At 33.8% G+C, this 72,089-nt stretch overlaps 2 protein-coding genes across 2 annotated transcripts; one reads left to right on the plus strand and one right to left on the minus strand.

Moving 5' to 3' along the window:
* The first annotated feature begins 35,534 nt into the window (after positions 1 to 35,534).
* On the plus strand, positions 35,535 to 41,687 carry LOC139866324 (uncharacterized). Its single transcript, XM_071854528.1, has 14 exons — positions 35,535 to 35,929; positions 36,039 to 36,264; positions 36,383 to 36,625; positions 36,703 to 36,815; positions 36,902 to 37,000; positions 37,082 to 37,169; positions 37,254 to 37,483; positions 38,264 to 38,448; positions 38,795 to 39,327; positions 39,824 to 39,925; positions 40,015 to 40,312; positions 40,392 to 40,540; positions 40,867 to 41,151; positions 41,229 to 41,687. Exons 1-14 carry the CDS (start codon positions 35,631 to 35,633, stop codon positions 41,430 to 41,432), a joined length of 3,054 nt encoding a protein of 1,017 aa, XP_071710629.1. The 5' UTR covers positions 35,535 to 35,630; the 3' UTR covers positions 41,433 to 41,687.
* Positions 41,688 to 46,844: 5,157 nt separating this feature from the next.
* LOC139868221 (uncharacterized) lies at positions 46,845 to 56,647 on the minus strand. Its single transcript, XM_071856552.1, has 9 exons — positions 56,314 to 56,647; positions 55,157 to 56,221; positions 53,691 to 54,662; positions 53,550 to 53,591; positions 53,384 to 53,460; positions 53,131 to 53,299; positions 52,924 to 53,025; positions 52,743 to 52,841; positions 46,845 to 46,958 (listed from the first exon to the last, which is right to left on the minus strand). Exons 2-9 carry the CDS (start codon positions 56,177 to 56,179, stop codon positions 46,845 to 46,847), a joined length of 2,598 nt encoding a protein of 865 aa, XP_071712653.1. The 5' UTR covers positions 56,180 to 56,221; positions 56,314 to 56,647.
* Positions 56,648 to 72,089: the final 15,442 nt, after the last annotated feature.

Below are 72,089 nucleotides of genomic sequence, written 5' to 3' on the forward strand. Positions count from 1 at the left end.
TGAAATATGTTTCATATAGACAATTGACCACCCAAGTTGACCGGTGATTCACGAACGTTAAAACTTGTAAAAACTATACGATGACATATATATGGTTATATATATAGTTAACATGTTTTTATTATAAGTATGTATCTCATTAGGTATTTTAACAATGAGTTATATACATAAAAATGAGACTATTAATTTAAGAAACTCGAAAACGATATATATAACGATTATCGTTATAACAACGTCTTACTAGGTACATATGAATCATATTAAGATATTGATACACTTGGTTAATTATGTTAAATGATAAGTAAATATATTATTAAGTGTATTAACAATGAAATACATATGTAAAAATAAGACTACTAACTTAATGATTTCGAAACGAGACATATATGTAACGATTATCGTTGTAACGACATTTAACTGTATATACATCATACTGAGATATATTATATATCATAATATCATGATAATATAACAATTTAACATCTCATTTGTTATAATAAACAATGGGTTAACAACATTCAACAAGATCGTTAACCTAAAGGTTTCAAAACAACATTTACATGTAACGACTAACGATGACTTAACGACTCAGTTAAAATGTATATACATGTAGTGTTTTAATATGTATTCATACACTTTTGAAAGACTTCAATACACTTATCAAAATACTTCTACTTAACAAAAATGCTTACAATTACATCCTCGTTCAGTTTCATCAACAATTCTACTCGTATGCACCCGTATTCGTACTCGTACAATACACAGCTTTTAGATGTATGTACTATTGGTATATACACTCCAATGATCAGCTCTTAGCAGCCCATGTGAGTCACCTAACACATGTGGGAACCATCATTTGGCAACTAGCATGAAATATCTCATAAAATTACAAAAATATGATTAATCATTCATGACTTATTTACATGAAAACAAAATTACATATCCTTTATATCTAATCCATACACCAACGACCAAAAACACCTACAAACACTTTCATTCTTCAATTTTATTCATCTAATTGATCTCTCTCAAGTTCTATCTGCAAGTTCTAAGTGTTCTTCATATATTTTACAAGTTCTAGTTACATAAAATCAAGAATACTTTCAAGTTTGCTAGCTCACTTCCAATCTTGTAAGGTGATCATACAACCTCAAGAAATCTTTGTTTCTTACAGTAGGTTATCATTCTAATACAAGGTAATAATCATATTCAAACTTTGGTTCAATTTCTATAACTATAACAATCTTATTTCAAGTGATGATCTTACTTGAACTTGTTTTCGTGTCATGATTCTGCTTCAAGAACTTCGAGCCATCCAAGGATCCGTTGAAGCTAGATCCATTTTTCTCTTTTCCAGTAGGTTTATCCAAGGAACTTAAGGTAGTAATAATGTTCATAACATCATTCGATTCATACATATAAAGCTATCTTATTCGAAGGTTTAAACTTGTAATCACTAGAACATAGTTTAGTTAATTCTAAACTTGTTCGCAAACAAAAGTTAATCCTTCTAACTTGAATTTTAAAATCAACTAAACACATGTTCTATATCTATATGATATGCTAACTTAATGATTTAAAACCTGGAAATACGAAAAACACCGTAAAACCGGATTTACGCCGTCGTAGTAACACCGCGGGCTGTTTTGGGTTAGTTAATTAAAAACTATGATAAACTTTGATTTAAAAGTTGTTATTCTGAGAAAATGATTTTTATTATGAACATGAAACTATATCCAAAAATTATGGTTAAACTCAAAGTGGAAGTATGTTTTCTAAAATGGTCATCTAGACGTCGTTCTTTCGACTGAAATGACTACCTTTACAAAAACGACTTGTAACTTATTTTTCCGACTATAAACCTATACATTTTCTGTTTAGATTCATAAAATAGAGTTCAATATGAAACCATAGCAATTTGATTCACTCAAAACGGATTTAAAATGAAGAAGTTATGGGTAAAACAAGATTGGATAATTTTTCTCATTTTAGCTACGTGAAAATTGGTAACAAATCTATTCCAACCATAACTTAATCAACTTGTATTGTATATTATGTAATCTTGAGATACCATAGACACGTATACAATGTTTCGACCTATCATGTCGACACATCTATATATATTTCGGAACAACCATAGACACTCTATATGTGAATGTTGGAGTTAGCTATACAGGGTTGAGGTTGATTCCAAAATATGTATAGTTTGAGTTGTGATCAATACTGAGATACGTATACACTGGGTCGTGGATTGATTCAAGATAATATTTATAGATTTATTTCTGTATATCTAACTGTGGACAACTAGTTGTAGGTTACTAACGAGGACAGCTGACTTAATAAACTTAAAACATCAAAATATATTAAAAGTGTTGTAAATATATTTTGAACATACTTTGATATATATGTATATATTGTTATAGGTTCGTGAATCAACCAGTGGCCAAGTCTTACTTCCCGACGAAGTAAAAATCTGTGAAAGTGATTTATAGTCCCACTTTTAAAATCTAATATTTTTGGGATGAGAATACATGCAGGTTTTATAAATGATTTACAAAATAGACACAAGTACGTGAAACTACATTCTATGGTTGAATTATCGAAATCGAATATGCCCCTTTTTATTAAGTCTGGTAATCTAAGAATTAGGGAACAGACACTCTAATTGACGCGAATCCTAAAGATAGATCTATTGGGCCTAACAAACCCCATCCAAAGTACCGGATGCTTTAGTACTTCGAAATTTATATCATATCCGAAGGGTGTCCCGGAATGATGGGGATATTCTTATATATGCATCTTGTTAATGTCGGTTACCAGGTGTTCACCATATGAATGATTTTTATCTCTATGTATGGGATGTGTATTGAAATATGAAATCTTGTGGTCTATTGTTACGATTTGATATATATAGGTTAAACCTATAACTCACCAACATTTTTGTTGACGTTTTAAGCATGTTTATTCTCAGGTGATTATTAAGAGCTTCCGCTGTCGCATCCTTAAATAAGGACGAGATTTGGAGTCCATGCTTGTATGATATTGTGTAAAAACTGCATTCAAGAAACTTATTTTGTTGTAACATATTTGTATTGTAAACCATTATGTAATGGTCGTGTGTAAACAGGATATTTTAGATTATCATTATTTGATAATCTACGTAAAGCTTTTTAAACCTTTATTGATGAAATAAAGGTTATGGTTTGTTTTAAAATGAATGCAGTCTTTGAAAAACGTCTCATATAGAGGTCAAAACCTCGCAACGAAATCAATTAATATGGAACGTTTTTAATCAATAAGAACGGGACATTTCAAAGAAGAACATGAACAACATCTTCGTCTAGTGTTGGAACTCTTGAGATAAGAGCAATTTTATGCAAAATTCTCCAAGTGTGAGTTTTGGTTGAAGAAAGTCCAATTTCTGGGTCACGTTGTGAGCGATCAAGGTATCAAAGTTGATCCCACAAAGATCGAAGCTATCAGCAAGTGGAAAACCCCCACTACTCCGACTCATATCCGCCAATTTTTAGGTCTCATCGGTTACTACCGAAGATTTATTGAAGGTTTTTCTTTGATTGCGCATCCTTTGACCGCGCTGACTCATAAAGGGAAGAAGTTCATTTGGGAACCCGAACAGGAATCAGCATTTCAAACCTTGAAGAAGAAGTTAACCACCGCACCTATTTTATCACTTCCTGAAGGCAGTGACGATTTCGTCGTTTATTGCAATGCTTCAAAAAATGGTTTTGGTTGCGTATTGATGCAAAGAATGAAGGTCATTGCTTATGCTTCTCGTCAACTGAAGATTCACGAGCGAAATTACACAACGCACGACCTCGAGCTTAGAGCCGTTGTCTTTGCATTAAAGCTGTGGAGACACTATCTTTATGGAACTAAGAGCACCATTTTCACCGATAATAAAACGGTTAAGTAAAAGAAAATCCTCAACCAACCGACCAAGGTTAATTATGGTCAATGGTGTTTCCGCCAAGGAAGCAAAATATTGGGAGGATTACCAATTCTCCGATGAATCGGATTCCGACGAGAATTCCGATGATGTTATAGAAATTACCCCAACTGAATTTAAAAAGGCAAAAGAAAACAATAAGGGAAAGGGCATAAAAATAGAGAAATCTAATTCCAACCCCGATGAACTTTATATGTATCGTCAACCCCCGAAGTCCTTAAGTTGTAACAATGACCCGGGAACCTCTAAACCACCAGGTTTTTCTAAACCAATGTGGATAAAGATGGCTCGTATTAGGGGAACATCATATATCCCTAGAAACTTGGCAAAATGAACCAAAACCGAAGAAGAAGAAGAAACAAGCGAGTCAGAATAAGATAGTTGTATTCGTGTGGTATAATATAAGTAATATAGTGTGCTTATGCTTTATGATATATGTAAAAATTGCTTGTATTAATAAGTATTTTTTTTTATGAATCAAACTCTTGTCTATTTTACAGTATAAAAACACAAAATGGATAGACAACCCAATATTTTAAGAGACCTACCCGGAGACATGATTGATGTAATCTTGTCTAGAGTCGGTCAGAATTCTTCGGCATAACTATTTAAGGCGAGATTAGTTTGTAAGACATTCGAAGAACGTTCCAAGAATGCCTTGGTTTATAAAAGGCTTTCGTTCGAAAGATGGGGGATATCACATTGGGAAATCCATAAGTTACGATGTGTTTACTTTGACGCATATATTGCGGGGAACCCAAATGCTATTTTACGCAATGGGTTAAGAAATTATTTTGACTCAATATATCCGAATATTGGACTTCGTGATTTAGAAAAAGCGGCTAACATGCAACATAAAGAAGCATGTTATGCTTACGGATTAGTAATGTTCGCTTCTCACCAAAGTGAGAACAAGAACATCGGGCTACAACTATTAAACAAAACGTTCCCACAAGTGACGGAGTCGGTAATTGGGGGTAAGAAATGAGGTTTTTAGATTGTTACGGGACTGTTGGACATTACGTAACCCTCGTCCCTTTGACGACGTTACAACACGCTGTCTTATCAACGGCCATAACGGTTATGTTCCACAAGACCAAGGATGGAAAGTAATCCTAGTAAAACCAGAATGCATGACTTGTTTCTGGACGTATGAATTACGTGTCTTTATTGCCTTTGCTGAACGACTTGTGTACTAGCTAGAATTATCTTCACAACCATCTTGTATCAAATTTATTGTGTGCTATATTTCATGCTATATGTAAAATAAGCGGTATTGTAAGTTTGTAAAATATTGTGTAAAAGTTTGAACTCGAAATATTATTATAATCAGTTTTTCATATAGAATTGTAGTAGTTGAATTGTATATTAGCTACTAAGTATGAACTTAACGGGTAGGTACTACCCGAATTTAAACTTATAAAACGCTAATATGAAGAAAAAGCTTTTATAAATGAGTTCATATTATGCTACGAAATACTATTAACTACTCTTAATATTCTGTATGATTAACTTGTTCCATTTGATTATTTTGAAGGAAATGGCACCGACTACTCGACACACCGTGAATATGAATGAAGAGGAATTCCGTACTTTTCTAGCTTCAAACATAGCCGCAGTACAGGCTGCGCTACATACCAACAATAACCTTAGATCTAGCAGTACAGGAAATCGTGTAGGATGCACCTACAAAGAATTCACTGCCTGCAAACCTTTGGAATTTGATGGAACCGAAGGACCGATCGGATTGAAACGGTGGACCGAGAAGGTCGAATCGGTGTTTGCCATAAGTAAGTGTACTGAAGAGGACAAAGTGAAGTACGCTACGCATACCTTCACAGGTTCTGCGTTAACATGGTGGAATACCTATCTAGAGCAAGTGGGACAAGACGATGCGTACGCACTACCGTGGTCAGCATTCAAGCACTTGATGAACGAGAAGTACCGTCCCAGAACCGAGGTCAATAAGCTCAAGACAGAACTTAGAGGGTTACGAACCCAAGGATTTGATATTACCACGTACGAAAGACGATTCACAGAATTGTGCCTATTGTGTCCAGGAGCATTCGAAGATGAGGAAGAGAAGATCGACGCGTTTGTGAAAGGATTACCGGAAAGAATCCAAGAAGATATAAGTTCACACGAGCCCGCCTCCATACAACAGGCATGTAGAATGGCTTACAAACTAGTGAACCAGATTGAAGAAAGAATTAAAGAACATACTGCTGAAGAGGCCAATGAGAAGCAAGTCAAAAGAAAGTGGGAGGAAAATGGTGATAAGAATCACCAATACAACAACAACAGCAATTACAACAATAATCGCAACAATTATCCCAACAATCGCAACATCAATCGCAACTACAACAAACGGCCCAACAACAACAACAACAACAACAACAACAGCAGCAGCAGCAGCAACTACAACAATCATCCCAACAACAATAATAACCGCAACAACAACAACAATCAGAAGCAGCTATGCCAAAGGTGTGAAAAGTATCACTCGGGGTTCTGCACCAAATTTTGCAACAAGTGTAAAAGAAATGGTCATAGCGCGGCGAAGTGTGAGGTTTACGGACCAGGGGTTAATAGAACGAAAGGAACAAATGGTGTCGGAACGAGTAATGGCGGAGCAAGTAGTGTCGGAGCAAGTTATGCCAATGTAGTTTGTTATAAATGTGGAAAACTGGGCCACATTATTAGAAATTGCCCGAACCAGGAGAACACGAATGGACAAGGCCGCGGAAGAGTTTTCAATATTAATGCGGCAGAGGCACAGGAAGACCCGGAGCTTGTTACGGGTACGTTTCTTATTGACAATAAATCTGCTTACGTTTTATTTGATTCGGGTGCGGATAGAAGCTACATGAGTAGAGATTTTTGTGCTAAATTAAGTTGTCCATTGACGCCTTTGGATAGTAAATTTTTACTTGAATTAGCAAATGGTAAATTAATTTCAGCAGATAATATATGTCGGAATCGAGAAATTAAACTGGTTAGCGAAACATTTAAGATTGATTTGATACCAGTAGAGTTAGGGAGTTTTGATGTGATAATCGGTATGGACTGGTTGAAAGAAGTGAAAGCAGAGATCGTTTGTTACAAAACTGCAATTCGCATTATACGAGAAAAAGGAAAACCCTTAATGGTGTACGGAGAAAAGGGCAACACGAAGCTACATCTTATTAGTAATTTGAAGGCACAAAACTAATAAGAAAAGGTTGCTATGCTGTTCTAGCACACGTCGAGAAAGTACAAACTGAAGAAAAGAGCATCAATGATGTTCCCATTGTAAAAGAATTTCCCGATGTATTTTCGAAAGAATTACCGGGATTACCCCCACATCGATCCGTTGAATTTCAAATAGATCTTGTACCAGGAGCTGCACCAATAGCTCGTGCTCCTTACAGACTCGCACCCAGCGAGATGAAAGAACTGCAAAGCCAATTACAAGAACTTTTAGAGCGTGGTTTCATTCGACCAAGCACATCACCGTGGGGAGCTCCTGTTTTGTTTGTCAAGAAGAAATATGGTACATTCAGGTTGTGTATCGACTACCGAGAGTTGAACAAACTTACCATCAAGAACCGCTACCCACTACCGAGAATCGGCGACTTATTTGATTAACTACAAGGCTCGTCTGTTTATTCAAAGATTGACTTACGTTCCGGGTATCATCAAATGCGGGTGAAATAAGATGATATTCCAAAGACTGCTTTCAGAACACGTTACGGTCATTACGAGTTTATGGTCATGCCGTTTGGTTTAACTAATGCACCAGCTGTGTTCATGGACCTTATGAACCGAGTGTGTGGACCATACCTTGACAAGTTTGTCATTGTTTTCATAGATGACATACTTATTTACTCAAAGAATGACCAAGAACACGGTGAACATTTGAGAAAGGTGTTAGAAGTATTGAGGAAGGAAGAATTGTACGCTAAGTTTTCAAAGTGTGCATTTTGGTTGGAAGAAGTTCAATTCCTCGGCCACATAGTGAACAAAGAAGGTATTAAGGTGGATCCGGCAAAGATAGAAACTGTTGAAAAGTGGGAAACCCCGAAAACTCCGAAACACATACGCCAGTTTTTAGGACTAGCCGGTTACTACAGAAGGTTCATCCAAGACTTTTCCAGAATAGCAAAACCCTTGACTGCATTAACGCATAAAGGGAAGAAATTTGAATGGAATGATGAACAAGAGAAAGCGTTTCAGTTATTGAAGAAAAAGCTAACTACGGCACCTATATTGTCATTGCCTGAAGGGAATGATGATTTTGTGATTTATTGTGACGCATCAAAGCAAGGTCTCGGTTGTGTATTAATGCAACGAACGAAGGTGATTGCTTATGCGTCTAGACAATTGAAGATTCACGAACAAAATTATACGACGCATGATTTGGAATTAGGCGCGGTTGTTTTTGCATTAAAGACTTGGAGGCACTACTTATATGTGGTCAAAAGTATTATATATACCGACCACAAAAGTCTTCAACACATATTTAATCAGAAACAACTGAATATGAGGCAGCGTAGGTGGATTGAATTATTGAATGATTACGACTTTGAGATTCGTTACCACCCGGGGAAGGCAAATGTGGTAGCCGATGCCTTGAGCAGGAAGGACAGAGAACCCATTCGAGTAAAATCTATGAATATAATGATTCATAATAACCTTACTACTCAAATAAAGGAGGCGCAACAAGGAGTTTTAAAAGAGGGAAATTTAAAGGATGAAATACCCAAAGGATCAGAGAAGCATCTTAATATTCGGGAAGACGGAACCCGGTATAGGGCTGAAAGGATTTGGGTACCAAAATTTGGAGATATGAGAGAAATGGTACTTAGAGAAGCTCATAAAACCAGATACTCAATACATCCTGGAACGGGAAAGATGAACAAGGATCTCAAGAAACATTTTTGGTGGCCGGGTATGAAAGCCGATGTTGCTAAATACGTAGGAGAATGTTTGACGTGTTCTAAGGTCAAAGCTGAGCATCAGAAACCATCAGGTCTACTTCAACAACCCGAAATCCCGGAGTGGAAATGGGAAAACATTACCATGGATTTCATCACTAAATTGCCAAGGACTGCAAGTGGTTTTGATACTATTTGGGTAATAGTTGATCGTCTCACCAAATCAGCACACTTCCTGCCAATAAGAGAAGATGACAAGATGGAGAAGTTAGCACGACTGTATTTGAAGGAAGTCGTCTCCAGACATGGAATACCAATCTCTATTATCTCTGATAGGGATGGCAGATTTATTTCAAGATTCTGGCAGACATTACAGCAAGCATTAGGAACTCGTCTAGACATGAGTACTGCCTATCATCCACAAACTGATGGGCAGAGCGAAAGGACGATACAAACGCTTGAAGACATGCTACGAGCATGTGTTATTGATTTCGGAAACAGTTGGGATCGACATCTACCGTTAGCAGAATTTTCCTACAACAACAGCTACCATTCAAGCATTGAGATGGCGCCATTTGAAGCACTTTATGGTAGAAAGTGGAAGTCTCCGATTTGTTGGAGTGAAGTGGGGGATAGACAGATTACGGGTCCGGAGATTATACAAGAAACTACCGAGAAGATCATCCAAATTCAACAACGGTTGAAAACCGCCCAAAGTCGACAAAAGAGCTACGCTGACATTAAAAGAAAAGATATAGAATTTGAAATTGGAGAGATGGTCATGCTTAAAGTTGCACCTTGGAAAGGCGTTGATCGATTTGGTAAACGAGGGAAATTAAATCCAAGGTATATTGGACCATTCAAGATTATTGATCGTGTCGGACCAGTAGCTTACCGACTTGAGTTACCTCAACAACTCGCGGCTGTACATAACACTTTCCACGTCTCGAATTTGAAGAAATGTTTTGCTAAAGAAGATCTCACTATTCCGTTAGATGAAATCCAAATCAACGAAAAACTTCAATTCATCGAAGAACCCGTCGAAATAATGGATCGTGAGGTTAAAAGACTTAAGTAAAACAAGATACCAATTGTTAAGGTTCGATGGAATGCTCGTAGAGGACCCGAGTTCACCTGGGAGCGTGAAGATCAGATGAAGAAGAAATACCCGCATCTATTTCCAGAAGATTCGTCAACACCTTCAACAGCTTAAAATTTCGGGACGAAATTTATTTAACGGGTAGGTACTGTAGTGACCCGAACTTTTCCATGTTTATATATATTAATTGAGATTAATATTTACATGATTAAATGTTTCCAACATGTTAAGCAATCAAACTTGTTAAGACTTGATTAATTGAAATATGTTTCATATAGACAATTGACCACCCAAGTTGACCGGTGATTCACGAACGTTAAAACTTGTAAAAACTATACGATGACATATATATGGTTATATATATAGTTAACATGTTTTTATTATAAGTATGTATCTCATTAGGTATTTTAACAATGAGTTATATACATAAAAATGAGACTATTAATTTAAGAAACTCGAAAACGATATATATAACGATTATCGTTATAACAACGTCTTACTAGGTACATATGAATCATATTAAGATATTGATACACTTAGTTAATTATGTTAAATGATAAGTAAATATATTATTAAGTGTATTAACAATGAAATACATATGTAAAAATAAGACTACTAACTTAATGATTTCGAAACGAGACATATATGTAACGATTATCGTTGTAACGACATTTAACTGTATATACATCATACTGAGATATATTATATATCATAATATCATGATAATATAACAATTTAACATCTCATTTGTTATAATAAACAATGGGTTAACAACATTCAACAAGATCGTTAACCTAAAGGTTTCAAAACAACATTTACATGTAACGACTAACGATGACTTAACGACTCAGTTAAAATGTATATACATGTAGTGTTTTAATATGTATTCATACACTTTTGAAAGACTTCAAGACACTTATCAAAATACTTCTACTTAACAAAAATGCTTACAATTACATCCTCGTTCAGTTTCATCAACAATTCTACTCGTATGCACCCGTATTCGTACTCGTACAATACACAACTTTTAGATGTATGTACTATTGGTATATAAACTCCAATGATCAGCTCTTAGCAGACCATGTGAGTCACCTAACACATGTGGGAACCATCATTTGGCAACTAGCATGAAATATCTCATAAAATTACAAAAATATGAGTAATCATTCATGACTTATTTACATGAAAACAAAATTACATATCCTTTATATCTAATCCATACACCAACGACCAAAAACACCTACAAACACTTTCATTCTTCAATTTTATTCATCTAATTGATCTCTCTCAAGTTCTATCTTCAAGTTCTAAGTGTTCTTCATATATTTTACAAGTTCTAGTTACATAAAATCAAGAATACTTTCAAGTTTGCTAGCTCACTTCCAATCTTGTAAGGTGATCATCCAACCTCAAGAAATCTTTGTTTCTTATAGTAGGTTATCATTCTAATACAAGGTAATAATCATATTCAAACTTTGGTTCAATTTCTATAACTATAACAATCTTATTTCAAGTGATGATCTTACTTGAACTTGTTTTCGTGTCATGATTCTGCTTCAAGAACTTCGAGCCATCCAAGGATCCGTTGAAGCTAGATCCATTTTTCTCTTTTCCAGTAGGTTTATCCAAGGAACTTAAGGTAGTAATGATGTTCATAACATCATTCGATTCATACATATAAAGCTATCTTATTCGAAGGTTTAAACTTGTAAACACTAGAACATAGTTTAGTTAATTCTAAACTTGTTCGCAAACAAAAGTTAATCCTTCTAACTTGAATTTTAAAATCAACTAAACACATGTTCTATATCTATATGATATGCTAACTTAATGATTTAAAACCTGGAAACACGAAAAACACCGTAAAACCAGATTTACGCCGTCGTAGTAACACCGCGGGCTGTTTTGGGTTAGTTAATTAAAAACTATGATAAACTTTGATTTAAAAGTTGTTATTCTGAGAAAATTATTTTTATTATGAACATGAAACTATATCCAAAAATTATGGTTAAACTCAAAGTGGAAGTATGTTTTCTAAAATGGTCATCTAGACGTCGTTCTTTCGACTGAAATGACTACCTTTACAAAAACGACTTGTAACTTATTTTTCCGACTATAAACCTATACTTTTTCTGTTTAGATTCATAAAATAGAGTTCAATATGAAACCATAGCAATTTGATTAACTCAAAACGGATTTAAAATGAAGAAGTTATGGGTAAAACAAGATTGGATAATTTTTCTCATTTTAGCTACGTGAAAATTGGTAACAAATCTATTCCAACCATAACTTAATCAACTTGTATTGTATATTATGTAATCTTGAGATACCATAGACACGTATACAATGTTTCGACCTATCATGTCGACACATCTATATATATTTCGGAACAACCATAGACACTCTATATGTGAATGTTGGAGTTAGCTATACAGGGTTGAGGTTGATTCCAAAATATGTATAGTTTGAGTTGTGATCAATACTGAGATACGTATATACTGGGTCGTGGATTGATTCAAGATAATATTTATAGATTTATTTCTGTATATCTAACTGTGGACAACTAGTTGTAGGTTACTAACGAGGACAGCTGACTTAATAAACTTAAAACATCAAAATATATTAAAAGTGTTGTAAATATATTTTGAACATACTTTGATATATATGTATATATTGTTATAGGTTCGTGAATCAACCAGTGGCTAAGTCTTACTTCCCGACGAAGTAAAAATCTGTGAAAGTGAGTTATAGTCCCACTTTTAAAATCTAATATTTTTGGGATGAGAATACATGCAGGTTTTATAAATGATTTACAAAATAGACACAAGTACGTGAAACTACATTCTATGGTTGAATTATCGAAATCGAATATGCCCCTTTTTATTAAGTCTGGTAATCTAAGAATTAGGGAACAGACACTCTAATTGACGCGAATCCTAAAGATAGATCTATTGGGCCTAACAAACCCCATCCAAAGTACCGGATGCTTTAGTACTTCGAAATTTATATCATATCCGAAGGGTGTCCCGGAATGATGGGGATATTCTTATATATGCATCTTGTTAATGTCGGTTACCAGGTGTTCACCATATGAATGATTTTTATCTCTATGTATGGGATGTGTATTGAAATATGAAATCTTGTGGTCTATTGTTACGATTTGATATATATATGTTAAACCTATAACTCACCAACATTTTTGTTGACGTTTTAAGCATGTTTATTCTCAGGTGATTATTAAGAGCTTCCGCTGTCGCATACTTAAATAAGGACGAGATTTGGAGTCCATGCTTGTATGATATTGTGTAAAAACTGCATTCAAGAAACTTATTTTGTTGTAACATATTTGTATTGTAAACCATTATGTAATGGTCGTGTGTAAACAGGATATTTTAGATTATCATTATTTGATAATCTACGTAAAGCTTTTTAAACCTTTATTGATGAAATAAAGGTTATGGTTTGTTTTAAAATGAATGCAGTCTTTGAAAAACGTCTCATATAGAGGTCAAAACCTCGCAACGAAATCAATTAATATGGAACGTTTTTAATCAATAAGAACGGGACATTTCAAAGAAGAACATGAACAACATCTTCGTCTAGTGTTGGAACTCTTGAGATAAGAGCAATTTTATGCAAAATTCTCCAAGTGTGAGTTTTGGTTGAAGAAAGTCCAATTTCTAGGTCACGTTGTGAGCGATCAAGGTATCAAAGTTGATCCCGCAAAGATCGAAGCTATCAGCAAGTGGAAAACCCCCACTACTCCGACTCATATCCGCCAATTTTTAGGTCTCGTCGGTTACTACCAAAGATTTATTGAAGGTTTTTCTTTGATTGCGCATCCTTTGACCGCGCTGACTCATAAAGGGAAGAAGTTCATTTGGGAACCCGAACAGGAATCAGCATTTCAAACCTTGAAGAAGAAGTTAACCACCGCACCTATTTTATCACTTCCTGAAGGCAGTGACGATTTCGTCGTTTATTGCAATGCTTCAAAAAATGGTTTTGGTTGCGTATTGATGCAAAGAATGAAGGTCATTGCTTATGATTCTCGTCAACTGAAGATTCACGAGCGAAATTACACAACGCACGACCTCGAGCTTAGAGCCGTTGTCTTTGCATTAAAGCTGTGGAGACACTATCTTTATGGAACTAAGAGCACCATTTTCACCGATCATAAAAGCCTCCAACACATCTTTGATCAGAAGCAACTGAATATGAGAGAGCGTCGATGGATTGAGACGCTGAACGACTATGATTGTGAACTTCGTTATCACCCTGGCAAGGCCAATGTTGTAGCTGACGCTTTGAGTCGAAAGGAGAGGATGGAACCTCTTCGTGTTCGGGTTCTGAACATCACCATTCATTCGAACCTCAATAACCAGATCCGAGCAGCCCAAGAAGAGGCTCTCAAAGAGGAGAACATATCTCGTGAATACTTGAACATTCTCGTTTCTCGATTCGAGGTTAAGGAGACTGGACTCTGATGCTATGCCAGAAGAATTTGGTACCTCGTTATGGAAATCTACGGAGCCTTATATTAGATGAAGCTCATAAGTTAAGATATTCGATTCATCCAGGAGCTGGTAAAATGTACCACGATCTCAAGGAACAGTATTGGTGGCCTAATCTTAAGAAGGACGTTGCAACTTATGTTGAGAAGTGTTTGACTTCCTCGAAAGTTAAGGCCGAACATCAGAAGCCTTCTAGGTTACTTCAACAACTGGAAATCCCACAATGGAAGTGGGAAAGAATAACAATGGATTTCATTACGAAGTTACCAAAGACAGTGGGCGGATACGATACCATATGGGTTATCGTATATCGTCTTACCAAATCTGCACACTTTTTAGCCATAAAGGAAACTGATACGATGGAGAGACTCGCTCAACTATACATAAAAGAGGTTGTATCCCGTCATGGTGTGCCCTTATAGATCATCTCAGATCGCGATCCCCATTTTGCTTCCAGATTTTGGCGTTCTTTGCAAGAAGCCTTATGGACTAGTCTCGACATGAGTACTGCGTATCACCCACAGACCGACAGGCAAAGCGAACGCACGATTCAGACTTTGGAGGACATGTTGCGTGTTTTTGTGATTTTTATTTTGGAAAGGCTTGGGAAAGGCATTTGCCGCTAGCCGAATTCTCTTACAACAACAGCTATCATTCGAGTATTAATGCCGCACATTTTGAAGCGTTGTATGGCCGCAAGTGCCGATCTCCTATTTGTTGGGTAGAGGTAGGCGAAACGCAAATCACCGGACCCGAGATAGTCCATGAAACAACTGAGAAGATTGTCTAAATTCAAGCGAGACTCAAGACGGCCCGTGATCGCCAAAAGAGTTATGCAGACCTTAAACGTAAAGACTTTGAATTCAACGTGGGTGACCGTGTAATGTTGAAGGTCGCACCTTGGAAAGGTGTAATCCGTTTTGGAAAACGCAGAAAGGGGGATACATTGGTCCTTTCGAAATCTTGGAGCATGTTGGACCCGTTGCTTACTGTTTGGATCTTCCAACTCAATTGAGCTCAGTTCATCCTACTTTTCATGTGTCGAATTTGAAGAAGTGTCTTGCTGAACCGGAAAATGTCATACCATTGGAGGAACTTACAATTGATGACAAAACTCCACTTCGTGGAAGAACCTGTCGAAATTATGGACCGTGAGGTCAAAACTTTGAAACACAACAGGATTCCGATCGTCCGAGTCCGATGGAATGCCAAACGAGGACCTGAGTTTACCTGGGAATGAGAGGATCAAATGATGCAGAAGTATCCTCACCTTTTCCCAACTCCTCCATCTACCTCACCTTAAAATTTCGGGACGAAATTTTCTTTAACAGGTGGGTAATGTAACGACCCTGGAATTTCCGACTTATATTTATTAATATTTATTATTAATACTTGCGCTTTAATAAATGTATTTTTATACATTTACTTGTAATCGTAATTGACTTTTCATGGCCCGACTTGTCTTTGTGACACACGTACTTTTCACGAATAATATTTAGAATATTATTTGCATTCATGATTAATTATTATTAATCATTTTTAATTAACTAATGCTAGTAGTTAATTACTTGGGCTTTTTATTTATTTGTTGGTTACTTGGACTTGGGCTTTTATTACATGGACTTGGAAGCCCACCCTACTTTCTTAATGGGCTAGTTAGCCCACTATTATGCTAATGACTTATTAAGGCTTAAATTTGGATTAATTAACTTAAGTATGAAGAGACTTGTCACAAGCATGCTAGCACCAAGCTCCCATGTAACTTAACTTTAATCCATTTCTAGCTTTCACCACTTCCCAACATAAGAAAGTGAGCAATTGACCTTCCCCTTTGAGCCCTTGAAACTGACGGTTGAGCAAGGTGGGAGGAGAGATCCAATTTTCTTTTATTTTGATACTTATACACTAGTTCCTACTTCATTTACACACACATACTTACACCATTTCATTTTCTCTCAATTTTCTCTCTAAAACTTGTAAGTAAAATGTTTTATTTTCTTCTTTTCTTTCTTTGAAAAACCGAAACCATCATCATCCATTCACTAGTTGTTGTTTGTTGTTAAAGATCAAGCTAACTAGCTTGTATCTTCATGTAATCTTGGTTACTTCCATATTTTGTTTGATGAAGAACCAAGAACAAGAATCTAAACTTGTTAGTTTATGGTTCTACACTTAAATGTTATAAGATTTAAAGTTCATAAACTTTATAATCATACTTGTGTTCATGTTTTGTAGACTTAAATTCTTAAGATCCAAACTTGACTTAAATCTTCTTAAGTATGAAACAAACATGAACATAATACTTGTAACTTTAGTTTATTTCTTTCTTTTGTAAGTACTTTAAAGTTGTGATGTTGTAAATTTGGTCAAGTATTACTAGTTAAGCTTGATCTCATATTTCTTGAAACTAAAGTTAACTTTATAAGTTCAAGAACATGGAAGTATAACTTTCTAGTTATAACTTCACACACTATGTTGGATCTAAGTTTTTATAGCTTATGGTCTTCTAATTTTGTTGTAAATAAGAGCTTATAAGCTTACATACATTCTACAAGTTGAAATCTAAGTTTCATAACTTATGGTTTCATTAAAGTGAAGATCCAAGTTCTATAACTTAGGATCTAACTTAAGAACACTAGATCTAGACTTTCTAGTCTAGTATCTTTAAGATCTAGCTAAGATCTAAGTTCTACAACTTAAGATCTTGTTTATTTAGTTTACTTTCAAGTTTGTAGCTTAATATTACTATTAGAACTCATGTATGTGTCGGATCTAAGATCTTGATGTAACTTTGGTTCATCAAACTACTTACAACCCTTAATTGAGTTGTGCTACATATCTTAGACTTACACTAGTGTTATGATGGTTAAAACTTGGTTAAGATGATGCAAACACATCAACGAGTTGTACACTTGAAGCTATACGCATCAAGAATGAGAACCGTGATGAGCATCAAGCACCAAGAACCCACCAGAACACCTTACTTACTGTTTTCTGGAACTGATCAGTAACCTGGGCTACTGGAAAAGTTGATTTTCAGTTATTTTGGTTCAAGTATATGATTTTCTGTTTAGACCTCGTTTTAATCCGAGTTACGGTTTAGGATCTATGGCCCTCCGAAAGTCACTACACCCTATTAACGTTGTGCTGAAATTTCTGACCTACTCGCACTTAAACCATCGTCACGGTCAAACGAAGATGCGTTTGGTTCTGGAAATTGGTCAGCCTCTAGGGGACTTATATACGAATCTATGGCCACTGGTCTTACCTCATTGCAGTTTGTATAAAGGTCGTGGCGACTGAACGAAGTCAGCCTTTATTTCAAACTCTATTCTTGATTGAAACTTACTTTACACTTTTTGTTTGATGATGAATGATGATGATACTTAAGACCTAATTTACATACTTTTAAATTTTTGTGAACGATTTACTGACTTAGTAACTTTCGACTTAGGTTGAGGACCTTCCGGACCAACCACTTGCTTACTTTTCCCGAATATCGACTTTTACTACTTTCCACTGTGAGTTATAGCATCCCCTTTTACTTTAACTATTTTGGGAACTGAGAATACATGCGCATTTTACGTTTTACATACTAGGCACGAGTACTTAAACTTTATATATGTGTGGGTTATACAACGGCATAAACTTTCCCCTTAGCTCGGTAACGTTTAGTCATTGGTCTTTGAACCGGTGAACGCGAATCTTAGATATGGATCCATAGGGTTTGACATCCCCACTCGGGCTAGTAGCGCTAGCATTTAACGGGTTTTTAATACTTCGTAAACTTACGCACTCTCCAAGTGTACTTTTAGGGGGTGTTATTTACGTTAAGTTAGTTACCAAGTGCCCATGGTTATACATATACTTTTCATACTGTTTTGAAACACTGAAATCTCGTGGCCTACCTTACATTACTGTTATACTTAAACTATAGCTCACCAACCTTTGTGTTGACGTTTTAAGCATGTTTTTCTCAGGTGCTTAAGGTTTGATTGCTTCCGCTGTAGTTGCCATGCTTTGTAGACTCCCGCTGCGCTTATTAGAGATGTCTTCGCATGAAACGTTTATTTTGCATTCAAACTTTATTACTTTTGAACAATAAATTTATAACGACCTATGGGCCACGTACTATTATTATCGCTTTCTATTCGTAGAAGCACACTATCGGTTGTTAAACATTTGACGTTGGTTATGACGTCACCTTTTCTTATGAATGCAAACTTATTTTAAAACAGCATATAGTGTTTGACCTTGTAATGATCCTGTTGTTGATGATACGTACACGTTAATTTTGTACGGGGCGTCACAGCACCGTTAACTTAGGTCCCGTAACGTGGTCATAGTCCCTAAATGAGACGCGTTTGACCAAAATTATGTCGCATTCGTTTGAAACGTGCATGACTTGCAAAGTTTTAAGTTACCAAACGGTTCGACAACAAGTTTAAGTTTACAAAAGTTGTAAAGTATAAATGAAATAACTTGCGACATAATATAAGTTGAAAATCACGGTTGCTATCAATACGTATGCATGTAAACATTAAGTTTGAATCCAAAAGTGCTATCACTAGCGTATGCATGTATGCTTGACTCCAAGCAAGTAATCAAAGTGTGCGGAAGCATGTATCAAGTAGCCAAGTATGAACCTGAGAAACATATAGAAAACTATCAACGAAAAACGTTGGTGAAATCATAGGTGTATTTGTAAACGTTGTTTTTGAACCACAAGATTTTGTATTTCCATAACGTTGATTATCTGAATCGTTTGCATTCCAAAAGTATGGTCGCGAGCACCCAATTATCAAACTTAACTGTTTTGTACCCTGTTACGTAGTGTTAGAACATACACTATACTCGAAAATATATTCCATCCGCTAACGGTAGCGAACCGTCCGAATGAGGGCTCGTCAAGCCCATGTGATCACATAAGATAAGTTCACGTTTACACCCTGCAAATGTAACTAATGATAATTGAACTGAGGATTTTTGTTCTAACTCGCTGTGGAATGTTTGTTTTCGTACTTGTGTTCAAAGTATAAAAGTATGATACGTATATGTTTCTCATCCCATGTTTAAAGAGTAAAAGTTGTTGAAAAGGTGGGACTATGATCTCACCATAGTTGCATGCCAAAGTACTTGTAATTAAACGTTGTGCAAATGGAAGTTGCTTAGCCTTGACCTAAATAAATAAGTAGCATCAATTACCGGTTATGACACAAGGTCGGGCGAAATGTGTTCAATTAGTCCTATGGCTCGTTACGACTCGATTATATAGCATGTGAATCAAGTTGTCAAGTTTCATGCAAGAATCAAGTATCAAAGAGGATTAGAACGATTGCATAAGTTTTTGGTTAAGTTTGACTAAAAGTCAAACTTGGTCAAATTCAAGTCAACGGGTCGGGTCGGGTATCCGACAATTTTTCTAAGTTATATAATCATATGTGAGCATGTTGGCCAAGTTTCATGTTAATCGGAGGTGCGTAGCATAGTTAGAATTAAACGACAAACGACCAAACGAAGCAGAAATTTGTAGTTCATCTGGACGGCATCCAAATAGGCTAGACGGCGTCCAGATGTGAAAGCCAGGACGGCGTCCCAATGAACTACAGGTTGCTGAAGCTGAAATTTGACAAGTCTCGAACCAAAACACTTTCAAACACAAATCATGAACCGAAAACATTCAAAATACGTATCTTATATAGTTGGAAAGGTATTTTGACGAGGAATACAATTAAACACATATCATCAAACAATTACATCATTTAGAATGACCAAACTGTGAAGACCCGTCCTAATCCATCCGGACGAAGTCCATATCGATTATAAACGATTCACAACAGTTGATTACATCGCGAGGTACTTGACCTCTATATGATACATTTTACAAACATTGCATTCGTTTTTGAAAAGACAAACTTTCATTACATCGAAAGTTGACAGGCATGCATACCATTTCATAATATATCCAACTATAATTGACTTGATAATAATCTTGATGAACTCGACGACTCGAATGCAACGTCTTTTGAAATATGCCATGAATGACTCCAAGTAATATCTATAAAATGAGCAAATACACAGCGGAAGATTTCTTTCGTACCTGAGAATAAACATGCTTTAAAGTGTCAACCAAAAGGTTGGTGAGTTCATTAGTTTAACTTAAACAATCGTTTCCATCATTTTAATAGACCACAAGATTTCAGATTTCCATTTCTCATAAACATACGTCCCATGCATAGAGACAAAAATATCATTCATATGGATTGAACACCTGGTAACCGACATTAACAATATGCATATATAAGAATATCCCCATCATTCCGGGATCCTCCTTCGGACATGATATAAATTTCGAAGTACTAAAACATCCGGTACTTTGGATGGGGCTTGTTGGGCCCGATAGATCTATCTTTAGGATTCGCGTCAATTAGGGTGTCTGTTCCCTAATTCTTAGATTACCAGACTTAATAAAAAGGGGCATATTCGACTTCGATAATCCAACCATAGAATGTAGTTTCACGTACTTGTGTCAATTTCGTAAAACAGTTATAAAAGTTGCGCATGTATTCTCAGCCCAAAAATATAAAGGGTAAAAAGGCAAATGAAACTCACGATACTGTATTTTGTAGTAAAAATACATATGACGTCATTGAACAATGCAGGGTTGGCCTCGGATTCACGAACCTATATCAATTGTGTATATATTAATACGTATAATGTAAGTTACAAAATTTCATTTATTAATATGTATTATTTATATATTATAGTTTTGTAGAATTTATTCTAACCTTTATTTTAAAACGTATACTTATATTATATTTTAAGTTATATTTTATATATATATATCGATTTTATGTATATATCTATAATGATTTACGTTTATATAAATAGTGACATTAATATATTTATATACATATATTTGTGGTTAGTATTGTATTTATGAAATTTTATTAGTTTGTTATGTGAATTATTAATACAATCCTAGTATATACCATAAGTATATATATAGTGTACAAAAGATTTATTTGTTAAAATAATAATTTAGATAATAATGATTTACTAATAATAATAATAATTTTATTAATAATGATAATACTAATAGCAAAAAAAATGAAAATGATAACTGTTAATGATACTAATAATAATAACTCTAAAATAATATTAATACTAATACCATACTTATGTTAATAATAAGGGTTCTAATATTTATAAAATGATAAATGATAATCATAATAATACTAGTAAATATTAATGATGATACTGATAAATATGATATTATTAATTGTAAATGTACTGATGATACTATTATTTATAAACCGGTACAAATTCTAATATTGATGATAATAATATATTTTTATTTCCTTCATAATAATAATAATGATAATCATAATCATAATCCTAATGATGATAAAATACTAAAATGATAAGTTTATTACTAATAATAATATTATTAATACCTATCATAATAATAATAGTAATGTCTATAATACTTTCAAATATGATAACAAGTATGATACTAATAATAACAATAACAATAACAATCAAAACAATCACAATAATAATAATAATACTAATAATAATTAATATATAATAACAATAAAAAAATTAGAAAAGAAAACTACCTCACATGAAAAGAGTTTCAAAAAAAAAAAAGAAACTACCGTCCTCTGGACTCGATCTCGTGACCACATGCTCACACGCAAACACTCTCGACCATCCCACCAATTCTGATTCTCTGTACTAATATCGAATTTAAATTTTATATATAAACTGTTTTTCTTCTATTCCTCTTCTTCTCCACAAGTCTCATGGATTCAACAAAACATCAATAACCAAAAAAAAAATAAAAAATCGGGGTTCCCTTTAAAGCTTCAAAACATTACAGAAAAAAAATAATTTGGGTTCTAAAATAAAAAAAAAAACACTAAGGCCTACTGCAGCGTCGGTTCTTGGAACAAAACAAAAAAAATTGATTTCGTAATAGATAACATTATAGATAATGTTTATAACACGAAATAGTTTTCTAAACATGTATAAAAACTACTGGAATCGTCAATTTGATCAGAAACATATACACGAACGCGAATTTGTCTCAAGAACAATTGCTGACTTTTTTTAAACTAAACTTTGACTTCAAAATTCAAGATCGATATAAAGATTTGAGAGTTGAGATTTTGCAGATAGATTCAAAGAAAGATTTCTAACCTTTCTGCATTTTTAGATTTTGAAACTTTATTCGAAATTGAATTAAGAGAAAAAAAAATTGGAGCGTGCAGAGAAGAAGAAAACAAAAATATCGTTGTGCTCTTTAATCCCATTGGATTTCCTTTTTATTTGATTTGCAATTATACATAATCATGTTGTAATAATAGAGATCGGTTGATAAAAAATGGAGAAAATGTCAACACAGGTTCACGAGTTGGGAGCAGGAAAGAAACAAAAAAAATAATAATAATAGAGATAAAGGATACAGAGGTCAAGCGTATAATATAGATCCCTACTGCTTTTTTTTAATTAATAATAATAATATATAATAACAATACTATTAATATCTAATAATATTAATAAAATTAATAATAATGATAAATATAATATTAATGATAATAATAATTGTAAAAATGATAATAATAATAATAATAATAATACCATACTAATTATGATAATATTAATATTTTATCGATAATAATAATATTAGTAATAATAATCTAATTTATACATCCAATTTCATCTTTATATGATATAAAGTGATATTATGAATACAAATATTGATATTTGACGATACAAATAACATTACTACAACAACTATATTTGTATTTAAATTTAATTTATTAATATCATCTATTATTATGTAATATTTAATAATTATGTAATATGTATTGTAACATATACTGAATATTATATATTTATGCATTTTAATATAAATATATTATAATATTTATTTACATACTAATTATATTATACTTATGTATGTAATTATGAAAAATATAAATGTTTTATATATGTAAGTATTATATATATTTATTAAAATAGTACATTATTTCATCATAGATATATTATAAATTTCTACATATACATAATATAATAATTATGTATAAAATCATATATATATATATATATTAGTTATATTTATGTATATATGTATACTACCATATATATAAAATCATGTTTTAAATGTTGAGTAGATGATTAATTATGTATATTAAACAATTAACTACAAAGTATAACATTGTACATTTAATATTTTGATAACGTTGGTAAAATATGTTTGAATCATTTATATACAATATACTATATATATTCAAAATGAAAATCTTTAGTTATTAAATGTTATCTTTTATAATAACAAAATTACTTAATAGTTCATTAATACTAATATAATTAGTTTTATATATAATTATTTATATTTACATTCTTAGTTACAATTAAAGGTTCGTGAATCGTCGGAAATAGTTAAAGGTCAAATGTTATCAAGAAATAGTTCAAACATAATGAGACTCGGTTTAATAGACTTTGCTTATCGAGTCGAATCATATAAGATTATGTTTAAATTTGGTCGGAAATTCCCGGGTCATCACAGTACCTACCCGTTAAAGAAATTTCGTCCCGAAATTTGAGTGAGGTCGTCATAGCTAACAATAAATATGTTTTCCTGACGAATATGAGTTGATAACTTGAGTTTTATCATCATTGAGTAATATGGATAAAAATAATTCGATTATTCGAAGAGTGCGAATGAAGCTATTCACAAAAGGATGAAATGAGAAACAAAGATTTGTTTTTAACTTTTGACGTAGTCAGGTTTGAATTTAGAAAATAAGGCGCGTCTTAACTTTTGACATTGCCTTGGTTGAATTCCGGAATTTAAGGAATTTAAAGAAAATCTTGAAGATCTATAAAATCTGATTCTTCGGGATTTATGGAAATTAAGATCTCTTTAATTAAATACGGTGATCTGCCCCGATTACTACGTCTGATATTTCCAGTATAAATTAAGCTCTTCCTTTCCATTATTCTCACCATTCTTATACTTTCTTTCTTAGTTCATACATCCAAAAGATTCTGAAAATGATTAATCCAGTTTTGATCCTTGTCCTCATCCTTACTATCGCAACAATCATTCTCCTTTTCCAACTTCCACCAGAGGAATCTGCTTTCTTCTACTTCGCCCTCGGGATTATAATGTTTTTAATTCTCCCGTGTCTTTATGTTGCGATAAACATTGATATACACGGTTTGTAATTTATGTGTTGTTATCGGACTTTATATTCTCCCTTATATTTCAAAGCTCTATGCTTTTGTTTTCTCTTCCCGACTTCAAGTCAAGCGAATAATGGTCCAGAATTTATAGATATAGAGTTTCGAATGATTATAATGTTCTAAGCATGAAGGAACGTGATAGCACGATTTGATTTTCAAATTTATCAACATCACGGAAGATAGAACCATCAAGAATACATTTTCTTGATTTGTTACGGAGTTAAGTAGGATGAAAGAGTTATGTAACATGGCACATGATGACGTTATGATCTGTGAATCATCACGTTTCATTTAGAAACTCAGCATGACTTACTGTAATATAATCACGTTGATCAAGTGTCATTATATTATACTAACTCATGCATTAGTTCCCATCATTACTACAATAACATTCATATTTTAAGCTTGAAAATTTACAGAATATAGAAACTAACAGTTTCTATATGATGTAATACTGATAGCACGAAAAGATTAATGATTTCAGATAAGAATAGTTATAAAAATATCTCCAGAAATATGGAGGATATTTATAATGAAAGGTACGATAATATCTCAGAATATCTAAGATCATAGGATGATAGAAACTATTGTCTGCAAGGGTTTAGAGTAAGGAGCAAGTTATTCACTATAGACTTTAGCAGACATTGAATTATTTGGATTCTTTGAAGTCAAACTTATTCTTTGTGATTTATCCACGGCTTTCTTCATAGTTTCGCATAATCTGCTTTTCGGCACTATATTTTCTATTGAATGTTTCCAATATATTGATACACAGGAAGCACGAAGAGGTATATAATTTCGGACGAGAATATTTATGAAAATATCCTCAGAAATATCAAAGATATTGATGATGATATTTTGGAATTTCTAAGTTCGACGGTTGATGGAGAAAGATTTTCCGCAAGATTTTAACATGACTTCGGAGCAAGATATTCTCTAAAGATTTCAACGGATCCAGAATTACCTGAATCCTTTGAATATAGGATTTGGTCCTTGTATTTGTCCTTGGTCTCCTTCATGGGTAACTCAATCTGTTTTTCAATACCCAATTTTCTATCGAGCGTTCCTAACACTCCTTTCTTTATCATCAAACTTTTGTCCGTTTAGACCATCTACCATTTTTCTGTTTCCTCTGCATTTAATGCTATGATATCTGAATCATCGGTTATTAATCCGAGGTGGTTTCAGGAGAATTGTGTTTTTAGATGATTAAACGCTGATGGTAATATGATGGAATATGAAAGGTTACCTGGTAACAATAAAAGAGCACGCGTATATATAAACGTTATAATAAGGTTGTTTCGTACGAAAAGTCGAAGTTGACTTGTTGGAGCTGTGACAAAATTGGCTAATTTTGAAAAGGGATCGCAAAGTTGTTTTTGTTAATAAATGCCAAAGGATCTGACGCGGCTACGTGTTGAACTTTTACACAATTGCCGAGAGTTTCTCAGGTGCATAACTATATGCATAAATCTTTCCTTCCGTAGATAAAGTGCGGTTGATTCATCCTATCGATTGAGGTGTTTTCAAGAATCATGAAAGGTTTGAACGCAGAATGTAATCGTGAAGATACAAATGAGGTTTAAGACGAAATCAAGTGGCAAACTTGAAGAATTGTTTAGTTTCATATGTTATATTCAATATTTTAATTCATTTTAATTGTCCAATGTTATTAGTCCACAGTCGATAGTCCACAGTTGACAGTGCAATCATTCATATATAGTTTAATATATAATATTTGAATTAATTAATACGTATCGTGACCCGTGTACATGTCTCAGACTCGATCACAACTCAAAGTATATATATTATTATAGAATCAACCTCAACCCTGTATAGAGAACTCGATCATTACTGCATATAGAGTGTCTATGGTGATTCCAAATAATATATATAGATGTGTCGATATGATATGTCAAAACCTTGTATACGTGTCCCGATATTTAAAGTGCGTAAAATAAATAACAGAAATTAAATGACGATAAATAAAGTGCGTAAAGTAAATAACAGAAATTAAATGACAATAAATAAAATTGCGAGAATATAAATTGCGATAAAATAAATTGCGATAAATAAATTGCGATAAATAAATTGCGATAAATAAAATGTAATACGGAATTAACAGTTAGCTAGGAACAGTTAGCTAGGATTTTGTTAGCGTGGTTTCTTAATAAAATTTAATATTGTTAATTAGTCTGTTTCTAATCAATTTTTATTGTGTCCATTATTTCTTCATTATGCCACTTGTTGGATTCTGATAGGTCAAAATTCAAATATGAAATTGAATTTGAATAAAAATAGTTATTCTTTGGTGAACGGATAAGTATCCCGGTGGTTGTAAATAGGATAGTGAATAACTGTTGAATCAGATTCGAAGAATATACAGTGTAACTTATTAATGTGAAATTTAAATATTCCTCGGGTATTACCTACCCGTTAAAATATTTTTATTATTAACAGTTTGTACAAAAGAATTTTTAATTACAATCTTTATGAAAACATATATACATATATATTTTCTTCAGATGTAATCATGAATTTAATGAGTTAACATGATATTAAACTCATTTAGTTTTCAGTTGGAACTAGAATAAATAATCTCTAAAACATTAGAGATTACATAATCACCATGTCGAACGAAGATAACTGATGTAGAATGTCATGTAGAATGATGATTATACTCGAGGTATAGATTGAGATGTTGAGGCATGTGATATTGAAATTTGGGTTGTTGGTGGTACTGTTGGTGCCGGTGATTTGGATGAAGCTGGTACGTTTTGCACCATATTTTCCAAGACTACAACTTATGCGCGAAGTTCGTTAACTTCTTCTATTACACCGGGATGATTGTCGGTTCGGACGAGCGGATGAATGAGGTTTAGAATCTGAGATAGTATATGATCGTGATGAGATACTTTGGAAATGAGAGAGAAAATGGTGTCTCGAACAGGTTCGCCGGTAAACGTTTTAGGTTCATTGTCAAGAGGTGAATTTGGTTAGTGGAAATGATCGCCTTCTTCGCGTTTCCATTGATTAAGTCGACTACGAACCCATCTCCAATTCATTCAGAATAGATGATGGCTAATTGATCGATTCATTCCGGTTACTCTGCTTTCGGAGCTCGAGTGGAAATCCATATCGAAATAGCTGTCGGAATAACTATCGAAATAGCTATCGAAATCTGATGGACTCGAACTGGTTGAGGGATTCATCTCGTACGATCAGATGAAGGATTTTCGATAAGAAATAGATTATAGGATGTAGATTAGTACCCTGCAATACATAATTTACATAAGCATATATAATACTAAAATCCCATAAGCTATGGAGGAATCTACGGAAGCTGTCAGGCAAAGGTAACAATAACAGATACGCTAAGATATGAATTTAACTATACACTGTCTATGCAATAAAGGTAGTATGACGTGTCTTAGACTTTAAGGATGATAAGCAAATAATTTTTTGACACTAAATGATAAGCAAAACTTTTGACATGCAAACACGGTCGAAGTCCAGACTCATTAATGCATTCTAACGACTATCAGTTAGACTCACTAATGCAAGACCTGGTTCGCTAAGACCACCGCTCTGATACCAACTGTGAAGACCCGTCCTAATCCATCCGGACGAAGTCCATATCGATTATAAACGATTCACAACAGTTGATTACATCGCGAGGTACTTGACCTCTATATGATACATTTTACAAACATTGCATTCGTTTTTGAAAAGACAAACTTTCATTACATCGAAAGTTGACAGGCATGCATACCATTTCATAATATATCCAACTATAATTGACTTGATAATAATCTTGATGAACTCGACGACTCGAATGCAACGTCTTTTGAAATATGCCATGAATGACTCCAAGTAATATCTATAAAATGAGCAAATACACAGCGGAAGATTTCTTTCGTACCTGAGAATAAACATGCTTTAAAGTGTCAACCAAAAGGTTGGTGAGTTCATTAGTTTAACTTAAACAATCGTTTCCATCATTTTAATAGACCACAAGATTTCAGATTTCCATTTCTCATAAACATACGTCCCATGCATAGAGACAAAAATATCATTCATATGGATTGAACACCTGGTAACCGACATTAACAATATGCATATATAAGAATATCCCCATCATTCCGGGATCCTCCTTCGGACATGATATAAATTTCGAAGTACTAAAACATCCGGTACTTTGGATGGGGCTTGTTGGGCCCGATAGATCTATCTTTAGGATTCGCGTCAATTAGGGTGTCTGTTCCCTAATTCTTAGATTACCAGACTTAATAAAAAGGGGCATATTCGACTTCGATAATCCAACCATAGAATGTAGTTTCACGTACTTGTGTCAATTTCGTAAAACAGTTATAAAAGTTGCGCATGTATTCTCAGCCCAAAAATATAAAGGGTAAAAAGGCAAATGAAACTCACGATACTGTATTTTGTAGTAAAAATACATATGACGTCATTGAACAATGCAGGGTTGGCCTCGGATTCACGAACCTATATCAATTGTGTATATATTAATACGTATAATGTAAGTTACAAAATTTCATTTATTAATATGTATTATTTATATATTATAGTTTTGTAGAATTTATTCTAACCTTTATTTTAAAACGTATACTTATATTATATTTTAAGTTATATTTTATATATATATATCGATTTTATGTATATATCTATAATGATTTACGTTTATATAAATAGTGACATTAATATATTTATATACATATATTTGTGGTTAGTATTGTATTTATGAAATTTTATTAGTTTGTTATGTGAATTATTAATACAATCCTAGTATATACCATAAGTATATATATAGTGTACAAAAGATTTATTTGTTAAAATAATAATTTAGATAATAATGATTTACTAATAATAATAATAATTTTATTAATAATGATAATACTAATAGCAAAAAAAATGAAAATGATAACTGTTAATGATACTAATAATAATAACTCTAAAATAATATTAATACTAATACCATACTTATGTTAATAATAAGGGTTCTAATATTTATAAAATGATAAATGATAATCATAATAATACTAGTAAATATTAATGATGATACTGATAAATATGATATTATTAATTGTAAATGTACTGATGATACTATTATTTATAAACCGGTACAAATTCTAATATTGATGATAATAATATATTTTTATTTCCTTCATAATAATAATAATGATAATCATAATCATAATCCTAATGATGATAAAATACTAAAATGATAAGTTTATTACTAATAATAATATTATTAATACCTATCATAATAATAATAGTAATGTCTATAATACTTTCAAATATGATAACAAGTATGATACTAATAATAACAATAACAATAACAATCAAAACAATCACAATAATAATAATAATACTAATAATAATTAATATATAATAACAATAAAAAAATTAGAAAAGAAAACTACCTCACATGAAAAGAGTTTCAAAAAAAAAAAAGAAACTACCGTCCTCTGGACTCGATCTCGTGACCACATGCTCACACGCAAACACTCTCGACCATCCCACCAATTCTGATTCTCTGTACTAATATCGAATTTAAATTTTATATATAAACTGTTTTTCTTCTATTCCTCTTCTTCTCCACAAGTCTCATGGATTCAACAAAACATCAATAACCAAAAAAAAAATAAAAAATCGGGGTTCCCTTTAAAGCTTCAAAACATTACAGAAAAAAAATAATTTGGGTTCTAAAATAAAAAAAAAAACACTAAGGCCTACTGCAGCGTCGGTTCTTGGAACAAAACAAAAAAAATTGATTTCGTAATAGATAACATTATAGATAATGTTTATAACACGAAATAGTTTTCTAAACATGTATAAAAACTACTGGAATCGTCAATTTGATCAGAAACATATACACGAACGCGAATTTGTCTCAAGAACAATTGCTGACTTTTTTTAAACTAAACTTTGACTTCAAAATTCAAGATCGATATAAAGATTTGAGAGTTGAGATTTTGCAGATAGATTCAAAGAAAGATTTCTAACCTTTCTGCATTTTTAGATTTTGAAACTTTATTCGAAATTGAATTAAGAGAAAAAAAAATTGGAGCGTGCAGAGAAGAAGAAAACAAAAATATCGTTGTGCTCTTTAATCCCATTGGATTTCCTTTTTATTTGATTTGCAATTATACATAATCATGTTGTAATAATAGAGATCGGTTGATAAAAAATGGAGAAAATGTCAACACAGGTTCACGAGTTGGGAGCAGGAAAGAAACAAAAAAAATAATAATAATAGAGATAAAGGATACAGAGGTCAAGCGTATAATATAGATCCCTACTGCTTTTTTTTAATTAATAATAATAATATATAATAACAATACTATTAATATCTAATAATATTAATAAAATTAATAATAATGATAAATATAATATTAATGATAATAATAATTGTAAAAATGATAATAATAATAATAATAATAATACCATACTAATTATGATAATATTAATATTTTATCGATAATAATAATATTAGTAATAATAATCTAATTTATACATCCAATTTCATCTTTATATGATATAAAGTGATATTATGAATACAAATATTGATATTTGACGATACAAATAACATTACTACAACAACTATATTTGTATTTAAATTTAATTTATTAATATCATCTATTATTATGTAATATTTAATAATTATGTAATATGTATTGTAACATATACTGAATATTATATATTTATGCATTTTAATATAAATATATTATAATATTTATTTACATACTAATTATATTATACTTATGTATGTAATTATGAAAAATATAAATGTTTTATATATGTAAGTATTATATATATTTATTAAAATAGTACATTATTTCATCATAGATATATTATAAATTTCTACATATACATAATATAATAATTATGTATAAAATCATATATATATATATATATATATATATATATATATAGTTATATTTATGTATATATGTATACTACCATATATATAAAATCATGTTTTAAATGTTGAGTAGATGATTAATTATGTATATTAAACAATTAACTACAAAGTATAACATTGTACATTTAATATTTTGATAACGTTGGTAAAATATGTTTGAATCATTTATATACAATATACTATATATATTCAAAATGAAAATCTTTAGTTATTAAATGTTATCTTTTATAATAACAAAATTACTTAATAGTTCATTAATACTAATATAATTAGTTTTATATATAATTATTTATATTTACATTCTTAGTTACAATTAAAGGTTCGTGAATCGTCGGAAATAGTTAAAGGTCAAATGTTATCAAGAAATAGTTCAAACATAATGAAACTCGGTTTAATAGACTTTGCTTATCGAGTCGAATCATATAAGATTATGTTTAAATTTGGTCGGAAATTCCCGGGTCATCACACAAATCCTAGTCGAATGATCGTTAAAAGTTCATCATTGAAGTTTCAAGTTCGTAAAACGCATTTTATGATTCGGGAACTTACTACACACATATAATATGCCGTTTCATAGTTAATTACGCATACAATACAACTAAACACTTACAAATGACATTGCAAAGCATTTAATGCATCGAATGTTCGTTTTAAGATCTATCAAACCCTAACCAAGAATCACAAAATCAATAATCATGTTAATGCAAGGTTTTCATGTCATCCAACACACCAAAATGAAGCTAATGATGCTAGTAACACTTTTAACACATAAGGTTTAACATCTAACAGCATTTAATCAACCAAAATCAAGGATTTAACAAACCCATTTCAAGTGTTCATGCTAGTTACTCAAAACATCAAGAACAAACAAACAAATCACATATTCATGTTATAAACGAGCCATAGACACTAACTAACACCATTTCAAGTCAAAAACACTAAGAACATGAAATCTAGAGTTTTAGAAATGTTACCCAAACGAGATGAAATTGGTATCAAGTTGTAGTGGATGAAGAGAGGATTCCAAAAGTACGATTTGTTTTGATGTTTGCTTCCTTGAAAAGATTTGGATGATGATTCTTTGTTGAGAGGATTTGAGAGAAAAAATGGAAGTATGAAGATAGTGGTAGGTGATGAATGAATGGTGGGGAGGATACTTTGACTAGTTGACTCTCTTGGCCAACTTTGGTCACTTGGCACAAATAGTCCATCGAGTTTGGAAGCGGGTGCGAGAATTAACCAAACGAATTATTTTTAAAACGCTAGAGTAAACGAGAGATGTTAAAATAAAATTACGGGAAGTATTAAAACGCTAGTCAACGGGAGATACGGATTTAGATAACGAAAGATATTGTTTAAAAAAAAACGGGCGTTAAAATGAATTAACTGAAAAATGCGGAATGTTACATAACATATGTAATTGCATATACATATATACATGTCTACTCATTTAACGAATATATAATACAATTAAATAAACCTCTATAAAAAAAAGTGAACAACTTCTATGTTGTATAGAGTTATCTTCAAATTTACCTTTGATGGACATTAATTATTGTATAGATATGGATGTTGAAAGTGAAAAGTTGTAGTTGATCAAAGGGTTAAAGTCAAAAATAGGCTACAAACTTACACAAATGTACCGATGTCGTCCACAAACTCATTTCCGTCCTACTGTCGCCTACAAACTTTCAAAAAATGTGCTAATATCAACATTTTGTATTTTTGACCTGTTAAATACTAAATTTGACCTAATATTTAAAAAAAAAATAAGATCCAATCCACGAACGACACGTGTTGATTTGATATCATTTTTAACCGGTTTAGCCGGTAGCAAGTCATTTTTGTTTACATTGGTACACTTTTTGAAAGTTTTTGTTTACATTGGTACACTTTTTGAAAGTTTGTAGACGACAGTAGGACGGAAATGGGTTTGTAAGCGACATCGGTACATTTGTGTAAGTTTGTAGCCTTTTTTTGACTTTAACCCTTGATCAAATTTAGATATGGATGTTGAAAGTAAAAAGTTGGTCTTGAAGATAGTTAAGTTTGTTAATATTTTAGCAACAAATCAACTCCAAGTTATACTCCGGATGACTTTTTCTTAACTACGGGCTCTTAGATATTCATAAATTGTTTATATAAAGGTTTTGAACATAACTTATATATGATAGGTGCCAATTTAGATCTAATTTTATACTAATGGCTTAATACGGATGAGAAGACTCCTTTTCTCTATCACGTTGACATGTAGTTGTCTTATTTAAAATCTATTCAATTTTTTACTTTTAATGTACAATAATACTCATAAAGAATAATACTTACGATATGCACAATGTACAATAATACTTATTAAAAATAAATCGACTTAAATGTCAAATGTGTCAAATTAAATCTTTATTTATACTTATATTATTTTTGTAGGTGATAAAAACTTGACGTATGTGAATGTTCATATTGTTGTGCAACTAACATTTGTTAACTAAACCAAGGTTTGGAAATCAATAGTAGATGATGAAAACTTGGTAATGACTACATAAAATTGATTTTTGCATTGAAAGTGTATTCATTCATAACGTTTACAATACTTAAATTTACAATAAATTTAGTTTCAATACGAATACTATCAATAATGAAGGGTTTCGTTATTTGTAAGTATGTCATATAAGTAATCGGTACCATAATAACGTTTTCGATTACTGTTTTATAGAGCTGTCGTGCAACGCACGAGCTTTTAAATCTAGTAGTCTTATTTAACAAAAGCACCTTACGTGAAAACACGTGTCGTCCACAAGATAAGATCCAAGGGCCAGAATCAGTCTGGTCAACCGTTTGTTCCTTCGTTACTCGTTAGTTGTTCACTCCAAGTAATCTCTTCAATTTCTCATCGGCGTATACCTTCCAATCACCACTAAAATTTTACTCTTACCTTAATTAAATATTAATTTTAATCAATTACTTAATTATTATTTAATCGATCCTAAACCTCAAATCAAATGTTTTATTTCTCTCACTACAAAATTTGGCAACCCACTTTCGCTCTCTAGGACCAAATTACACACACATTTATTGCGTTAAGTAAAAGAATTACCACAAGCATTTGCCTTTGATCCCAAATTCAGCTGATCTACACTTTTATTTCCTATTTTTTGATTCATTAAGGTACTCAATCTCTGTTTCTTTATCTTCTTGTTGTATCTTTTTTTTACTTAATTCAAATCAATTTTGTTATCTCCTGTGTGCAGTGTGTTTGGTATATTAATTAGCTTGATCATTGTTCAGCAATTGTGGTTTAACTTAAACCCTAATTTTGTCTTTACTTCCGTTTTAGCAAATTGTTTTATTATTTTTCAGTTTAATATATATTGTGATTGTGATGATGAAATGCATGATTTTGATGTTTGTGACAATGATTTTTTTGCTTTTATAATACAATATATTTTCTATAACTGCTATGTGAAATTAGCTAATACTAGATCCATGTAAGTTATGTATAGATCATATATAGAAATTTACTTAGGGAATTGTGAATTTATATCATGTAGTGAAATATTATATAATGTACTGCCAACATCGATGCGATTTGGGAAGGTCTATGGGGGTTTTCCCAACCTTCGATGGTACTGCCAACATCGTTGTGAATTGGGTTTCTTCCTAACGCGTATCTGGGTGACAAATGAGAGCATTTGTTGTCGATATCGCCATTCAAATAAAAAATTATATAATTTGTTATTGAGAAGCCTGTTTTCATGATGGGAGTAATGAAATTGGTATATTACTCTGTAAGTTGTTTAAATTTGTACTATGGTTTTAATGTTTTGTAAAACGAAATGCAGTCACGATTTTGGAGCTGGTAACTAATTCGATTGACTCTCACGTACATGAAAGGCAGATTGTGAATCATCTTTGCATACAGAACTAATTCTTGTATATGGGGTCGGATAAGCAGCCGGTTGGTATTTTAGATACGATTAACATGGAGACAGTACGGACGATTCTAACTCACACGTACCCGTACCCGCATGAACATTCCCGACACGCGATTATTGCAGTAGTTGTCGGTTGCTTATTTTTTATTTCATCAGACAACATGCATACACTTATTCAAAAACTAGACAACAACATCAAATGGTGGTCAATTTACGCCTGTTTACTCGGGTTTTTCTATTTCTTTTCATCTCCATTTGTAGGGAAGACAATTAAACCAAGCTATTCAAATTTCAGTCGATGGTAATTTACTTATTTACTCGAGTCTTATAGTTATGATTATTATTATTATATTTTATAAGTTATTACTTTTTAGTATCTTTTTAGGTAATTTGATTTGTGTTGAATGTAGGTATATAGCATGGATATTAGTGGCAGCATTGTATCATCTACCGAGTTTTCAGTCGATGGGAGTAGATATGAGGATGAACCTATCCTTATTTTTGACTATATTCATTTCATCTGTTTTTGTTCTCCTCGTTTTCCATTTAGTATTTCTTGGCCTTTGGTATATTGGTCTTGTTTCTCGTGTGGCTGGAAAAAGACCCGAGATCTTGACTGTTCTTCAGAATTGTACTGTAAGTCTTACATATCCATATATCTGTAACATGTGTTTTTTGAAACAGTTAATGAAAAATGTAATCTTTGTATTTTTTGGAGCGTTTTATGTAAAAAGTTTCCTTTTGGTCCGTGTAGGTATTAAGTCTGGCCTGTTGTGTATTTTATAGTCATTGTGGGAATCATGCTTTGAATGAAAAACCATTTGGGCGAAAAGATTCCGGGTTTTTTACATTTTGGAGAAAAGGGGATCGAAGCGAATTGTTGGCTAAATTTCTCAAAATGTATGAATTTAAAGATGAAGTATGCAAATCTTGGTTTGCTCCAGTTGGGTCGGCCCGCGATTATCCACTTCTTTCTAAGTGGGTTATATACGGAGAAGTACGGCTTCTACTGTTTGCTATCTTTTTAAAAATATATTCTTTTATCTTTTTCATGTTTCTTTTTTTTTTCTTCAGTTTTCTTGTAGTGGGCCATGCGAGTCATCAGATGAAATTTCTCCAATATATTCATTATGGGCGACGTTTATTGGTCTCTATATTGCTAATTACGTTGTTGAAAGATCAACAGGGTAAGTATGTTTATATCTTTTGTAGATCGTCAACTTTCCTTTTTTAAAAAAAAAAAAAAAAATAATGGTTTAAATATAAATATCAGATGGGCTCTTACGCATCCTCTATCAGTTAAAGAAACCGAGAAGTTGAAAAACAAGCAGATGAAACCTAATTTCTTGGATATGGTTCCTTGGTATTCGGGGTATAATTTCTCTCCTTACTAAATTTGTATGTATAGATTGTGTGTATACTTATATAGTTATATATATCATCGTTGTTGCAGGACATCAGCTGATCTATTCAAGACTGTTTTTGATCTCCTTGTATCGGTAACTGTTTTCGTGGGACGATTTGATATGCGCATGATGCAGGTTTTATATCTTTCTATGATTTTTTTTATTTTTTATTTCTTGACTAGAAATTAATTATTTTCTTAATGATGGTTTGTTTTGTAGGCAGCAATGAGTGGTGCTCATGTAGGGGCTAAACAAGAAGATTTTTTATACGATCATTTTAGTGAAATGGATGACTTTTGGTTTGACTTTATGGCCGATACTGGTGACGGTGGAAACTCTTCGTATTCTGTTGCTCGACTTCTCGCTCGACCTTCACTTCGTGCTTTAAGTAATGGTTCTTTAATAAAATTGCCCCGTGCGAACCTTCTTCTTATCGGAGGCGATCTTGCGTAAGTTTTACCTCTCAAAATTTTATGGGTTAAAGCTACAAATAGGCGATATACTTTCTCAAATGTCCCGAATATAGGCTATATACCCATTTTCGTCTCGCTATCGGTTATATACTTCCAAAAAGTGTACTACTCCCTCCGTCCCAAATCTATTGTCTCCAGACAAAAAACGCACGGTTTAAGAAAAAGTACCTGACACATGTACTTCTTGTTAACTTTCCAGTTTTACCCCTTACTTTCTAATCATCATTTTGTCTTACTTGTATAAAATAGGGGTACAAAAGAGATTTATCACATTATTCTTTATTCTTTTCCATTAAAGGAACTAGACAATTAATTTGGGACATCCATAAAAGGAATACCTGGACAATAGATATGGGACGGAGGGAGTAATATAAACGGTTATACTTTTTTGTACCTGGACAGTAGATGTGTCATCATATTTATAGTTAACATTAGAACAAAAAAAAGAAGCTATATAGCCTACATTGACCAAGAGAGAAACTATATAGCCGATTTATAGCTTTAATCTTTAATTATATTTAGTCCACGTCACCTTTAAAAAAATAAAAAAATTACACGTAATTATTTTGGCCGGTTGTACCGGTAACTGGTAACCAATTGTTGACATGAGAACATTTTTGAAAGAATATAACCGACAGCGAGACGAAAATGCGTATATAGAACATTGGAGAAAGTATATAGCCTATCTGTAGCTTTAACCCAAATTTTATTTTATTTTGTGATTCTCTCAAAAAGTATTATCATGGTTGCATTCAGGTACCCTAACCCGTCAGCACGCACTTACGAAAAGCGATTCTTTCGTCCTTTTGAGTATGCTCTACAACCACCTTCATGGTACAAAGATGAGCATATAGCTGTAAACAAACCTGAATTGCCACCTGGCGTTTCTGGTCTAAATCGATATGATGGCCCACAGTGTTTTGTTATCCCTGGAAACCATGGTAGGTTTTTATTAAAATACTTTTTTTTTGTCTAAAGTAGGGGTGTGCATGATACATAACCGGACCAAACTAGTTCGGTTCGGTTCTGTCCTGAGTCCCGATTTGTAGCAAAAACTCAGACTGAGGACCGGACCATATATTTTCGGTTTGGTTATTTTTGGTGTTATTTTCTGGGTTCGGTCTGGTCTGAACCGAAAACAAAATGTGGACCGAGAACCGGGCCGAAATAGCTCGGTTCGGGATCGGTTTCTCGATTTTTCTCGCGATATGCACACCCCTAGTGTAAAGTTGTTTGGCTAAGTTGAAAGTAATTTTTTTTTTCTTCTTTTTTTTTTAACTATTTTAGATTGGTTTGACGGGCTTCAAACTTATATGAGGTACATTTGTCACAAAAGTTGGTTAGGCGGTTGGTTAATGCCGCAAAAGAAAAGCTACTTCGCATTACAATTACCTAAACGTTGGTGGGTTTTCGGTCTCGATTTAGCTCTTCATTCCGATATCGATAGTTACCAATTCAAATTCTTCGTTGAGCTTATACAAGAAAAGATTAAAGATAACGATTCCGTTATAATTATGACACACGAACCAAGTTGGCTTCTTGATTGGTACTGGGACGATGTGACCGGAAAAAACGTCTCGCACCTTATTCGTGATTATTTAAAGGGTAGGTGTAAACTTCGAATGGCGGGTGATTTGCATCATTACATGCGACATTCGTACGTTCCGTCTGAAAAACCGGCTATCGTGCAACATTTACTTGTTAATGGGTGTGGTGGGGCGTTTTTGCACCCGACCCATGTGTTTAGTGATTTTGATAAAGCGCATGAAACGAGTTATGAGATGAAAGCTGCTTATCCATCTGTCCAAGATTCAAGCAGGGTATGTAGTAAAGTTAAACTAAAGGTGACAAGATGGGCGGGTCGCGGGTTGGTAATGGTTTTGGGTTGAAGTGTGTCTTTTTAGTGCGGGTTGAAAAAGCCCGAACCGGGTTGGGTACCCTTTATCTGTTAAATTGTGAATATAAATGAACAATGTCCGGTCGGTGTGGGGTCGCCAGAGGGTCGGTTTTACCCTTAATGAACAATGTTACGGGAATCATTTAAATATCTGAATAAAACGGTTTAGGAAGTTTTATACATTTGAAATATACTTTGAGCTACTTTTTACTTGTCTGACCCATTCGTCTACTAACTGTTTTTTATTTGACCCGTCTGGTATAAAACATAAGGTCATATTTGCCACCCATATTATTCTTTTCCAAAAAAAAAAAACAGTTGCTACCCCTATTTTTTTCGGATAAAAGATCCATGATTTTCACAGTTTATTCACTGCCTTATTTATTTATTTATTTATGGTGGAAATTTGTGTCGTGCAGATTGCTCTGGGTAATATATTGAAGTTCAGAAAGAAAAACTGGCAGTTTGACTTCATTGGCGGGTTCATATACTTCATTTTGACCTTTTCGATGTTTCCCCTGGTATGCACTTACTGAATTCTTTTAATTCTCAAAAAAAAAAAAAAAAAAAAAGGCCTGATTATTGTTTGATTTCCAAATTTTTATGACAGTGCAAGCTAGATCATATCCTACAAGACGATACATTTTCTGGTCACGTTAAGAGCTTCATTAGCACAGTATGGGATGTTTTTATGTACATGCTTGGTCAATCATACGTATCGTCTGCGGGTGCTATTTTACTGTTGATCGCTTCGATCTCGTTCCTTCCTTCGAAAATTTCCAAGAAAAAGAAAGTCGTAATCGGAGTTCTACATGTTTCGGCCCATTTGGCTGCAGCTTTAATTCTTATGTTGTTAATGGAACTCGGTGTTGAAACCTGCATTAGGCATAACCTGTTGGCAACATCAGGTAAGATTTTTGTTCATTTTAGTTACTTATATTATATAGTCATATGTTTCCAAAATTACATCATATAAGTTTATTTCAGGTTATCATTCGTTATATGAATGGTACAGATCCGTGGAAAGTGAACATTTCCCGGACCCCACTGGGCTTAGGGCCCGTATAGAACAATGGACTTTTGGGCTTTATCCAGCTTGTATTAAGTATCTTATGTCAGCTTTCGATGTTCCCGAGGTACTAATATCAAATATTTGGTCCTTTTTTATTAAAAATGACAAAATATCAGGGATGGTCCATGTGGTTTGTATCAGATTACAATCATGGTCCCGTGCTTTTCTTCCGTCAAGGATGGTCCATGTGGTTTGCACTTGAATCACCGATGGTCCCTGTGGTGCAAACCACATGGACCAGCCTTGACAGAAAGTGCAAACCACAAGGACCATTCTTAACGGAAAAAAGCATAGGGACCATGAGTGTAATCCGATACAAACCTTAGGGACCATCCGTGATATTTTGTCAAAAAAAAAGTCCCTCTTTATTTATGGTTTTGAATTATTTAGGTAATGGCTGTGACCAGGACTAACATATGTAAGAACGGGATGGTTTCGCTTTCTCGAGGGGGAGCGTTAATTTATTACGCTTCGGTTTTTCTTTACTTTTGGGTGTTTTCGACTCCTGTTGTGTCTCTCGTTTTCGGAAGCTACTTGTACATTTGTATCAATTGGCTTCACTTGCATTTCGATGAAGCGTTTTCGTCACTTCGCATTGCTAATTACAAGTCATTCACACGGTTTCATATTAAGGAAAATGGAGACCTTGAAGTTTTTACTCTTGCAGTCGATAAAGTGAGAACTCATACTTATTTCTTTCATGTATTTGTACGTGTTTTTTTGAATAATATTTTATGTGATTTTATACGTAGGTTCCGAAGGAATGGAAATTGGATTCGGATTGGGATAACGAGTCGAAGCAGGCGCACATATTGAGTCATCTAAGAGAATATCCGAGTAAGTGGAGGGCTCGTTCTTTATATCAGGATCCGATTAATACTGTCAGAATTGTTGATCGTTTTGTTATTCAAACGGATAAAGTGGAATTAGGTGTAGAAAATGGATCGGTGTCGTAATCTTTGTAAACCATACTTAGAAGTAGTGTAGACTTATCATGAAGTGAATCCATGGTTAAAGAATAGAAAAAGAAAAAGAAAAAAGTGAAGTTTAGATGGTTAGTATGCTGGTTCTAAAAAAGGATTGTAGCAATTGCTCATTGTATCTACCACAGTAAAATATGTGTATGTAAATGTCGTTTTCAAACCTTTGGCTATTAAGTTAGAGTCCGTTTGGTTCATAGAATATCGAATCTCGTGAGATTTCAACGGAATAGAATTGAATTTCATTGTATGGCGTGTTTGGTTCATAGGATTCAAAGGAATTAGATTTCGTTGGAATCTTAACATTCCACCATTCAAAGGAATTGTCATTCCTTCAAAAAGCGATGGAAAATTGTATTCCTATCTTCAACATGTAAAAATGAATTTTACGTTTCACATGACATTTAAGTGATGGAATTTCTACGATTGCGTTTCGCGCTAACTTTTTGCGTTTTCGATTTGCGTTTTCGGTTAGTGTTTTCGGTTCGCGTTTTCGGTTCGCATTTTCGATTCGAGTTTCCGGTTCGTGATTTCGATTTACGTTTACGACTCGCGAATCTGAAAAACTAAACTGAAACGCGGATCTGTAAAATAAAAGTTGAAATTGAAAACCGAAACGCGAGTCAGAAGATTAAAACGAAAAATGAAAACGTAAAACTTTTTGTATAACTTTTTGGGTATTTTATAGAATAGAATTCAATTCTATCCATGTCAATAAAAACACTTTTTCGCAATCCATGGAATTTGTCAATTTCAAACACTTCGGATTTCAATTTCTTTTACACATTCCTTTCCATTCAACGATATTATTCCAACTGAACAGGGCCCTCGTTTTCTTTTTATGTCCGCATGCAACTGTAGTGTTTTTAAGCAGATTTGATTTTGCAAAAAGAAAGTAACCTAGCATATAAAAAAATATCTTCTAAGTTTACTATTATAAACCTCATGCTCAATGTATTTAAAGGAGTGCTGCAGAAATAGAGACGGTTTTTTAGAAGTCCCCGATAGGATTAGTGGGACTCGCTCCAGCAAATCGGTCAATCATCCCTCAACGGGATTAATCAGTCAAAACGATCAATCATTGGTCAACGGGACAAAAAACGAGATTAATCAGTCGAAGGCAAAATTAATCGACCAAAATGAAACGTAGTCAACAATTTTATTTTGTTAATATTTTTGTTTCTCTTCCTTACATTTAATTTAAAATTTTAATTTAATTATATTATTTACGTGTAAAAAAGTAAAATTCGATTAATCTCCCCGAGTTTTGAAACCTTAGATCAGAGCATTGATACAACAAATGTGAAGTTCTAATGTATCCCACAAGCTAATATCGTCACTTGACATACAATAATCAGTATTGTAGAGTCAGAAACTTAGGAATAGTAAGAAGCTAAGGCAATTAAAATCATACTTTTCAGGTAAATATTGAAATGATAGTTTTGATTCTTGGTTACAATAGTTATATAAACCATTGATTTGATTGCTACATATAATGAAACTAAAAACGTAGTTGTCTTCTTTATAAGTTCTCTGAAGTGTTGTCTGCAACAAACTTGGCATCGATCTGACTGCACAATGCATGATACAAAGACAAATATTGGTCCAATTCTTTTGTCACAATAGTGTCTTCCGTATCTAAGAAATGATCAAGCTCTTCCAAATCTGTATCGACGACATTATTGTTATGTTCAACAAATTCCAAATCTTGTCCTGTTTCGTGACCTATAAGATCACCATAAACAACTCATCAGTCATACATATCAATTTAAAAGATGAAAGTTATATGTTTAAATTTGTATGAAGTACAAAAAACAAACTTAAGTGTTACCAATAGCATTCTCTTCAATGTTCAGTTTAACTTTCTTAAAATGTTCAACATTTTCTTTACTTTTCAATATCATTTTGTTCAAAATGTTGGCCAAGTTGTCAACTTTTTCTTTAAACACATTCACCGAGACTTTCATTTCAACTTCGTATTTTGATATCCACTTAATCTTGTTCTCTTGATCTTGTTGTATGGTTTTCAACTGGTTCTTGAACATTTCTACTTCGGTTGATAAAAACGTTGCGGCAGAGGTAAACAGTGGTATCTTTTTGTCTCTCCTCTTGATGTTCGCCAACAAATCATATCTCCCTCCGATAAACCATTCATTCGCGTATTCATGTTGCTCCCAACTCACCTTCTTGAAACACTTTTAAACATACCGGAAAATTGGTTACAAAAACAAGTAGTGTCGAATCTAAGATCAAAACTCACAAGGGTCCCAATTTTTTTTTTATAAAGTACCGTTCATATTTAATACTAGTTTTTTACTATCAAAAAATCATAAATCTTATATATATGGGGTGGTGTCCTATACAATTTGAAGAGAACTTTGTAATCAGCATCCTTGAAGTTTTAAATATCATAACCAAAAAAAGTGCATATTACCCCATAAGTATATGTACTTCTTTTGACTTTAAATGTCTAACAAATTTGTTCTTAATTTCAAATAAATATACATAAATGTGAATTCTGACTTCACATGTAAAAGACACTGGATTTCAAGTAAGATTTTTATCGAGTTGGCTATGAAAAAGTTGTGTTTCTTATGTAAAATTTATATAACAATTGTATCTTAAAATAAACAAGTTTGACTTCATAAGTCAAAACATAACTACTTATCCCACACTTACATATATGTTGAGTTGTGAATTGAAGCTACTGAAATTTTTATGACAGAAATACATTGGAAGAACATGGCTTGCAAAGTTGTTGATGTCCGGAATGATGAAACTATCGCGATTAGGTTGTTTCCAACATATGAGATGATCAATTTCTCTTTTGTCCACCATATCGTAAAGTTTATGCAAAAACTGAGGCACACGACGTCGACCACCACCATCAGCACCCCTACCATTGCGCCTAGTCGCCATTTCTTCCAACAAACCACCCATTGTCATAAAACTCTCTAATTCATCACTCTTGAATACCTCAAATTGGTCATAAATTATGCTAAAATCTTTCTCAATGTCAACAAAGTCAATGTTATGGTCAATATCAAGGAACTTTCTTTTTGGCCCAATGCATTCAGAAAAGTTTTCTATAAGTTTATGGGTCATGGACTCAATATTACTTTGGACTTCATCTAGAGTTATCTCTATATCAATTTTAAACCGTTGTATTCTGTTATTTATTTGTTTTTGTGCCATTTTAATTTTAGCATATGTCGTTTGAAGTTCACTTGTGGGAATGGAACGAGACAACGCATGGGTAACGATTTTAGATTGTTGGTTTTTGCTCTTGATGGTTTTTAACATGTGTTGTTTCCCTTTCTGGAAATGCTCATGCTTGAACTCGAGACAATCCAATCGCTTCTTGAAACCCTTCAAAATCAAATTCAAACAATTAACATAAACCAAGAATTCAAAAATTATTGGCATTGCATGTTAATTCGACTATAAGTTATTGTTAAACTGATTATCCAAATTTAATTATTGATCTAATCATATCACATATTTCATTAAATTCAGTTTTAAAAAGGCTCATTTCTCTCGGTAGCTTGAACATCGCATATCACATGTCTTGGGGTGGCAAAAAAAAAAGGGTCGATAACCCGGTTAGGCCACATATGTCCAATGAAAAAGTAATACTTTTTCCGGGTAGCCTGAACAGAGAAAACTTTATCTGTGTATTTGTGTTAAATTCAATTTTAGAACGTTTAATAGTATATAAACAACTTGGAAAAACAACCCTAAACACTTCTTAATTTAACAAGAAATACTAACATAGTTATGTAGTTGAGAAATGAAGCTATCAAAGCGATTAGTTTTGAAGTAGTAGGGGAAAATCTCTGAGGTTAATCGTCTTTCATCCAATACGATGAACGTATTTCCAGACGCACCCCACGATATGATCGAGTTTGTTGATTCATCGTTAACCATTTCATATAACTTGATCAAGAATGGAGGTACACCATGGTTCGCATGTATCCTTCTTCCGGTCGTTAGAGATGGTGGTTCTCCACCGCCATTAGCCACTATGATGCCGCCGCTATTTTCACTACCACCAATATCTTCTTTTGTCTCCATAATACCACAAAGTTAAGTGTAGAGGATCAACTCATAGACATGGTTTATATAGTAGTTATTAAGCAAGGCAAGACAATTGTGGTCGGAATAATATTATAGTACAACTTTCACACTACAAACATGCATTCTCCACATGATATTGAATTGATTAAAATGTTACAAGTTAATAAACAGAATATACAAGTAACCAAAGCATGTAAATATAAGTAAATGCAACATTAATGAGAAGAAAACATAACAGAAGTAGTTATTGGTATATTCCATCATCACATGTATTAACCCATATGTTGAACGACACAGTTTTTTGACCCTGTTGAACAAAATAGTAACATGACAAATATAAGGTTGGCGATTCATTTTATTATTTGTACATCATGCATTAACCATTTATGTCTTGTATGATATTTTTCTACAAACTATATACGGAGTATTTTATTTCTTTGAATTTGGTTAAACGGCCTCTCTAGTACCCTGAATTATTAGAGGTGGAGAAATGACAAATCTTGAGTTAACTGATTTAATCACGTGCAAAACACGTGACTCATTTCGTTAAACGGACCAAAAAGAGTGATTAAGAAAAGATACTCGTAGGTTAGAATTAAAAAAAAAAAAAAGCAATAATTTTGAATTGAAAATAATCAAAGCATGCTGATGAAGATGGAAGGCAACATTCGAAGTGTGATTACTGGAAACTTGAAAGTAGTCACGTGTTTTGCACATGACCAGTAGTAGCAAATTTATCAATTTGTCAAGTTCATGTAATACTACACTTGCTATATAGATTATATTATATGCCTTGTAGTATTTGTAATTTGGTCATTTGGACATAAATCATGAACACATGTATTTTACAACAATCTAACTACGGGTTTTAAACTTAAATCAATCAATACACAAGAAATGATCTACTTGTACTTCGTTATATATACAGTATATTACAAACAGAATGTAGCACAATCTTAAAATTCAGTAGGTGCAACTGCAGACCGTCACATAGAACAAATCAATCTGGTTCTATCTATCGTTATATAAGTTAGATGTATATGAATACTATATGTACAGCATATGCAACTTCTATGTGTTACAGACTTGTAGCAACATCCTAACCAACAGCCTTTCCTCTAAAATACACGAAGATGGCAATCGGGGTAACAAGTTTTGCTAGAAAACTACAGGGTCAAATATGTCTTTTCAACAGTGTATATGTAGCTATGTCTGTGTTACTAGTCTCTGTAATTTATCCTGTGCAAGGACCGGTACTCTGTACATGGCTATTTACATGGTTTGCTGACAGTACACGAAGATCTACAATGTCTATTTATGGGTGCGAGCTCTAAGATTGTGTAAAAGATTTAATGTTTGACTGTAAGAAGGATCACTTTTGCTTATAGGTTTGCATGAATTTACATGATCGGTCGACTCTAACACCTGTTGTGAAAAGACAAACAAGAAACTAGATATCATTTCTGTTAAAATACAATGCAAATTTAGAATAATATGGAATTAGTAAATGTATATGGGTAAAATATCTAGATATTAATATGTATAAGAAAATATCTAGATATTAGAATATGAGAGAAAAATCTAGATATTTATGTGTGTAAGAAATATCTAGATATTTATATGTATAAAAATATCTAGATATTTATATATATCCATGGAAATATCTAGTTTCTAGAAACTTCCATGGAGTAGTATAAATAAGGGTGAGGATTTTATTTGTAGAGTGTGAAGTAAGTTGTGGAAGTTGTGAGAGTGAAATAAGAAGTGAGTTGTGAAGAAGAGAAGAAGAGTGTGAGTTAGAGAAAGTAGAGAAGAGAAAGCTTGTAAGTAATATTGTAATTGTAATTTAATATAAGTGTTTTTATTAAGTTTCCCGATCAAGCCTTAGTTTGTGTTTAAGTTCTTAGCGCACTTGTGTTATTTTTATTATATGGTCGGCTCTGCCGCCTAAGTAATACATGGTCGGTTATACCGCCTAAAGATATATGGTCGACACTGTCGCCTAAGTACATTGTGCACTAAGGATTTATAAAATTAAAGGCTAACCAACGTCAAAGTATTGGTGTAGTGAGTCTAATATAGTCTAGGTCCTCTATAGTCTAGGTCCTCTATAGTGGGTGTGTTGGGCTCGTCGAAGCTTCCAACAATTGGTATCAGAGCGGGTCGTTCGGGACCATTGCTAGTGGAGGTACTCATCGGTAAACGTTGGACGTTTACATCGTCTTGTTAACACCAAATCCCTAAGGGAAATTCTGTCAGAGCACAGTTAGGAACTGTGAAAGCTCATTGGTCTGGGACCAAGCTTATTGGACGTTGGACGTCATGATGGCAGATCTTGCAAGTACGAGCAGTGGAATCAAGAGTCTCAATAACCACAACTATGGTTATTGGCGGACCTGTATAGAATCCTACCTACAAGGACAGGATTTATGGGAAATAGTTGCTGGCAGTGACACAACGCCTCCACCGAAAGAAAATGCCGAAGCCTTGAGAAAATGGAACATCAAGGCCGGGAAGGCTTTATTTATATTAAAGACTACAATCGAGGAGGATTTATTGGAGCACATTCGTGACGAGAAAACACCAAAGGCCGCTTGGGAAACCTTTGAAAAATTATTTTCAAAGAAGAATGAAGCACGCCTCCAGCTCTTGGAAAATGAGCTTGCGGGTATCTCACAAGGAAGTCTATCTATTTCTCAATATTTTACCAAGGTGAAATCTATTTGTCGTGAGATATCTCAACTTGCTCCTGAAGAGAAAGTGAGTGATGCAAGGATGAAGAGAATTATCATCCACGGCTTAAGATCCGAGTATAATGGATTTATAGCCGCTGTGAGAGGATGGCCTACTCAACCATCATTAATAGAGCTGGAGAATCTATTGGCTAATCAAGAGACATTAGCCAATCAGATGAATGAAGTAACCATAAAAGACGGAGAAGATGCACTCTTCACCAATAAGAAGAAAGCAACATCTCGAAGACAAGAGACGATGAAAGAAAGTAAGACATATGGGTGGAAGGGTCACCCAAAATCAAAAGGCAACGCTTCAGGGGGAGCTCAACAAGGAAGAAGAGATCGCCAACAATACGGGGAAAATGATAAGAGAAAGAATGGTGAATGCTTCAATTGTGGCAAGAAGAGTCATTTTGTTCGAGATTGTAGATTCCCCAGAAGGCGAACTTTCGAAGGAAATGTGGCCGCTGCAAGAGATGAGAAGAAAGATGTCACATTCGAAGCAACCATTAATGAGGAAACATGGGATGCAGAAGCTGGACTCTCTGTTGAAGCTGACATAGATGATCAAGCTCTTACAACAACTTTAAAGTCAAAAATAAACTACAAAGATGATTGGATCATCGATTCTGGGTGCTCAAATCATATGACCAACGATGGGACAAAGCTGCAAGAAATGGAGGATTACAAAGGAAAGAGAGTCGTGTTGACAGCCGACAATTCAAGGTAATCTATTTCTCACATTGGAAAGACAATAATTCCAAATGAAGGAGGCTCTCATAAGCTCCAACTCGAGAAGGTGTATCTTGTCCCTGGCCTAAAGAAGAATTTAATGTCAGTACCACAATTAACAGCAGAAGGGAACTATGTGCTCTTTGGACCAGAAGATGTGTCCATATTCAAGAGAGTGAAGGTGGTTGGAAATCCAATTATGCAAGGAAGAAGAATAGAGTCGGTCTATGTACTATCTGCTGAAACAGCATATGTGGATAAGACTCGAAAAAATGAGACGGCTGATCTTTGGCATGAACGTCTTGGGCATGTGGGCTACAACAAGTTAAAGGAGATGATGGTGAAACACATAGTAAATGGGCTTCCTCAAATTGATATCCGAACAAATACAATATGTGCTGGATGTCAATTTGAAAAAGCTCACCAATTGCCATTCAAGGAGTCACAACATCAGTCCAAGACACCACTAGAGCTCATACACTCAGACGTCTTTGGCCCAGTGAAACAAACATCACTTGGAGGAATGAAATATATGGTGACATTCATTGATGACTTCTCAAGATATGTGTGGGTTTACTTCATGAAGGAGAAGTCGGAGACTTTTCTGAAGTTTAAAGAGTTCAAGAACAAGGTAGAAAGTGAGCTCAATACTAAGATCTGGTGCTTACGCACAGATAATGGAAGAGAATATTTATCGACTGAGTTCAATATGTATCTTGAGAAGCACAAGATCAGAAGGCAATTAACTTGCCCCAATACTCCACAGCAGAATGGAGTGGCGGAACGCAAGAATCGCCACCTTGCCGAAACTTGTCGAAGTATGCTTCATGGTAAGAATGTACCAGGAAGATTTTGGGCCGAATGTATGAGGACGGCTTCATACGTGATTAACAGACTTCCACAAATAAAGTTGGGATATATTTCACCATATGAAATAATATGGAAGATCAAGCCAACCGTCAATCATCTCAAGGTTTTTGGATGTGTATGCTACGTTTTCGTGCCAGATCATCTCAGAAGCAAATTTGATAAGAAGGCAATTCAGTGCATTTTTGTTGGTTATGATGAATCAAGAAAAGGATGGAGATGTTGTGATCCAAATACTGGAAAGTTTCATACTTCAAGAAATATGGTATTTGATGAAACTTCTTCATGGTGGTCACCTCAAAAGATAGAGCTTCCAGAATCTCATGGATTAGAAGAAGTTCCAGAAGAGAAAGAAGAACATAAAGAGCACATATCGGATCCAATTAAAGAAGGAGATGGATCGTACTCTAAGGAAACGAGTCCATGGAAAACTGGGGTACATCAATCTACATTCGAAGAGGTTCGTCCAAGCCAAATGGATGCCGAGGAGCATGTGAAAGAATTACGGAGATCAACAAGGTCGAGGAAACCTAATCCGAGGTATGCCAATGCTGCTCATGTGGATGAATCAATACCTATTGAGCCTTCCACTTATGAAGAAGCAGCACAAAGTCAAGAATGGCAGAAAGCGATGGAAGAAGAAATTAATGCACTAAAAGAAAACCAGACATGGAGTTTAGTTCCAAAGCCAAAAGATGTAAAACCAATATTTTGTAAATGGGTTTACAAGGTGAAGACTCGATCAGATGGTTCCATTGAAAGGTATAAAGCTCGACTTGTTGCTAGAGGTTTTTCTCAACAATATGGGCTGGATTATGAAGAAACGTTTAGTCCAGTGGCTAAGATCACAACAATTCGAGCTCTACTAGCTTTAGCCGCTATCAAATCTTGGAAGTTGTGGCAGATGGATGTCAAGAACGCTTTCTTACATGGAGAACTTGACAAAGACATTTATATGGAGCAACCAAGAGGCTTTGAGAACAAGTTCCATCTTGACCATGTCTGCAAATTAAAGAAAGCACTATACGGATTGAAGCAGGCTCCAAGAGCTTGGTACGGGAAAATTGGTGAGTTCTTGGTACAAAGTGGTTTCACAGTTGCTCCTTCAGATTCTAGTTTATTTGTGAAACAAGATCAAGGAAAACTAGCCATAGTGTTAGTATATGTGGATGACTTAATCATCACGGGAGATCACTATGAGGAGATCCAAAGAACAAGGGAGAATCTGTCTATCAGATTTCATATGAAGGAGCTTGGAGAACTCAAACATTTTCTTGGACTCGAAATAGAGCAGAAAAGAGAAGGATTATTTCTGGGACAACAGAAATATGCGCGAGATCTTTTACAAAAGTACGGAATGCTTAATTGCAAACCTATCTCAACTTCGATGGATCCGAATACAAAACTACGAGCAGATGAAGGAAAATGTCTTCAAGATGTTACCATGTATCGAAAGATGGTCGGAAGTCTTATTTATCTCACAATAAGCCGGCCAGATATATCTTATGCAGTTGGAGTGGTTAGTCGATACATGAGCAATTCGAAGAAGCCTCACCTTGATGTTGTACGATGCATCTTAAGGTATGTTAAAGGCACTATTAACTTTGGTATTTTATACAAGAAAACAAAAGAATGTCACGTGACTGGATATTGTGACGCCGATTACGCTGGAGACTATGATACACGACGGTCAACAACTGGATACATGTTTAGTCTCGGATCGGGAGTAATATCATGGTGCAGCAAGAGACAACCAACTGTATCCTTATCAAGCACTGAAGCAGAATATCGATCGGCGGCATCAGCAACACAAGAAATTATGTGGTTGAAGCAACTAATGGAAGATCTTCATCAATCACCAGATTATCAAGTAAAACTTTTCTGCGATAACCTATCAGCTATTCGTCTAGCAGAGAATCCAGTCTTTCATGCAAGAACAAAACATATAGAAGTGCACTATCATTATGTTCGCGAGAAGGTCCTTGAAGGGGAGATCAAGATGGTGCCAACAAAGACAGATGAACAAGTTGCAGATATATTCACCAAGAGCCTAAGTAAACCAAAGTTTACAAAATTCAGAGAAGCACTTGGAATGGTCTGCAAGACATCGTTGGAAGAAAATTTGCATTGAGGGGGAGTGTTAAAATACAATGCAAATTTAGAATAATATGGAATTAGTAAATGTATATGGGTAAAATATCTAGATATTAATATGTATAAGAAAATATCTAGATATTAGAATATGAGAGAAAAATCTAGATATTTATGTGTGTAAGAAATATCTAGATATTTATATGTATAAAAATATCTAGATATTTATATATATCCATGGAAATATCTAGTTTCTAGAAACTTTCATGGAGTAGTATAAATAAGGGTGAGGATTTCATTTGTAGAGTGTGAAGTAAGTTGTGGAAGTTGTGAGAGTGAAATAAGAAGTGAGTTGTGAAGAAGAGAAGAAGAGTGTGAGTTAGAGAAAGTAGAGAAGAGAAAGCTTGTAAGTAATATTGTAATTGTAATTTAATATAAGTGTTTTTATTAAGTTTCCCGATCAAGCCTTAGTTTGTGTTTAAGTTCTTAGTGCACTTTTGTTGTTCTTATTATATGGTCGGCTCTGCCGCCTAAGTAATACATGGTCGGTTATACCGCCTAAAGATATATGGTCGACACTGTCGCCTAAGTACATTGTGCACTAAGGATTTATAAAATTAAAGGCTAACCAACGTCAAAGTGTTGGTGTAGTGAGTCTAATATAGTCTAGGTCCTCTATAGTCTAGGTCCTCTATAGTGAGTGTGTTGGGCTCGTCGAAGCTTCCAACAATTCCATCTCTTTTTTTAATAAAATTATATGTGAATTTCAAGGATCGAAACTTACAACGTATTCACCATATCCAGGATATGATGATTCAATAGGAACTATTTCCAATCTGATGGCCCAACCTCCATAGCCTTCAACAATTGGAGTTACTTTAGTCTGGAAGTATATTCATTAGTCAATCAAAAGTCAACAATAAAAAGTCAACTCAAAAAAAGAGGTTGATGCTATGGTATACTACCTCGCAAAAACTGAGAACATCAAGAGACCCTTTTCTATGTAAACGACGAATAAAATCATTAAGCTCTATTAATCTTGGAGAACCTCTTCTCAATTCTCCTATCTGAACAAACAAATTGAATAACAGGCAACATTTTTAGCCCTATACTAAAACATAAGTACTACTCTATATGTTCACTCTACAACTTAATATGAAAAAGGTACATACCGTTGGTGCAGGGCGTAGAATAAAACCCATTTGCCAAGGCAAATCTGCAAGTTTGCTACCAAAATGTGGACAGCTATAAAATACCACACCAACGGTGTTATTGACTATTTTATCCCTACTTTCTTTCCTGGCCTGGTGCAGCATCATCTTCACAACCAAACCCCCCATGCTGCAATAATTATGAATTTTATTTAAAATATTAATTAATATAAAATAATCTGTAATTAAAGCATCGAGTCACGATCACACGCACCTGTGGGTTACGAATACAACCGGTCGATCTCCAATTCCTGCAGTAATTAGCTTTTCCAATAGCATTGAGCTCACTTCCTGCATCAACCAATGATAATTCATCACAAATTTAGCTTTTGTAGCACAAATAACACCTCTTCTTATAGTTATAACATGAGTACACAAACCTGAAGGGGTAAGCTTGATCCAGACCATTGTGTAAGATTTGACTGCAAAACAAAAATAATACCCAAATTCATCAGTTACGATCAAGTCAATAGAAAAAAAGACGGGACCCATTATCATTTATCAATGTTATAATCACAAACCTTATACTTTAGACTAAACATACGGGCATGAGGAAAATCGGACGAAAGCCATTCTGCAGGCCAAAAAGTTCCTTGCTTTCCTGCTTCTTCATCAATCTTCTCTACAAGTCCAGATTTAGATGACGACTTGCATTCAGATAATCGCCACGACTTAAACGGGCCACCACGCAGGCCATGGATAAATACAACATCAAACGAAGGATCTGAGTGACGACTCACGGGCCCACTATTATCCCATGGTGAGTCCACATCAGATTCACACGTTCCTTGATTTTTCCAGTGAGGTAGGTCAGGGTTGATTAGATATATCATCTCAGTAAAATGAGGACACCTGTTCTTTTTTTCTATATCATTATTTACATTGTTATCGTTGCAAAATATATTTAATAATGTAGCTCTAGCGTAGCTTCGAGTCTTGAGATCATTGCAACCCGGGATTTTTCCATTTGCACAATCTTCAAGCCAATCACACCAAACTTTATCACTTAATATGAATTCTTTAACTTTTGGATGAACAGATAGACCAGTTAAGAATCGAGCTGCGTGTCTGCGCATGTGTGCTACAGGTGGAACATTTGATGGTTGACTTTTTCTAGAGTCAGTATCTTTCGATGCATTGTATGTTTCACTTGCAGCTAACATCTCATAATCGTCTCTTAATAAAACACGGCGTAGTAATGGAACTATACCACAATCGATTATTCTTGATTGACATGAAGAGTCATCACTACAAATTTCAGACATTGTTTTGATTCCTTTTAGTGTTGCTAATGCAGAATCTACAGCGTTTACTTTAGGCACACTGTCTTTTCGTATAGTTTTAAACGGTATGGCAAATGGTTCGATGTACAGAAGATTAAGATCCTCCAAAGACTCGGTTCCCAACAGATTAACCGCTAAACTAACAACAGAACTAGCCAATTCCTTAGCAGCTTGTGAGCCAGATACAATGTTGGCCTGGTCTATTTGAGTCTACAAAAATTAAATAACTTTATAGATCACCTTAATTAACCAAGGTTGCAAAACTCTCTACTCTGGGAGGACTGGATCGGGACTTTGGAAGGAGTAATCGGCAACTCGTGGATTAATCGAATTGGTCTTTTAATACATTTAAATAATAAATTTCAATATTATGTGTAAATATGGAAGAATACTATAAACATCAACAAAACCTTTAACATAACCGTTCATTTATTCAAAAACTCTAAAATTCTAGGTTAAATTCATACTGAAATGTTGACCAATTTTGACGTTAACCGACTTTGACGTTGACCAACTTTGGCCAACAAATCCAATTTTGACCCATTAACAGACGTTAACCGGTCAATTAAACGGATTTTGAAAATTGAATCGGTCTGTTCTTAAAAGAGAGTAATCAAGGATTTATCGGGAGTAATCAGGGTTTTTTGCAACAGTGTAATTAATGAAACAAAAGTTAATTCAGTATGAAAATTGAAGCCACAAACCTTCACTTGATCCTTAGGCTGAGCACTCCCTTTAAGAGATGTCGCTCTATATTTCAGAACGTCACTAAGCAATATAGCTAACCAACCTTGAGAAATTGGTATAGATGATGGTGCATAGTCTTCAAGAACACGAGAAAGAATCTTTATAGCCGAAGATCTAGTAGCATCAGAAGACGTATTACCAAACACCCAACGAAGCAAAATGCTAGTCCACTTTCGTCCTTCATCAAGACTCAAATGTATGTTTCCTAAACATAATGATTCTAAACCTTTCGCTAATGCCTCTTGTACAGACTCATGTTTCTTCATTCTTTTAGCAGTTTCTCTCATTAAATAAACACTCTTTTCCATCACCTCCTTTTGAGCCCCGGGACATCTTTCGAGTGATAACAAGAAGGCCGATAAAGCTACACGGGTTAATGAAACATCATCACCTTTGCTCGCTTGGTTCACGGTTGAAAGAAGACTCAAACTCCAATCGGGTACAAAAGGTAGATTTTGGTCTTGTAACATAAACTTAGCCACTAAACTCCCGTGCCATTTTACAGATCTCTCCGGTGCAACCAAAGCATTCATGATAGCTTGTCCATCATTGTCCAATTCTTGAATACGCGATCTATTCACATCTGAACCCATTGCCCAATTTGCTAAAGCCCATGCAGCAAAAGGAACTGCAACTTGTTGACATTGCAAATCGTCCCACAAACAAGATATAAACGTAGAAGATTTGTTAAACAATACCCTCTTCTTTTTATTACCACATTTTACACTTTCTTGCTCTGGCTGCTTCGAACCATTACTTCTGAAAAGGCCCACCCGTTCAAGAACTTTAGCCCCAATCCCCTTCAACCCTTTTCCATCATCTGGTGATTCATCCAAATACATACCACCTTCTTCAACAACCTGTAACGCAGCTGCAATATCTCTCATTGCAGCTTTTTTCGATAACATAGGCTTCAACCTAACCTCATCCACATTATCACAAGGTGAATTCACAATATCCATAATCGCTGCAACAAGCATACCCCTTCCTTTCAAAGGATCAGGAATTTCAAACCTCGTTTGCTGCTTACATTTACACATACATCATATCAATTCCAATTAAGTGTACAAATATGAGACCTGTAAATGCATATAACTAATCTGCAATCAATTACCTGTTCTAAAGGAGGAGGATGAGCAGAGAAGATAAACCTAAGAAGATTCGGGACGGCACGCGGTCGTCGTAAAACCGATTCAGAAACATTAGAATCAGCAATCAAATAAGCCAAAGCCCTAGCAGATTCTGCCTGAACACCGTAACTACCACCTCGATTTAACGCGACTGAATCTAACAACCAATCAACCACAATACCACCACCAGCACCAACAATTGCAGCCCTACGGCTTTCATCAGCAGCCACAATATCCGCTAATAATGACGCAACCCTAACTTCAAACCCTAACCTCACCTCATAATTAGCCGACGACAAAACGGAACTCAACGACTTCCATAAAACTGCTACCGCAACGCCGGTATCTTTCACCGTTTCCAGAAATTTCATTAACGATTCGTTTGACTCTTCAATCGTGAAATTGAAATCCCCAAACACACGTTTCTTATTTAGTTTCTCGTTATTGAATTCAACGTCATTGAAGGAGTAAGCGGCGGCGATGGCACCGGAAATCAAGCATGCCGTGACGGCGACGCGAGAGACGGAGTTTAACCAGAGCCGGCGGATGACGGCGACCGGTGGTGGCGGACCTACATTATGATTCCTTTTGAGGTTTTTGTTGAAATTGGTGGAATTTTCAGGCGTGGATGAAGAAAAGAGACGTTTGAGGTATAAATTAGATACATCACGCCGCCGGCCGCGGTGGTAGACGGTTGTTCTAATTTTATGTATAAGGCGGATCATTATTATACGTATGCATGTATCTATCTATATCTATAAAATCTACAGATCTTACAGATATAATTGAAGAGGTTTAGAAAAAGAAATGAAATAAATATTTGTGCGAATTTTTCTTTAGAATATATTTTGAAATGGTGGCGCGAAAATTTGGGGGAATATACCGGAATTAACGAACTTCATTTTTGTGTTTATTTAAAATTATTTATATAAAATAAATAAAGCACAAATTATAAATTACTAGACTAGATACAAAGGGTTCTGCATGGTACAAAATCAGATCATCGGTTCACTCCCGTGTAACTATATGTTTAGTTTAATTCGGTCCGATTCAATTATTTTCAATGTTATTTTCGGTTCAGTTCGGATCAAAGAGGTAAAATGTGGACTGAGGACTGGACTGAAATAGCTTGGTTCGGTTCAGAATTGGTTCGGTCCAATACGGTCTTCAGATTTTTTTCCCCAGAAATTGTAACCTATACCTAAAGTATAAATTTATTATACTATTATTATATAATATATAATATATATAATATATATTGAACGTTTATGTATGTTTCTCATTTGTTACCTCCAGAATTTTGTAATGAAAACGCCTTTAAATTAACACCTTTTGTTTTGACTGACATCCTCTTGGTGGTGTTTTGAGCATTCTATTTCTTGATCGATCGCTTTTTTTAAGTCGGAATTCTGACCGACTTTTGATCGGTATACTGCGTGACCCGAGGCTTTCTTTTGCGGTGGATCTGGCTTTGCTTTGGTTCCAGTAGTGGAACTAGGATTTTTTTCACCAGGGGAAAAAAAAATTTAAAACCGTAGCAATTTTTTTGGACAAAATATGGAGGTTTTGGGGCAAAAAATTGAAGTTTTTGGACAAATTATGAAGGTTTTTGGACAAAATTTAAAGGTTTTTGAGCAAAATTTGAAAGTTTTGGGGCAAAATATGTACGTTTTGGGGCAAAAAAAATATCCACCAGGGGCAAAGTCGAAAAACTCAAAATTGTTTACACTGAAAAAAAATCCACTGAGGGCGGGCGCCCCTGCCCCCATGTATTTTCGCCACTGTTTGGTTCTTCGCCATGGTTGGTTTTTATTCTCCGAGATATGTTTTGTATCGCCGGAATTTTCTACTTCGGTCTCTTATCTGATCGGGATCCAGGCGACGAGTGCGTCTTTGGTGCTTTGGTTCTTGTTGCAATCGGAGTTTGGGGTATTTCTGTTGTGGGTTCCCAATTTCAGTTGGTGAACATGGTCTCATGGTTGCTCGGTGTGTTTTTCAGCCGGTTGTTTTTAGTACAGGTTGTTTGTTTAGGTCTCTTCTTGGATCTTCTTGTTGCCTGGCTTTTCAGAGTCATTATCTTGCCTTAGGTTGTGACCTTGGGTTGACTTCGATGATGGTCGGCTGTTTTGTCAAGCTGTCTTTTTTTTTTTTGTAGCCACCGGAGGGCGGTTTGTTATATTTTGTTATTTTGTTTACTTCTTAGTGTACGAGGTGCATAAGTTTCCTTTTGTTGGCTCAGTGACATTATTCTACTTTCCTTCCTAAATTGTGTTCAACCCTGTTTTTTGTTTAGATATTTTTTTAGGCTTGTACTTTTTTTGCTGTTTGTTTGGATTTTTTGTGTATTAGTTGTAGTTTTTGATCTTCGAATCCGTTAAATATTACACCTTCCTGTCTCATCTTAAGTGTCCACTTTTGACTTTTCAAAGCCTTCCTTTATTAACTTTGACTGTAAATATTTTTATTTGTGTTGTATAATATTTGATGGAATTTCATTAATGAATTATTTTTTAAATATGTTTTCATTCATATAATTTTTTATCAAATATTATACAACACAAATAAAAATATTTACGGTCAAAGTTGACAAAGAAAGACTTTGAAAAATCTACAGTGAACACTTAAGATGAGACGGAAGGAGTATAACATATTTTCAAAGAAAAGAGTTAAAATATTCCATAAAGATAGACAAAGGGGGCAAAGAGTAAATATATAAATCCGTGGGACGTATCTTTTATAGAAAAAATTACGCCGTTGATACCTGTGGTTTATTCACATTTGCATCATAACACCTAAACTTTTATTTTTGCGTAGTTGGTACCTCTGTTTTGATTAACTATTGTATTTGGCACCCCAACCTAACTGCCGTCAACAATCAAACGTTAACCCCTCACATGTGCACCGCATGTGAGGGTAATTTCATCCTTTTCTATTGTTTTAATCCATTTAAAATCACAAGAAGATGTGTAATCAACACCTTCAGCTTTACCACACACCCCTCACATGTGTCATTGTTACCTTACAAGTTTGCTCTTTACTCAAACACCCTGTCGACTATAAACTCTATGGGTATGCTGAGAATAACCATTTAAACTGCAGGCTACATGTAAAAAGGGAACAAACACGACAATTAAAAGAAATAAAAGAAAGAAATGAATAGTAAATTTACCTTACACACAAGTTACCAGCTGAATTGACCAGTCTTGAGGTTTGATCATTTTTGTATAACTTATTTTTACAAATCTTAGCCTTATACTTTCTTTAACAAGTTTTTTTTTTTTTTTTTTTTTTTTTTTTTTTTTGTAAAAGGTTGTTTGGGTTTGCGTAATTTTAGAGTGTATCACTTTACAATTGTATTTTCTCCCCTTCAAATAAGCCACATTAGTTAAAGTGTTGGTTCTTGTGTGATGATTGTTGGAGCCGTTTGGATCTTGGGATCGAAGGTTTTCGTGAATCGTTGACGTTGGAGATCGAATGAGTCGAACCGGGTCGTTTTGGATCAGATTAGAACGATGCCCTAGAGTCTTGATTCGACTTGGTGGGTTTTAGGATCAGTTGTAGATGAGAGAAAATGTCTGGGAACTGATTAGGGTTTCTGGAACCATCAACCTCCAAATGAATACTAAGTCACCCTTTGAAAGGATCCGAAACTAATCATCCGGACGACGTCCATATTGATTATAAACGAATTACAATAGTTGATAACATTGCGAGGTACTTGACCTCTATATGATACATTTTACAAACGTTGCATTTATTCTTAAAAGGCAATCTATCATTACATCAATAGTTGTCATACTCGCCTAACATTTCATAATATCCAAATGTTCTAATCCGCCATTTACTTAATAATAATCTCTATGAACTTCAATGACTCGAATGCAACGTCTTTGTATCATGGCTTAAATGGTCCCAAGTAGTGTCCTTAGTATGAGCTAATGCACAGCGGAAGACTTAATTCGTACCTGAGAATAACATGCTTTAAAACGTCAACATAAAGTTGGTGAGATATAGGTTTAATGTCGACAGCGATATAAATATAGACCACAAGATTTCATATATAAACATTTTAATAAAAATATTCTAAGTGGTTGAGCACTTGGTAACCATACTTAACAATTAATCACGTCGCATATTCCCTTTAATATGAAATCTTACTACAATGTACCAAGTGTAGTCACGAAACGAAGTACTGTGCAACCGTTGAATACTGGTCGTCCAGTCCGGTTGGGGTTGTCAGGCCCGATAGATCTATCAACAGGATTCGCGTTTACAATACCGCTGTAAATATTAGTTACCAAGCTACAGGGAAGTATGCCAGTGGTACAACTCAACGTAGAATATATTTTTCAGTTACTTGTGTCCATAACGTAAAACATAAAATACATGTATTCTCATCCCGAAATATTTAGAGTTTAAAAGTGGGACTATATACTCACTTTCGTCTTGAAGATATATATAATTTGACTTGGTCTCCGGTTGATATCACGAACCTATCCATATATAATATATCAATACCTTTTCTTTTTAAACAAACGTCACATATATATATACTTGTTATACTTTTAATACTTTGAATAATTCCTTAGTCCGTAGTTAGCAGCTCGTTGTTAGTAATTCAATTTTAATGGTTCATTTTTAGATGTTTAATATACCCGCAATGAAATAAATAAAACCCCCAACGAAATAAATAAAACCCCATCGTATATGTATTGGTCGAGATTAATCTTGACCCACGGTACCGGTGTTGTCAAATGACGTGTTGCGTACATAAAGTACCGGTGTTGTCAAATGACGTGTTGCGTACAAACATGGGATCTTATGATTAATCTTCTCGTGTTGTTTACGGGTGATCCTGAACCATATAAAATTGAATTATAAGTACATATATATAAAATATCATGTTATCTTAGAAATATGTGATTTATTTAATTTTTCCCAATTAATCCCGAAGTTAAACAAGTCTAGGATAACCAATTTTGTTTCGGTCATAGTTTCTTCGTTACAAATCCGTTTTCGTTGATTCAACTTGCCATCTCCTTGGATCGAGTCCCTCTTTAAGACTATGAATTGAAAATACCTTGGTTTGTATTCAAAATCACACGGCATAGGTGAAACTTTAGTGAAACTTATGAAGTTAAACATTTTTGTTACAAAAAAAAAACACTTAATGACCATTTTTCTAAAAATACTTATACTTTGAATTAAATCATGAAATTTTTATGTGTTAACATATTTATAGTAAAAATCATTTTTCCAGAACATAAACCTCCAATTCAAAGTTTAAGATAGTTTTTAATTATCCAACCCAAAACAGTCCCCGGTTACACTCCGACGTCGTAAAAACAGTTTTTAAGATATTCTTTGAAAAACCAAGTTATACCTTGTTAAGTTAGCATATATTTAAGTTATATTACAAGTCTTGAAGTATTTTAAAAGTTAAGTTAGAAGGATCTATTTAGTTTGCAAACAAGTTTGAAAACTTTCAAACTATGTTCTTGTTGTTAAAATTGTATACCACAAAATATAATAGCTATATATATATGAATCGAATAAGGTTATGAACATAGATACTACCTCAAGTTCCTTGGACAAGGTTGCTGTAAAAGAGGAGTAAAAAGCTAGAACCAAAAGGGTGATGGAATTGGATGAAAGATTGGAAGTAAGTTTGTGTTCTTGGAAGGATTTCTTGAAGTGTTTTTGTATGGTTTTCTTATGGTGTTTAAGTAAGGTTTTTGAAGCTAAATGATGGGGAAAATGCTTGGAGATGATCAAGTATGAAGTTAAGAGTATTTTGAGAGAGAAATGGAAGTGTAAGTATGAGAAAATGGGGTGAAGAAATGGTGTGCATGCATAAAAACGTTTTTAGGTTATAAAGGAAAAAAAAAAGATACCTAACTTTGTTTTCTTGCTAAATAATTCATGCTACTTGACAAATGGTTGGTTCCACATGTTTCTTAATCATTTAAGGCTGCTAAGGAGCAGATTTTTATTGGTATATACCAATAGTAAATACATCTAGAAGCTGCGTATGATACGGGTACATATACCCTAGGTATACGTATAGAAATCTTTGAGAAAACGGAACGAGGATTCAAATATAGCTATCTTTTGTAAATATACTTATATTGTTTTATGTATTTAAGTCTTTAAAAGTGATTAAATACATTACTTATACGATATATGTATAAACATTATAGGTCATAAGTATTTAAGTCAAATAACGTTACGTATGGTTATCGTTTTGAAAACTTAAGTTAGTAGTTTCAAAATATACTTATAACTTATTGTTATTAATACAAAATGAGATATTAAAACATTCTTAGATCATGTTAAATATGTATATATACATATATATACACAAACGTATAATTATCATATATTGTATAGTTCGTGATATCATCGGTCAAACTAGACGGTCAAACGTTGTGTAAAACTCTTTTCGAAAACATAAGTCTCAACAATTTGGATTGCTTATCATGTTGGTAAGGTTTAATTTATGTAAATATTAATCTTATAAGTATAGAACGATCGAAAAAGTGCGGGTCAACTTTAGGGTTTTTGCTTATCGTGTCGGAACCATATAGAGATTAGAGTTTAAATTTGGTCGGAAATTTCCGGGTCGTTACAGTACCCACCCGTTAAAGAAATTTCGTCCTCGAAATTTGGTAGAGGTTGTCATAAATAACAATAGGAATGTTTTCATGACGAATATGAGGTAATAATGAAATTTTATCATTATTGAAAGATTTAGATAAAACGATTCGGTTATGTGAGACGCACGAGCGAAGCTATCACAAAAGAGTGAAATGAGTAAATATAGAATTGTTGTAACCGATGACGTGATTATGATCGATTTCCGGGATTTAAGGGTTTTAAAGAAAATCTTATGTAATAAGATTTAGTTTTGCGGCGATCAGGATCTTCTTTGATTTAACGTGGCAATCTGTTTTGATTTCTTTGTCGAATATTTCACTATAAATTTACCTCCTTCCCTTTCTTTCTTCCCACATCTTCTATTCTTTCTCTTTAGTTCCTACTTTAAGACATTCGCTAATATGCTCCATCCCATTCTAATCCTTGTTATATTTCTAACTTTCATATCTTTCATTCCTCTTTTTCATCTATCACCAGAAGAATCTATTCTCTTTTATCCTTTCCTTGGAATTATAATGTTTTTAATTCTCCCGTGCCTTTACGTTGCAATACGTATTGATATGCACGGTTTGTAGTTTCGGGGTTGTTGTTAGGTTTTATACCTTCCCTTATATTTCGATGTTCCTACTCCCGTCCCTTAAAATCATTGTCATCCACAGTTAATGCTCTCTCTTATTTGCTGTGGTTTATGTTCCTATTTCTATTCTGAGGTTTTGTCCCTTCGTTTTTTCTTCCTGTCCTCGAGCCAAGCGAACAATGGTCCGAAATTCGTAGGTAGAAAATTTGGAATGAACCTAGCTATTGGTTTTAGAATGAAATTGTAATGGCACGATCTTGATTCGTTAAATTACTCGAATATTCCGGAAAAATAGAACTATCAAGGTGATACGTTCTAATATGTTTGGAGACTTGATAGAATGTAAGAGCCGTGTAACGTGGCACATGATGACGGTACTGTGAATCAAATTCCATTAGAAACTTAACATGACTTACTGTAATATAATGAAGTTGATCAAGTTTCATTATATTATACTAATTCATGCATCAGTTCCCAACACTACTTCAAATCATTTATATTTTAATCTCGGAGGTTTCAGAATTTAGAAATTAACACAGTTTCTTTTATATTGTAACGCAGATGTTACGGAGAGATAAATGATCGCAGATAGGAATAGTTGTAAAAATATCTCCAGAAATATGAAAAATATGTATAACGAATGATATGAAGATATCTTATAATATCTAAGATAAGATGATGATGAAAAATATCATCCGGGCAAGGTTTTGAATAAAGAGTAGGGTTCTTACTGACGGTTTCAGCAGGTACGGAATCGTTTGTACTTTGAGAGCAGGTTCAGTCCCTGTGATTTATCCACAGCCTTTTTCATACTTTGCTTCATCCGTTTTCTAGTTCTAAACTTTTTTTTTTTTCAGCTTTACCACCTTACTATTCTTTGTCATCAAACTTTTGACCGTTAAAGTCGTTTACAGTTTTTGCTGCTTCTTTAGCATTTCAAGAACTATTTCATAGTCCCGGGTGTTTTTCAAAAACTTCACGTTCAGATTATGAAATTCTTAGGGATAGACATTATAGATATGATGGAAGAAGTTCCGCGAGATTTTCAAAATACTGATTGTTGATTTCGCCAAAAGGATAACGATCTGCTGGTGCACCTGTTGATGTTGTCGAGGGATATAAAAGGTTTTTCGGTAATGACGGCGAAAGGACAAGGTATAAATATCATGATTATAATAGAAATATTCTCACTGAAAAGTCGAAGTGGAGCTGTGACAAAATTAGCTTCTTGAAAAGGAATTGTAGGGTTGTTCTTGCTAATAAATGGCAAAGGATTCAATACGTTATGTGTTAAATTATGAATTTGGGTTCGAGAGTTCTTCAGGTGTATAACTGTATGTATAAATCTTCATTCCGTAGGCGAGGTGCGGCGGGTTCAACTTCTCGGTCGAGGTGTTTTCAGGAATCATGCAAGGATTTGAATGCGAATTGTAATCGTCAAGTTACGAATGAGGTTTAAGATAAAATCAAGTGGCAAGCTTGAAGAATTGTTTAGCTTCATATGTTACAATCAACATTTTAATTCATTTTAATTGTCCAGAGTTAGCCGGAACAGTTAGCGTGGAATCCTTAATAGATTTTTAATTAGTTAAATCGTGTGTTTCTAACAATTTTTTTTTTATTTTGTCCAATGTTTTCTTCTTTATGCCACTTGTTGGATTCTGGTAGGTCAAAATCCGAATATGAAATTTGATTGAAAATGGTTATTCTGGGGTGAGCGGATACGAATATCGGTGGTTGTAAGTAAGATAATAGATAACCGTTGAATCAGATTCAAGAATGTACAATATAACTTATTAATGTGAATTCTAAATATTCCTCGGGTACTACCCACCCGTTAAAATATTTTCATCATTAATAGTTTGTACGAAGGAATTTTTAATTACTATCTTTATGAAAATATACTTGCATATATATTTTCTTCAGAGATAATCATAGATTTAATGAGTCAATAAGATATTAAACTCATTTGATTTATCGTTAATTCTAGATTACATAATCTCTAAGACTTTAGAAATTACATAATCGTCATACGATACGTAAAGCGAAGATAATCGATGTAGAACGATATATAGAACGAAGATCATACTCGAAGTACAGATATTGAGTCGTGTGATGTTGATATTCGAGATACAGATTGTGATGTTGAGATTTAAGGCGCGGTTGTGATTGGGGTGATAAAGGTACTGTCGGCGTTGACGATGGTAGTACGGATTATGCTGCTGGTGCTGCTGTTGGTGTTTGTAACCTTCGCACCATATTCTCCAAAACCACTACCCGAGCACGGAGTTCGTTGACTTCTTCTATTATACCGGGATGATTGACGGTTGGAACGAGCGAATGAACAAGATTTGAAATATGGGATAGTATGTAATCATGACGAGATACTCTAGAAATGAGCGAGAAAATGGTGTTTCGAATAGGTTCGCCGGTAAGTGCTTCAGGTTCATCGTTAAGAGGACAATTTGGTGGATGGAATGGATCACCTTCTTCTTGCCTCCAGAAATTTAGTATATTACGAACCCATCCCCAATTCATCCAGAATAGATGATGGGAAATTGGTTGATCCATTCCGGTAACGCTGTTCTCGGAGCTCGAATGGAAATCCATATCGGCGAAGCTATCGAAGTCGGAGGAATTTGAGCTGGATGAAGAATCCATCTTGTATGGTCGGAGAAATGAATTTTTGGTTTGGAATAGATTATAGGAGTTGGGTTTGGTACTCTTCAATACATAATTTACATATGTATATATAATATCAAAATCCCATGAATTACGGAGAATCTTTGAAATACGTCAGGCAATGTCTATAGTAACAGATACGCTAGGATATGAATTTTGTCTATACACTATCGATGCACTAAATGCAGTAAGACATGTCTAGACTTAAGAATGATAAGAAGGCAGTTCCCTAAGAATGATAAGCAGATGATTTCCGACTAGGATTGATAAGCAAAACTTTTGACAGGCAGACACGGTCAAAGTCCAGACTCACTTAATGTATCCTAACAACTACTAGTTAGACACACTAATGCAAGGCCTGGTTCGCTAAGACCAACGCTCTGATACCAACTGAAAGGATCCGAAACTAATCATCCGGACGACGTCCATATTGATTATAAACGAATTACAATAGTTGATAACATTGCGAGGTACTTGACCTCTATATGATACATTTTACAAACGTTGCATTTATTCTTAAAAGGCAATCTATCATTACATCAATAGTTGTCATACTCGCCTAACATTTCATAATATCCAAATGTTCTAATCCGCCATTTACTTAATAATAATCTCTATGAACTTCAATGACTCGAATGCAACGTCTTTGTATCATGGCTTAAATGGTCCCAAGTAGTGTCCTTAGTATGAGCTAATGCACAGCGGAAGACTTAATTCGTACCTGAGAATAACATGCTTTAAAACGTCAACATAAAGTTGGTGAGATATAGGTTTAATGTCGACAGCGATATAAATATAGACCACAAGATTTCATATATAAACATTTTAATAAAAATATTCTAAGTGGTTGAGCACTTGGTAACCATACTTAACAATTAATCACGTCGCATATTCCCTTTAATATGAAATCTTACTACAATGTACCAAGTGTAGTCACGAAACGAAGTACTGTGCAACCGTTGAATACTGGTCGTCCAGTCCGGTTGGGGTTGTCAGGCCCGATAGATCTATCAACAGGATTCGCGTTTACAATACCGCTGTAAATATTAGTTACCAAGCTACAGGGAAGTATGCCAGTGGTACAACTCAACGTAGAATATATTTTTCAGTTACTTGTGTCCATAACGTAAAACATAAAATACATGTATTCTCATCCCGAAATATTTAGAGTTTAAAAGTGGGACTATATACTCACTTTCGTCTTGAAGATATATATAATTTGACTTGGTCTCCGGTTGATATCACGAACCTATCCATATATAATATATCAATACCTTTTCTTTTTAAACAAACGTCACATATATATATACTTGTTATACTTTTAATACTTTGAATAATTCCTTAGTCCGTAGTTAGCAGCTCGTTGTTAGTAATTCAATTTTAATGGTTCATTTTTAGATGTTTAATATACCCGCAATGAAATAAATAAAACCCCCAACGAAATAAATAAAACCCCATCGTATATGTATTGGTCGAGATTAATCTTGACCCACGGTACCGGTGTTGTCAAATGACGTGTTGCGTACATAAAGTACCGGTGTTGTCAAATGACGTGTTGCGTACAAACATGGGATCTTATGATTAATCTTCTCGTGTTGTTTACGGGTGATCCTGAACCATATAAAATTGAATTATAAGTACATATATATAAAATATCATGTTATCTTAGAAATATGTGATTTATTTAATTTTTCCCAATTAATCCCGAAGTTAAACAAGTCTAGGATAACCAATTTTGTTTCGGTCATAGTTTCTTCGTTACAAATCCGTTTTCGTTGATTCAACTTGCCATCTCCTTGGATCGAGTCCCTCTTTAAGACTATGAATTGAAAATACCTTGGTTTGTATTCAAAATCACACGGCATAGGTGAAACTTTAGTGAAACTTATGAAGTTAAACATTTTTGTTACAAAAAAAAAAACACTTAATGACCATTTTTCTAAAAATACTTATACTTTGAATTAAATCATGAAATTTTTATGTGTTAACATATTTATAGTAAAAATCATTTTTCCAGAACATAAACCTCCAATTCAAAGTTTAAGATAGTTTTTAATTATCCAACCCAAAACAGTCCCCGGTTACACTCCGACGTCGTAAAAACAGTTTTTAAGATATTCTTTGAAAAACCAAGTTATACCTTGTTAAGTTAGCATATATTTAAGTTATATTACAAGTCTTGAAGTATTTTAAAAGTTAAGTTAGAAGGATCTATTTAGTTTGCAAACAAGTTTGAAAACTTTCAAACTATGTTCTTGTTGTTAAAATTGTATACCACAAAATATAATAGCTATATATATATGAATCGAATAAGGTTATGAACATAGATACTACCTCAAGTTCCTTGGACAAGGTTGCTGTAAAAGAGGAGTAAAAAGCTAGAACCAAAAGGGTGATGGAATTGGATGAAAGATTGGAAGTAAGTTTGTGTTCTTGGAAGGATTTCTTGAAGTGTTTTTGTATGGTTTTCTTATGGTGTTTAAGTAAGGTTTTTGAAGCTAAATGATGGGGAAAATGCTTGGAGATGATCAAGTATGAAGTTAAGAGTATTTTGAGAGAGAAATGGAAGTGTAAGTATGAGAAAATGGGGTGAAGAAATGGTGTGCATGCATAAAAACGTTTTTAGGTTATAAAGGAAAAAAAAAAGATACCTAACTTTGTTTTCTTGCTAAATAATTCATGCTACTTGACAAATGGTTGGTTCCACATGTTTCTTAATCATTTAAGGCTGCTAAGGAGCAGATTTTTATTGGTATATACCAATAGTAAATACATCTAGAAGCTGCGTATGATACGGGTACATATACCCTAGGTATACGTATAGAAATCTTTGAGAAAACGGAACGAGGATTCAAATATAGCTATCTTTTGTAAATATACTTATATTGTTTTATGTATTTAAGTCTTTAAAAGTGATTAAATACATTACTTATACGATATATGTATAAACATTATAGGTCATAAGTATTTAAGTCAAATAACGTTACGTATGGTTATCGTTTTGAAAACTTAAGTTAGTAGTTTCAAAATATACTTATAACTTATTGTTATTAATACAAAATGAGATATTAAAACATTCTTAGATCATGTTAAATATGTATATATACATATATATACACAAACGTATAATTATCATATATTGTATAGTTCGTGATATCATCGGTCAAACTAGACGGTCAAACGTTGTGTAAAACTCTTTTCGAAAACATAAGTCTCAACAATTTGGATTGCTTATCATGTTGGTAAGGTTTAATTTATGTAAATATTAATCTTATAAGTATAGAACGATCGAAAAAGTGCGGGTCAACTTTAGGGTTTTTGCTTATCGTGTCGGAACCATATAGAGATTAGAGTTTAAATTTGGTCGGAAATTTCCGGGTCGTTACACCCTTATATACTCATTTGGGCCTTATAGTGCTTGATCCGAACTTGGGCCTTTTATACACCAACATACTCCCCCTAGGACCTAGTTCGATCAACATTCCTTCTTTTCTCGGATTTTAACACCAACAAACTCCCTTGAGGATCATCATACTCCCCCTCAGATATGGCGTTACTATTAGCTTCACTTGATTTTCTCTTATGCACCAATAAACTCCCTTATATGGCATATACTTCCTCTCTTCATCTTTATTCTTGTTATATTTCAATGATAATAGCAAGTCGATACAATTATCAAGAAATACAATCTGTTGAACCTTTGAGTAAAATCTCTTTAGATACCCGCAGAGTTATACTCAACAATCTTCAAAGCTCACCAGTCATCAGATTAACCCTAACTTATGACTGTTGTGACTTCAGGTTCTTCATTCTCTTCAAATCTTCATATACGCAACAGAATTTTAAGATTCGACACCGTTTGGCCCATAAATAATCAGAAGGTTCTGATTACCCCACATTAACTTCAATATCTATCTAAAGATTCATAACCTGCACATGTAAACATCAAAAAGCACAATGACATATATAACCATGAGCACGTTAGACATAATCAATCTGTCGTTTCTTTATAACATAAACATTATAAACATCGAGACAATTAATTAAGCAGCTTTATTCCATTCTTTCACGTACGCCATTCTTTCACTTCATCAGAACTCCAGAATCTCCAGAAGCTCCAACTTTAACTACTTCTTGTAGATAACATGGCTCGTACGTATATCAACTTCGACAAAATGTTGGTCATATAAAACATTTATTTCAAACACACATTGGTTTAACTATTTTGACAAAACATCTTTCACAAACATTCAAAATAAAATGTTAAAACATTTTCAAAACACTTTAACTTTTCAAACAAAAACTTATCTTCAGTCTGACACATCAATTTCATTTCACATGAGTAACCAGAAAATAAATATGAGAGTAAATATTTTTGTATTTTATAAAGTTTATGCAAAAACACTAAAAATATTTTTGTGTTTTTCATAGTATGAATGCATGTATGAAAAGTAGATTCAATGATACTAAAATACTATCATGCATTTTAATGTAAACAAAATCGCATATTTAAGTGAGATGTTGATCTTAACATGGAATCAATACTAAACTATAGTAGCAATTCATCATCGTTCAATTCTTAATATTAAGTACATACAGATTAAAACTCTGATTATAGATATCAAGTAACATTAAGCTTTCATATTCTTTCCTCATGGACATCTTGATGATCACTTTGATTAGTTACTTTAACACATTGCTATGTTAGATTAGATCATAGAATCAGTCCTCATTTGAGATCGCACACTGTATCAGGTAGTCAATTGAGCACTAAAGTCCATACGTTGTCCGTTATCACTAGCACATATTTTTGATCTAATTGAACTGGAGATTTTGAATATTCCTGTCAGCCATGGGCTTCTACCTCAACTTATACCTTCGATTTAGATGGGTCGGGTGGATCTCATAGTATTTTGAATATTCTGAGATGTGCATACACAAACGCTATAAGCCCCATGCTTTTCATCTATGATAGCATAACTTAGATTACATATCTGTAAATATATTTCGTAGCTTCTTGTTTTAATGGGTATATCTTATATCACATGCACAAGGATGCTCGGCAGTTCAATGTGAACTCCTGGATCAACAATCCAAGCCACGCGAGAGCGGCACACTATGAATGATTTGAGATTTGAGCACATATCTTCTTTAATTATGGGAACTCTTCTCATTATCTTTCTTCTTGATTGATTTTGACTTGAATTCTTCATCTTTGAACATTTGAATATGGTTTTCATTTTGTTGAAACTTGACTTGAACTTTTCATATATGCTCGTTGACTTCATAATTACTTTAGATGCTCAAATCATTCATAGGTGTTCTCCCTTAAAAACAAGGACGGCCCGTGATGGTCGGATATACTTTTAGACATTTATTTCGAAATATATTTACCTCTATGTAAGCTAATCTTTCTATGTTTGGACTCAAGCATTACGAGCCAATAGAATTTGAAATACAATATATGTACAAAATATCCTCACCTTGTATTGATCACCTGAATATCCCAATTAGTCGTCAGACTCAATGGTAGAGCAAATTTTGATTATTTCTTGGGAATATTCATCGCCAAATATGTCCAGTATAAATCTCAATAGGGAATACCCTCACCTTCTGTTGATTTCCCGAATAATTATTTCTAGAATATGCACACGTGATAATTAGGTGACAACCATTCAACCGCTATAAATCTTTCCATGATTTCCTCATCAAGATATTTACATGTTGAGTCATAAGGCTTAATAGTACTTGATATGAATAATTAATGATTTAATCTATACTACTTACTATACGCGCTAAACGATAAACATGCAAGTTCAGAAGCAACTCTTTTTTTTTGTATTT

This window comes from Rutidosis leptorrhynchoides, chromosome 9 (genome assembly GCF_046630445.1).
Source record: "Rutidosis leptorrhynchoides isolate AG116_Rl617_1_P2 chromosome 9, CSIRO_AGI_Rlap_v1, whole genome shotgun sequence".
NCBI classification, from domain to species: domain Eukaryota; kingdom Viridiplantae; phylum Streptophyta; class Magnoliopsida; order Asterales; family Asteraceae; genus Rutidosis; species Rutidosis leptorrhynchoides.

Coding starts and splice junctions, on each gene's coding strand:
- LOC139868221 (XM_071856552.1), bottom strand. CDS start 56,179: ATGCTTGTTGCAGCGATTATGGATATTGTGAATTCACCTTGTGATAAT. Junction 53,300..53,383: donor GTTGTATTCGTAACCCACAG/GTGCGTGTGATC, acceptor TAATTATTGCAG/CATGGGGGGTTTGGTTGTGA. Junction 46,959..52,742: donor CTGGATATGGTGAATACGTT/GTAAGTTTCGAT, acceptor TTTTCACAACAG/GTGTTAGAGTCGACCGATCA.
- LOC139866324 (XM_071854528.1), top strand. CDS start 35,631: ATGGGGTCGGATAAGCAGCCGGTTGGTATTTTAGATACGATTAACATG. Junction 38,449..38,794: donor TGTTATCCCTGGAAACCATG/GTAGGTTTTTAT, acceptor TAACTATTTTAG/ATTGGTTTGACGGGCTTCAA. Junction 41,152..41,228: donor TTACTCTTGCAGTCGATAAA/GTGAGAACTCAT, acceptor TTTTATACGTAG/GTTCCGAAGGAATGGAAATT.